We start from the raw sequence: 66,634 nt of genomic DNA, 5'->3' as shown, positions 1-66,634 counted from the left end.
CAAATGGTATCTATGGGCTTATATTGAAAAAGAAGTATCTTACGATCAGCCTTATTTAACCATTTCAGTTTCTGTTTTTGCTGATAGTTGTCACATCTCTAAATAATAGTATATAGCTGTTTCAAAATTTATAAAGTTTAGATAATATATATGTATTTAATAAATTTATCCAACCCTCATAAAACTTTTGCCTCCTTCCAAATCAGCCGTATTTTTAGTCTCAGTTCCTCCACTGAGAAACTGTGACCACTATCTTTTTTTTAGAGAAAGTTTCACTTGTCTCTTCATTTTGTAAGATGAGGAAATTGGTTCTTCTTTCCTTCTACTTACCTCTTTACCTCCATTAACCTCCTGCCTTCAGCTAACTACTCTAAAATATGCTGCTTTTACATTGTCAAGGTTGATAACGTTTATGTTGTTTTGTAGCTGTAGTTAAAGCTTCTGTCATTTGTAGATTGATTCTTAACATAGTCCATAAATACCATTTTCTTTGCTTTGTATATTGCAACTATTCACTCCAAAGCCAAATATACTGCTTGCTTCTTTATGTGTTACATGTCATGACACCCGTGCTCCTGAATGGGATAATATTCCTAGGGTAAATTTTAATTGGATTTCTCCCCCCCCATCTTTCTTCCTCTTTTTCCTCTTTATCTCTTTACCTCTTCCTCCTCCTCAATCCCCTTCAACACCCCCTGCCAGTAATTTTCTTCATTTCCTCACTTTTCAAGTTTCTCAGTCATCCTCTCTTTCACTTATTTTTTAACCAAGAGGTCTTCTGCTGGAGGCATGTGTCTTCCTTTTCCAACCTGACTATAGGACTTGGCCCAGCAAATCCACAGAATCACTGTTTAGTGATTCCAATTTCTTTTTGTTTCTTGGTTTAGAGTTTTGTTTTATTGGAGTAAATTCTTCACATAAGTACCTGAGAAAGTTTAATAGTCATTAGTGCTGTTTACCATATATTTTTTTCCTCTGCACACATCACCCACCTTCTAGGTTTGTATGTTTCTACTGCCTAAAGTTAACTTGCTTTCTTTAGTGAAAAGCCTCTTTTCTTATGTGAGAGTCACCAGATAGTGGCAGTTTTGTCAGCCTGGCTTCTAGGGTGAGGATAATTTGACACAGAACTTCCAGTGTAACTGCAGTGGACGTGGAACATGAGAGAGAAATACACCTTTATTGTTTTAAGACTGGAAAATTTGGGGGTTATTGCAGCATAACGTAGTATATTCTGACTGATGTAGGAAGGATGTGTGAGTTTGTCTTAATTCCTAAAATATTTGAAAGTCTGTTTTCTGAATACTTGATAGCTAATTTGGAGAGATGTAAAACTCTAGATTAATAAAATTTCTCAGAAAAATAAAGACATTGATCTGTTGTCCTAGCATTTCTTGTTGCTGATGAGATGCTGGGGGAAGTATAATTCCAGTTCCTTTGCAGGTAATCAGAAATTTTCCCTTCCCAAATCTTTTAGGATCTTCCATTTATCCTCGTTTAAAATTTCATAGTAATGAAAATTTTATGCATCCAGCTTGGCTCTCCATTGGCTGTTTTTGAAGATCACATACATGTCTACTCTGGAAAACTTCATTGCATTGTTCTGCTAATTGCTGCCTTTTTACCTTCTCAGTTCTTTTTTTCTTCAGTTTATCTTACTTGGACCCCTACCTAGATTAATACTTTCTCTCATTTCTCACACTTTTTGTTATCTTTGTCTTTTGTTTATACATTCTAAGAGATATCCTTATATTATGTTCCAACATGTCTTTTGTTTTCACGTATTTCAAGTTCAGCCACTATATTTTTATCTTTCAAGAATGTCTCTCTCAGCTTAGTTTCCCCCAGAAAGCTGCAGTTAAGACAAAGGTTTGCATGTTAGTATTTTGTTTCTCGAACTGATCCTATGAAACAGGAGTGTGGGAAAAGGAAAATGACATAAGGAAGGAGGGAAAGCCAGTACCAAGGTATCAACCTGGTCACTGTTGTGGAGAATTGGTTTCTGTCCTGCTGGGACCATCTACAGTGGTATGTAGAATAATGGTAGAGGAGAGAATGTATTATGGCTCCTGTCTCCCATTTGTCAAGGGTTCTGTATGGTGTATCTCTGCTGTATTTGGATCTTCATGTGGTCAACAGAGGTTCTCATAGGTGTCCCACACAGTAACATCGGAGAGACTCGGGCAGAAAGCAAGATTGTGCAGGACAGCTGGTAAGTGATTGGTTATCTCTTTAAGGAAGCTGATTGATAATGCAGTGGCTGAAGGGAAACAAGGGTTGTGGCGGGATAGCAGTGAAGAGGTGAGGTGGGGCAAAATTAATGATAACTATAGTCTACATTTTGCAATGCTCTTATCCCTTGGTGCCCTCTCTTAAGTCCATTCAGTGACAGAGTTTTCAACATGGTGGCCAAGTTCAGCCTTTACAAAGGGGTGTTAGTAAGAACAACCTTTTGTCCTCACTGTGCAACTGGTTCTGAGGGAATAAGTATTTATCATCTTCCTCCTTTATTACAAATTTCATATTTCCCTCTCTGTGGGCCAGCAGTTTGGCTCTTTGTTCTGAATTATTAGTCTGATGGGATGACATGAGCCTTCATCCCCAAGTTACCTTAGCCTTCTTGGACATGGTTGCTGCAAGTACATGCTTAAGAGTTACCATTAGGCACTGAGTTCCTATCTCTCTGAATTTTAGGCATTCCTTTACATCTCCTGGGTCTTGGAACAATCCCTATTTCTTTCCTATCATGTAACTGTGATCCTAATCAGAGTAATTGTCAGAGTCAGTTGTCCCCACTAATAACTATTTTCTGTCTCACTGATACGAGGAGTCCAAAATGACCAAGTCATAGCTTTAGTTGGTGGAAACCTTACTGTGTCCCCTGATAGATTTTTCTCTATCAACCTACCCTCAGAAGCAGAACCCAGAAGAATCTGGGGATTCAAGATTTTCAGGCTTTTCCCCCAACCCCAGGTCTCAGGGTTCCATTCTTTTTCTTTCCAGGCCCTGAGTTTGGCATAGGAAGCCTGTTGAGGTTGTGAGTTGGGTCTCTTTTGTAGCTCTGCTATCTTTGCCATTAAATTCTAAACCTGGTTTTCTGATGCTTTAGAAGAAAAGAGTCTAAACACTACCAAGGAGAACTTCTTTCACAGCATCTTTCGATTTGATATTTGTTTAAACTGAGCTGTCATTTTGTTTTTACAAGCCTTCTAAAACTGTTAACAAAGCTTTTTTCACTCTATATACTATGTAATTAACGGTTGTGCCCATATAGTCTGTAAGTCAGTACTTTACTTCCCCATTCTTTACTCCCCTGTATGAATCAAAAATTGTGATTTTACTGAATTCTAGGAGTTGTCACCCTTGCACATGTCATCAGCAATGAGATGATTCTTGCCAGTTACGAGTGAATTGTCCCATTCCCAAGTTTCATCTTGTGGATCTGCTTTTAAAGCCAGCTCTGGTATATGTGATATCAGTCTGTGTTCTCCTCAGAGCCTGAGATAAGGATCAGAATGCAGTAGTTTATTTTGAGAAATGCAAGGGTTCCGGGAGTAAAGGACAGGGAAAGGTGAAACAGGAAAGTCCAGGAAAGGGAAAAAGTCAGTACCTGTGTATTACAAAGCTGATCATCACTGTGGACAAAGTTGATCATCAGTAGGACTTAATCCAACTGAGACCCAGTAAGCAGCTATGGAATATACCCACAAATGACTACCTGAAGGATAGGAGAGAACTGTTGAACATACTGCTAGATTATACACATAAGTGCTAGATGAGTTTGTTTAGCAGTTGTATGCAGTGGTGCATGGTGCAGAAAGTGAGAGATCTGTGCTATTAGGTTATAACTGTACAGTAACTCCTTGTCACAGCAAAAACTGGAGGAAAAAAAATGGGCTTGAAAAGATAGGAGATGGGGCATCAGAGGTGTGAAATATACAAAAGCTCTCCCTTTTTTGTTTTATTTTACAGTATATTGTATGGATTAAGTATTTTTGATATCTGAAGTTACTAATACAGTTAATCTTTCATTTTTAAAAATTCTCTCTTCATTAGGTCCATTGTGAGGGGGTGTGTGTGTGTGTATTTGGCACTAAAATACACACATTGCCATTTTATTAGCTTTCCCCAATGTTTGCTAATCTTTGGTTGTCTGTTTATATTTAAGAATGAGGCAATAGAATGACTCACTGGGATCTCTTTGTACCAGTGAAGGACTTGATAATGATGGATTTTTGTTTGTTTTTTTAAGTTCATCTAAGACTTTTATTTTTGGCCAACTTTGACGTTCATGCTGTTTGTATATACTAGGCATTACCTAAGGGGCCCTGTAAATGTCAGAATAAGAAAGGCTTTACTTAGATGTGTTACATTGATTCTAGTTAATTTATTTTACCCTAGACAATTTATTTCCTTTAGAAAAGGACCCAGATTTTTTGGTGGTGGGGAGAATAAGGAGGGTAGAGGTAGATAGGGTGTAGGGACCATAGTATAAGTGTCTAGCTTCTAGACTTTTTTTTCTTGCACCAGGATCCAATCCAGGATCATATGTTACATTTAGTTGTCAAACCTCTTTAGTCTTTTTTAATCTGAGATAATCTTTTAGTCTTCTTTTTCTCTTAATTTTAACACTTTTGATGAATTCTTGGCCAGTTATTTGATAGAATGACCTTCAGTTTAGGTTTGCTTGATGTTTCTTTGTGATTAAATTCAGATTGTGCATTTTTGGCAAGGATATTGCAGAAGTGATGTGCTCTTTTCGCTATCATTTTCATGAGGCATATGCTGTTAATGTATCTCATTAATGATACTAACTCTGATCACTTGATTTAAGATGATGTCTGCAGGTTTCTGCACCATAAAGTTAGATTTTTCCTTTTAAAATTAAGTATTTTATAAGGAGATACTTGGAGATTGTGTAAATATCCTGTTTGTCATCATGCCTTTGCCTTCCAATTTTAGTATCCATTGATAGATAATTCTTGCCTAAAACAAATATTACTGTGGTGTCTGCCTACTAGTGATTTCTGTATCCATAATTTCTTCTATAATTATTAATTGGAATTCTACCATGAGGAAGAACACCTCCTTTCCTCCACTTACTTATTTTTGTTTCTTTCAATATAGATTTATGGATATTTCATTTATCCTATGAGTCATGATCTATAACTATCATTTTTTTTATTTTATTGTTCAAATTATTCCAGATCTGATTCAATGGAGCCCTCTCCAGTTGTTTCGTATTTCCTTTTGACATGTTCCCATCATTTAATATACTTCAAGATGATTCATGCTTATCTTGTACTTTTCTTGTTCCAGAACTAAAATCAATCATTTGTCTAGGAAGCTATGGTTCCTATTATTGAGGAATAATACCTAGAAATTAAGATCTGGGTTGTAGCTATGCTCATTGTTGCTAGGATGTTACTGCTTCTAGGCCCTTCCTGTCAGAGTTGAGAAATATATGTATGTACAGTGTAACTTTTATTGGCAGTTGAGAAAAAACATTTTGATCATTCTAACAAAAAGGCAGGAAAAGGAGAATGCAGTGAGAAAAAACATGGTAATTAAATGTTAAATTGTTACAGGTAAGTGCAAACTTTAATGTAATACATTCATTTCATTTAATGTAATACATTTACATTAAATATGAATTAAGTAAACTCACCTATGAAGAACGAGTATCAGACTTTTTAATCCACCTTTTATTGTTTAAAAGAAAAATAACTAATACAAAATGACCTAGAATTATTTTATATATGTGTGTATTTAGCCAGTACTAAGTGAAAATTAATGTAGTACTATTAATATCAAAGTAGAATAAAAGATGCAAAGTACAACGTGTGATAAAGAGAAACATTTCTATGGGTAGAAGTAATTCACTACGAATTAACAAATAAGAAAAATTTTAAGATTTTAGTATACCTCAGAAACTGATAAATCAAGCAAACGAAAAATTCATATGAAAATTCTTTTGGTAACAAAAGTTGGAAGTTGCTTATTTTAGCAACGGAAGTGACAAGATTCATCAATTGAATTCGGCAGCTCACAGAATGTATATACATTCTTTTCAAATGCAGATGAAAAACTTTTAAAATTGAACTTAGGGTCACAAATTCTAAAGTAGCTCTATAAAACAACTCTGGACTATAGTGCAGTAACATTTTTAAAAATCATTAAAAGGAAATACCCTTTCCCCAAACATAGACATTTAAGAGTACCATTCAGTGTAGTAGACGGAGCTGATTTTAACTGACTCAACCCTTTTCCACTTCTGCTTCAATTGCATATACATCCTGAAGAATAGACAACATAGAACAACATACACAGCCAAATATGAAACCAAGAAAGGATATCTGCCAATTGTTAGCATAAAAGTAAATACCATAAATAGATGCTTATAGGAGCTATTTAAAAAGTGGCTTTGGGAAAGAATCAAAAAAAAAAAGATAAGGGCCTCAACAGTAGGCATCGAAATTTACTCTTTCTGTAGAGTGCAGTGACTTCAGGCTAAAAGAGTAAATTGTAATGAAACTGGTGATCCTGCTAGGCTGCAGCAGAGGCAATCAAAAAACATTCTGAAGGGATGCTTTCACAATACAGGATGTGTGGAATGTTTGCAGAAATCAATACCTGTTTAAGATTAATTCATGAAAACTACATGAGGGGATAACCAACTGTACAAAATCGGATGATTTGCACTTAAAGATTGTAGATAGAGAAAAAAAGTTGTTTAGACATGAAAGAGTGGTTAACATAAGAATGGACTGGGTTGAGAAGGATGTATAAAACCACCATTCTAAAATTCTAGAAATCAGAAAGTCATTTATTACATGAAATACAATTGATTATTTGAAATAAAATAGAACTGAATGGTTGAATAGAAGAATGAACAAGACCAGTTGTAGAGAGAATTAGTGAATTTTCTGTTTTCCTGACTGAACCTTAGACAAAGGCCCTAGGAATTTCCAGTAAACTGATTAAAATATAGGTGTTACTTGCCAGCCCCTTACATCAGAGCCCTCCTAATTACTTGTTGTTCTTCTAAAGCTCTCTTGTTTCTAATTGTTTTCCTGACCTTAACCACCCATCCTGTGCTTCATTGCAGCATTTGTGATTGAGTCACTGTATTTGCCTCAATTTTTGTCATTCCATTCCGACACTTGTAACTTAATCATAGCTCCAAAAGTCGTCATCTTTGGGTTAGGATATTTGATTAATTTTTACCAGTTTATATCATTTTCATTGATCTTATTGCTTTGTCAATCACTCTGAGCCACTGTCATCCCCAGAATTCTTTAGATTTTTTACAGATAACAAATTTACCCTTTGTAGCTTCTTGTCACCAAAGAAGAGTCCGTAGAAAAACACCACAGTAGAGAATGAGTGCAGTACATGCAAACAACAAACCTGAATAGACAAAAACATACAAAAAGATAGCCAGTGAGATAAAGAATTAGGGATTTGCCAATTAAATCAATGAAATACATTTCCATATCTTTTGAATTGGTAAAATACATATCCACGGTAGGAGAGGCACCAAATAATGGATCACTCTAGTGCTGGTTCAATGGCCGGCTGAACAGATTGGTGATGAGTGCAGAGTGGTTACATGTGGGCCTAACAGAATGACTCCCTCTAACCACTACTGCCCTAGCTACTACTGATACAAAGACTCTAGCCTGCTAGTGTGTCTATTCTGATTATACATTTGGAGATCAATGAGGCTACAGACTCCGTGGGCCTCCTTCGGCCTCATCTTTGAGGCTGGACTTCCCTATAACCCCCCATTTCACAAACTTCATTTTAAAATTATTCATCTGAGTTTTACCATGATGCAGTGCCCAAAGGTACAAAATCTTTGGGATTCGAACAAATGAGAAATGTGGAATACCATCTGCTGTGCCAGTTTTCAGTGTATTGTGTCTCAGCTTCAGATTCAGCTTTGTGATATTGAATCTGAACACTGTCAACATTTCTTCTTTGCCAGCTGGCTAAATGTCAAGCTTCATCAGTAGAGGACATTGGGGCGACTGCATAGTGTCAGGGGGACCCATCCCTTTAAAGGCCTCATCTTTCTTTATTATTCAGTAATTTTTGTGACTCTTGTTGGATTTTAAGAACATGTAAAGAATGTATTTCAAAATCCTAAAGATATACTAAACAGTATAAGAAAACTAGTAGTATATTCGTATTACTTATCCTTTAATAAACATTGCATTCTATATGGAATATGGAAATTAAAACTCTTGGTTACATAGTTCCTGACATAGATGGACCCAGCTTCCTACATTATTATCAATCATTTGATTTTTGTCTTCGACTTCTATGGTGCTTATGTAATTCTGGTTGTAAGCAATATATTTGAAATAAACAATACTAGCACAGAGATTATAAAGATAAAAAAAGTTACATCAGTTCTGTCATTTTGTGTAACCACTTGGGAGTTTTGTGTTTAAATTTTTTGGACTTAGACATTCCAGAACCGCTAGAATCAATCTTGAAGAAACACTTGGATAGTATTGCAATTTTGGGGATTTATAATGGGATTTTTGTGACTCTGCTGAATGTGTCTTTATGTTTACATCTTTTCCTAATTATAAGTATTACATCGCTTTATGGGAAACTTTTCAAAATTAAAAGGAATGAGAATTCCTGATCATCTATGATTGGACATAGGTTTATGTATCTGGCTGTATGGTCTAAGGATTGCAAAGATCAATTTTGACAAAGTCATCATTTGCAGAAGTTACTGCATTAAGAGAAGTAGATTGGAATTCAGCTTGGGTAGTACACGCAGAGCTTCATTATGCCTCAGGCTAATGTGTATGTGTAAGGTTTCGCTCCTTTTCTGCCCCCCCCCACCTCACTATTTTTTCAAAAAGAAATTAATGTAATTAAAGAACATTAATGCATTACTTTTTTCTTCTTTGTACTTTACTATTTATTTTTTACTTTTTAGTGAGATGATTATATATTCTAAGTTTAATAAAAGAAAATATTCATTGTTTCCTTTCTGGATATTATTATTATAATTAGTTTCATCAGTGATTATTGCTAAAAGTAATTTTGTTGTATAGAGGAATGCTATAAAAATCTCCTCCATATAATCAAAAGTGCTAAGAATGCCTCATTTCCATCCAACTGTTTAAATATATCTCCTGTCACGCAGAAGAGCTGCTCTTAACTTGGTTTGCTTTTTCTTTTTGTGGTTTACTTTGTAAGTTGTGTTCTGAGTCTAAAGGCTCTATTACCAATATTTAAAGGCAAGCGCTGGAGACCTTTTTGCTATTTCAAAATGCTTTCTTATGCATGTACTTTAAAAATTGTTGCACAAAATATTTGGCTCTTTATGTCATCTGCAATTTGCTTTTCTGTGTGATGTGAGAAAAGAATCAATAAAAAGGTTATGTAAGTTTCTGTTTTGATATCCTCAGTATCCCATGTATTAAAGGAGTTGGAAATATCTGACTTGACAGGGTAAGGCCAAAAAATGGGAGATTATTATAGGAGGAGGGGAATCTTCTAACATTATAATCCAGAGGAATTGGACTAAATCTTGCTGGGCCCCACCTATCATTTCTATTCTTTTATTTCGTGTCTTACTATCCAGTTATAAAGGTTGTTCAATAAAGTGAGAACAGGAATTCAGACATATCCAAGGCTTTGTGTGGAAAATATCTTTGTCCTTTCAACGAAAGATTTTACTGGTTGCATAGTTTTAGGTAAGAAGCCAGTTAGAACCATTCAGAATTCCTGTAACAAAGGAAATTTACAGGAAAGAATATTTTGTATATCAAGAGGGTTGTGAACTATAAACTCAAAGGACTTGTCTAAACACTGTGCTAAGGCTCTTGACCAAACTTTAACTTCTCTTCCATCTGTACTTAGGTCATGACTTGTGTCCTTAAAGATGGCCCCACCTCCTGTGTTGAGTCCTTGCTCAAGAAAATGTGATCCTGCCAAACAACAAAACATACATTGTCTAACTCACTTAGCCAAACCATTTTCAGTAATTTTCCACTTACTCCTTTCTGTAATTTTCCATTTCCACATAGCCCCCTAGTCCCTTTTTTTTTTTTTAGGGTTTTTTAAAATTATGTTAATCACCATACATTACATTATTAGTTTTTGATGTAGTGTTCCATGATTTATTGTTTGCATATAACACCCAGTGCTCCATGCAGAACGTGCCCTCCTCAATACCCATCACCAGGCTAACCCATCCTCCCACCCCCCTCCCCTCTAGAACCCTCAGTTTGTTTTTCAGAGTCCATAGTCTCTCATGGTTCGTCTCCCCCTGATTCCCCCGCCTTCATTCTTCCCCTCCTGCTATCTTCTTTTTTTTTTAACATAAAATGTATTATTTGCTTCAGAGGTACAGATCTGTGATTCAACAGTCTTGCACACTTCACAGCGCTCACCATAGCCCATACCCTCCCCAATGTCTATCACCCAGCCACCCCATCCCTCCCACCCCCCACCACTAGCAGCAATGTCCACAATAGCCAAACTGTGGAAAGAGCCAAGATGTCCATCGACAGATGAATGGATAAAGTAGATGTGGTATATATCTACAATGGAATATTATGCAGCCATCAAAAAGAATGAAATCTTGGGGCACCTGGATGGCTCAGTCGTTAAGCGTCTGCCTTCGGCTCAGGTCATGATCCCAGGGCCCTGGGATCGAGCACGGCTCCGTGCTAGGCGGGAAGCCTGCTTCTCTCTCTCCCACTCCCCCTGCTTGTGTTCCCTCTCTCACTGTGTCTCTCTGTCAAATAAATAAAATCTTAAAAAAAAAAAAAATGAATGAAATCTTGCCATTTGCAACGATGTGGCTGCAACTGGAGGTATTATGCTGAGTGAAGTAAGTCAATCAGAGAAAGACACGTATCATATGACCCTAGTCCCTTTTTTATTCCTTTCTCTTTTTATTTGTGTATAGTTCTTTTTTGTTCCCAGTTGCTCTCCCTTTAAAAACATCAGTCACCTTTGTCTTAGTTGGAGTTAAAAGTTTATACTGGAATCTCTCTTCCCTACTACAGTAGTATGAATAACATCTGTCTTGCCACCTTTAACAAGTATTCAGCTGTGTTTTTCTTTGTCAGGGGCACATGTATTCTATTTGATTTTATTTATACAGCAGATATTTCTGAAAATGCATGGTAAAAATAATCAGGCTTCTTAAGTCACAGACTAAAACGCTAGTGAGTCTTTTTCAGTTATGAGATTATATATGTCCATATTAAAGTAGAATTATTTGAGGATTTTTAAAATGAGAATTGCGAATGGAATATAATCCATCTTTATAGGTAGCATGTCTCTTTGGTTTGATGAACAGAATTGAATAATGACAAGAGTATTGAGGGAAGTAGATGTCAAAAAATACATAGGATCATTTACCCCTTAGGGTAGAATGGATTAACTAATACAATATATTTAACCAAGAGTAAAATATTTGGATGAGGCACAAGTCTTATAAAATGTGGAGGAGAATCTGTCACAACTTGATCCACAGTGGTTGAATTAAATGGAGTGATCTTACTTATGCTTGCTAGCTTACTTGCCTACTATGTCTCAAAAGTCTATTCCCTTTTTTTCTTTTCTTTTCTTAAACTTTTTTTTTTTTTAAGATTTTATTTATATATTTGACGGAGAGAGAGACACAGCGAGAGAGGGAACACAAGCACGGGGAGTGGGAGAGGGAGAAGCAGAAGCAGGCTTCCCATAGAGCGGGGAACCCGATGTGGGGCTCCATCCCAGGACCCTGGGGTCATGATCTGAGGCTAAGGCAGACGCTTAATGACTGAGCCACTCTGGCGCCCCATTCTTAAACTTTTGACAACAAAACAAGCAACATTTTATGACAAGGAAAGTAACAGTTGCCACAAAGGCCAGTAGGAACCCAATCACATCCAAAGAGTGGTACTGGAACTAGGTGAGGCTGTAAGAAGCTGGGCGTAGGTACTTGGCTCCTTTATGACAAATGACAAACTCAATCCAGAAGACTGCTCCATCCAGAGGCTTTATAAGCTGATCATGATGAATGGTTGATAACCACATAACATTTTCTTTATAGCCGAAAGAAAATCAAATGATTTACAGAACAAAGTAGAAAAGATAAGTGAAATTTTCATGTGGATGGTAAAAATGAGTGCCACATAACACTGGAAGAATATATTTTTTTTTTTTAGAGGGAATTATAGAGATCTTTATGGGCTGGAATTTGTTGAATGTCTAGGATTTCAAACTGAAGAAAAAAAAGTTGGGAGATGACAAGTATTTCTAGCTTAGAAAGTGGAATGAGTTAAGTCCCTAAGGCAAAAAAAAAAAAAAAAAATTACATGATTTTGACATGCAAATTTTGAATTATCCAGTAAGGAATTGTTAATAGATCTGGTAAGCAAGTTTCAAAATACTATCATAATCCAGAGATAGGAGACAAAATCCATGTGAGGTTCAGGGACATGTCTGGGCAGAGCTGATCAAGAGCTGGTATTGACTTGATAACAGTGAATTAGTGGTTGTAAGTGTGGAATGGATTGTGTTGGTTTGAGTTTTGACTCTGACACTTTGCTTTTTTATCATTTCTGTTTCTCAGTTTTTCATTTTTGAATGGATAGGCATAGTACCTTTCTTAATCTGATGATTTTGAGGAATAATGTATTGATTCTTGGAGATGTCCTTATCATTTAGAGACTCCATTTGTATTTGATACTGTGGTTTTTCTTGTTAGTATTGTCATTTTAGAATATGGAGAGTGCTCAACATTTCTCTTGCAGGCATTGCCAGTTGCATTTGTTTCTACTATTGAAATGATTATGGACTAACGGAAAGAAGAAGGATTAATAAAGAGGGCTTACAAACTTTAGGTCACAACGTGCTATGGCACTGTAGCAATAACCATGGAGGTAACTTCTGTCTGTCCTGTGAAAACCACAGTGAGAGCACCACAGGGTTTTTGAGAGGAGAGAAGTAATCCTGAAACATATCTGTAATACAGTAGGGAACAACTATAATGAAGTTACTTAATCCGTACAAAGAACTTAGTACAGTGTGTACCAATATCATAAACATTCAATACATATCTGCTAATAAATTTTCTTCATTTTTGGGGTACAACTTTACCTTATTAAGAATTAAAAAATGTAAAAAGACATCAATTTTAGAAAGATATGCTTTTACATAAAACTGCCAGGTCAAAGATAACCTTAAAAAAAAACAAACACAAAAATGTGCTTCCCATGGTGTTTACTTAGGATGAATAATAGTTGGGCTAAATTAAAATTAAACAACATTACTTTTAAAATGCAGATGTCCCCTGTGATATTATAACCAAACATTCACAAAATTTTATTTTTAAAGTCATGAAAAAAAAGGGGAAACATATACTTAATTATGATATTAGTAATAATAGGAAGAGTATACCAATTAATGTATATACTGAAATAATTTGGAAACCAAATATTTCTGGTCCAGAAAATTTGGCTTTTAAACAAATATTCTAGGGGCACCTGGGTGGCTCAGTCGTTAAGCATCTGCCTTGGGCTCAGGTCATGATCCCAGGGTCCTGGAATTGAGCCCTGCATCGGGCTCCCTGCTCAGTGGGAAGCCTGCTTCTCTCCCACTCCCCCTGCTTGTTTTCCCTCTCTCACTGTGCTTCTCTCTGTCAAATAAATAAAATCTTAAAAAAAAATAAAAATATTCCAATAGATCTCTTCCAAATCAATTACTTTTTGATTTTATCGTTCTATCAAAACAAAACAAGCACAACCAAAATTACTAAGAATATAACTGCATTTATAAGTAGTATTCACAAAGTTTTAATTGGATAAATTTGAAAGTTGTAGTTATTTATCGTTTATCAGTGATGGGATCAAAATATTAGCATAGAAGATTTTGGAAGTGTTTAATGGGAATTTGAGATTATAAACACCATGCTGGTTTACAGAAATTAAACCATTTTAGAAGAGTTTAAAACAGTTGGTGAGTTACGCTGAAAGTCGTAATTGTGCAGATTAGTACTGTTGTAGCATTCATGGTTCCCTGCTTCAACCTCATTCTTAATGCTTCCTCTTAGTCTTTCTGTTAACCATTTTGGTGATTCTTTTTATCGATTATGTCAAAAATTTCTTTACTATCCTTAAACGTCTTACAAACTTTTTCCCTAAAACTACCAAAAAAAACTTACTCTGACACAATGGATTATTGATGGTGGTCTTCAAAGCATTGAGCAAATCTTAGTCATAATTGTTTTCCTATTTGGACTCATTGCTTCCTGCCTGGCTTTCATATGAGCATCTCTCTAGAAATAGTATCTAGTAAAAAAAAAAAATCATACTCATGAAGGATCATTAATGACAGTCCTCAGTGCACTGAGGAAATCTGTACTTGACACTGTGTTCAAGTTCAAACTAACAGCTGCTCCCTTGGCCTTCATGTGAGCAATGTTATCAGGTTGATCCGCAAACAAAGGAATGCCCACCATGGGGATCCTGTGGTGGATCGCCTCATAGATGCCATTGGCTCCACCATGAGTTACAAAGGCTTTGGTTTTTGGATGACCTAGGATTGAGTGAATTTCACTAAAATTATTATATCTTTAAAATGAGAAATGAACATTGTAATGCACTGAATCTAGAGGCAGTGTTTTTCTTTTTTTAGATAACATTATTATACATGTGAAAGTGCATTTAAATTACTTTCAGAACTCAGAGCAAGAAGCGTGTAAGTCTTCTAGAGAGGTAGATGAAAATTACAATAAAGAACTGGTGTGTTTGACTTCAAAAATGAATACAAGATTGGCAGGCAAACAAATTGAAAGAACATTTTGGATAAAAAGAAACAGCATGTGGGGCGCCTGGGTGGCTCAGTCCGTTAATTATCTGCCTTCAGCTCAGGTCATGATCCCGGGGTCCTGGGATCCAGCCCCACATTGGGCTCCCTGCTCAGCGGGAAGCCTGCTTCTCCCTCCCCGACTCCCCCTGCTTGTGTTCCCTCTCTCACTTTGCCTCTCTCTGTCAAATAAATAAATAAAATCTTAAAAAAAAAAAAAAAAGAACGTGCAAAAAGAGAAGGGCATGTTAGAAACATTCTCTTAAAGAAATAGTGAAGTCATTGAGTCTGATATGTAGGGTGTGTCAGGGTTGCAGGAAGAGTGATGGTGGTGGCACTGGAACCAGAGGAAGGAGAAGCTACATTTAATCATAAAATGTGTTATTAATGAAAAATACTGTAGATTTTTTTCCTATAGAAAATGGAGAACTGCTGGCAATAGAAGAGCTATTCTTTTTCAATAGCATTTGAAGTACCTCTGCAAGTAGGAGAAAGGTATAAGGAGAGAATTCAAAGAGAGCAACAATTTAGGTTGTTATTGAAAAATTCACCTGTGAGAAGTAATTATACCTGAAATAAAGGTATTTTGATTCTGGCCATAAGGAATATGACTGTATGTAATAAAATGCTAACTTTTATATTTTTTCCTAGGACTAGAAAGAATACAAATAACTTAAGTTTTATCTTTTAGTATTTCAATAGTAAATGCTCAATAAATTCGTTTTTTGTTGAGCTATCGCTCTGCTCAGCTGTTACCAGCTGTTACTCATGTTTGCAGTATTTGTTCTCCGGAGTCATACCAAGAAGGTCATTTTGGGGGATCCGCTTATACAGCTGAGTATTGGGTCCTAAGGTTTGTGGTTTCTTGCCATCAAATCTCCATAGAACTTGTTGGGGTAAAGAAAATACCTATTCTATGAGTTGAACTTCAAAGTTTTACAGCATATTAGAATTCTAGAGAGATCTAAAGACATCTAGTTAAATGCCTTCCATATGACAGCTGAGGAAATGAGGACAGGAGGTGTTAGGTAATGAGAACCAATAAAACACTGATGTAATAGAAATGCTCGTATAACATGTACCTATTTTTTTATGTTCAGATATGGAATAAAGTCATGACATTTCACACATCGTGGCATGGACAAATCATAGTGGCATAGATTATCAATAACAAATTCATATATTTAAGAAATTGTTAGGCAATCATGATTCTAGTACAGAAAACAGTGACAAATTAATCTATACATTTATTTTGCTATATATACTAACTCTTGTTTTCTAAATTTAAATACTAACCTGTATTTCTTTTTAATTGTCACAGAAGGGAATTTACTTATATCCACCTGTTTCTCAAGTTCTTATATTAGAGTTTTACATTTTTTGATGTACAAAAAGGCTAATCAATGCAATCAGGTGCTTGTGAGAAGTATTTGTGTTTCCTTATAATTTATTAATTCTGCTTAGGAAGTAAGTGTAACGTCTTTTAGATTATAAATTGTTAAGCAATACCTCCAAGAAAAATTTCAGTTGATAATTTTTGACATGGACCCGGAGTATTACCACTGTTGCTAGGTTTGGAAATTCTTTTGATTTAGAAAGAGCTTGTTGATAATTTACAAATAACATGGATGTTGAAAAAATTCCAAAATCGGAATGCTAAAATTTATTCAGCTGACTTTTAACACTTCAAAAAAGGCACATAGCATTGCCTATGCCAGTACCAAAATCTGGTGTCGACTTTGGAATTCCCAAGCAATCCCCATAAACTGGATTACGATTTATTAGTGTTTAACTTCTATTTGTTATGTGAATATAAAGTAACTTTAGATTCTCAGCAAAAAATTAACATAGGTGATTAGGTGAAGATTCTATCAGAAAGGAAAAGTTATTTATATATTAGTAAAAACTAATATATTTTATGGAGGAGGCATCTGAGCCCTTTTCATGCCAGTCTTCTTTCTGCCTGACCCCTTTTTTCCCTTCTTCCTCAATCACGAGCAGTAATCTGATTGATTAGAAGCAGAGTCCATTTGAGGCCAGGGCTCACCTCAAGGACAGAACCCATCTCCACCCTTTATCTTTTACCTTCCCATTTCAGACTTTGGTAGGGCCCATTCAACTGGGGCAGACCGATTTTTCTTCCTCTAAATCATTGTAGCTTGCTTGGACACCCGGACACAGCTTGGTGAGCTCTGGCTATCCTTTCTCTGAATAGCACCCTGAAAAGCACACTGAATAGGCCTATCCGAAGTTTAGGGGAAATAAAAGAGGCCAGGATTACATGGAAAGTGCAAAAACTGCATTATGCATTCAGATTTTTATCAGTATTGCTTAACATTGTGCTGGTACAGCTACTATTAAAGTTTAACTTTTTCCTGGTAACATCTATAGTGTGTACAGTGCCCTCAGGAATCCTTCATCGAAAAGGAACAAATGACAAAGCAAAATTTGGAGATTTTTGTACCTGTCCACAGTACCATTATAATACCAAAATTTCATACTGCACCTCATATGTGTGTGTGTGTGTATGTGTGTATGTATATATATATATATCTCACAGTTTTAATGTCAAAGTTATCGTCAATAAAGTATACCCTCTGTACTACTACAGCATCTGCCATGTATATTTTGGTTTTTAAACTGATATCTGAGATAAATTGTAGATGTAATAATTTACCTTTCTTACAGGAAATGTTTGTAATCAAAACTTTTAGAGAGTTTGACCATTAAGTAGCTGTTCACTAAAAGGTATTTTATCTACCTTTTGTGGAATTTGGCAAGAGCTGATGCAATCACATTGGCTCTTTCTTCTGTCATGTTACTGACCATTGACCCCAGAGTGAAAACCACAGTACCATTTTCTCCAGAGCTCTGGGCAAACTCTTCCGTTTCCAGTGAAGAAAGAATTTGCTCCATCACAAAAGAGGAACAGCAAAGCAAGCACTGTTGAAAGGATTACTATAAACAAATAGAGAAAATCAGATATAATCAGGAATAAAGTAGCATCTGTTTTTTTTAAAATCGTAAAATATATATAAATTTTACCATCTTAATTGTACCTAAGTGTACTCAGTAAGTGTATTGTGCAATCAATCTTCAGAACTTTTTTATCTTCTAAAACTGGAAGTCTATACCTATTAAAAGAACTCTATTTCCCTTTTTCTCAGCCCTTGGCAATCCTCATTCTACTTTCTCTTTCTGTGAATTTGACAAGTCTAGATACCTCATGTAAGTTGAATTGTATAGTGTTTGTCTTTTTGTGACTGACTCATTTCACTCACAACAACTTTGTCCATGTTGTGACAGATGTTGAATTTCTTTCCTTGTAAAGGCTGAGAAATATTCCATTGTATTTACCACATTTTGTTTATTAATCTGTTGATGGCCACTTGGGTTGCTTTGGCCTCTTGGCACTTAATAGTGCTGCTGTGAACATGGGTCTGCAAATATCTCATCTGGATCCTGATTTCAATTCTTTTGGATCTATACTCAGAAGTGGAATGGGGGGATCATGTGGTAATTCTGTTTTAATTTTTTGAGAAAACTCCTTATTTTCAATAGAGGCTGTTTTATTAACAGACCTAATCCCTCAGGTCCTTGGGAAAGAAATGTGTGCATGAGGTCAGTTCCTTCTATTATGTATATTTGTGCAAATGAGTGTGTGTGTAGGCAAGAAATGAAATAGAGCCTGTGCACAATAGTGAGGGGGAGATACTTTTAGACAATAATAGACAGTATACCCAGACTCTATCAATAATGTTATTAATTATGATGGTAGATTCTTGGAAGTAGGCCACACAGCAGGATCTTAAGTTAACTTTAATTCTTTATTATTATAGTTCTACTAAATCATTTGCTTTTATTCCAGACAGGTTTTCTGCAGTATTAAATAAGTCATTAGTATTTCATTTCCCTGACTATGAGCACTAAGAAAATGTTACTTACGATTAAGATAACTTTATAACATTAACTCAGGCCTATAATCCTTTATGCCTTACCTTAAACTTTGTCAAAATTTCCCAAACTCTCTCCCTAAATTACTAATTGCTGACACTGAGGAGTGTCATATTATAGTTTGGAATTTCTATGAAATCATCCTACAAGTCTTCTTTATAACCCAGAAATATATTGTGTAGTTACCTTTTTTGAGTAACAGTATTGCGGGTTTGTTTACATATGACACCCTTTGCCCTGAAATCATACTGTAAAATTGATGTATCATTAGAATGTGCTTTGTGTGACTGGCAGTGAGGGGCGGGGCCCTAGTCATCACCACAGTGAGGGTCCCAGGGAGCACTTGCACCACAGCAGAGCTGTGATCACCCTCCTGAGTAGCTCAGTTCAGACTAGATAAAGCTCCTAGTGAAGATGTGTTTGCCTGGAATGTTTCAGAGTTATTTTGTCTTGTTCCTGATCCATGCCAATTAAAATATATATATATATATATTACTTTCTATGCTAGAATAACTCCACATTGTTCAGTGTACTCTCCTTCCAAAGGGGGAAAAATGTAGTTTCCTGGATACCTGATCAAAACTATATGCTTATCCTTTCTCCCTCCCTTCCCTTGCCTTGCCTTGCCTGTGCCTTTTTGCCTTTTTGCCTTTTACGTTTTTGCCTTGCCTTGCCTTCCCATCCTCCATCCTCCATCATCTCTTTTTTTCTCTCTGGAACATAATGATCTAGCTTTCCAATATAAAAGCTATACTTTCTCATCCTAATCATTGTCATAAAACTTTTCAAAATCATTTTTACAGAGAAAGGAAACAGTTTTCAAACTTCAGTAGTCTTGTATACTGTATTTTGTAGAGCAGTCTTCAAAAGTATAATTCCATCCTGGGGCGCCTGGGTGGCTCAGATGGTTAAGCGTCTGCCTTCGGCTCAGGGCATGATCTCAGGGTCCTGGGATCGAGCCCCATATCAGGCTCCTGGCTCAGCGAGGAGTCTGCTTCTCCCTCTCCCTCCGCCTCTCTCCCCTGCTCATATTCCCTCTCTCCTCTCTCTCTCTCTGTCACATGAATAAAAAAAAAAAAGTATAATTCCACCCTGATGGCATTAATTTTAATATACTGAATTTTCCTGTGACTCATATAGTGCATCCTGGTATAGTGTGTGTGATTCCAGTGACTTGTAGCAACAGTTAAGATTACCTATTTTCAGTGTTTTGTTTCATTGGCCTAAAGCTTCTTCATCCATGCTGTGGAAGATAGTTCCCTATAGTATTATACTAATAAATTTTCTGCAGATTAATCACTGATGTGGACTGGTTGTTCTCATTCCCTGACATCCTTATGACAAGCTTATTGCAAGAAAATTTGCGAAAGTATAAAAAATTGCAAAAAAGGAAAAAAGATTTACTCATGCTGTCTACCTGGGGATATATGCCTGGTTTAGAATTTGCTTTTTTTTTAATTGAAAAATATATATAACATTGTGCAACTTAAGGTGCACAACATGTTGACCTCATACATTTATATATTGTAATATGATTTTCATCGTAATTATAGCATCTCTATCATGTCACATAATTATTTCCTTTTTGTGGTTAGGGTAATTAAGATCTAGTCTCTTAGCAGGTTTGAGGATTCTAATACATTATTTTTGTATTCACTATATTGTGCATCAGCTCCCTAAGACTTATTACTGCTAGTTGCAAGTTTGTACCCTTAAACAGTATGTCTCCTATTACCCCACTTGCCAGGATGGTTAGCTCCTGATAACCGCCATAACCATTCATGATTCTACATATAAGTGATATCATATAGTATTTATTTTTCTCTCTTTTTGAAAAGATAAAGTTGACAAACCTTTTAGATAGACTAAGAAAAAAACTCAAAATTAGAAATATGAGAGGAGACGTTATAATTGGTAACAGAAATGTGTAGGATCATAAAAGACTACTATGAACAATTATATGCCAACAGGTTAGATAACCTAGAAGAAATGGATAAATTACTAGAAAAACACAACCTACCAAGACTGAATAATGAAGAAGTAGACATTTGAACAAACCAATATTGAATAAAGAGATTGAATCAGTAATCAAAAACCTCCCAACACAGAAATTCCCCAGGAACAGACCACTTCACTGGTGAATTCTACCCAACATATAAAGAAAAATTAATGCTAGTCCTTCTCAAATTCTTCCAAAAACTTGAAGAGGAGGGAGCACTTCCAAAATCCTTCTCCAGGGCCAGCATTACCCTGATACTAAAGCCAAATAAGGACATAAGAAAGAAAACTATAAATCAATATCCCTGATCAATATAGATACAAAAATTCTCAACAAAATATTAGCAAACTGAATTCAAGACCATACTAAAAGGATTATACACCATAACCAGGTGGGATTTATCCCTGGGATACAAGGATGGTTCAACATGGAAATCAACACAGTAATACATCACATTAGTAGAATGAAAGACAAAAATAACATGATCCTCTCAATAGAGGCAAAAAAGGGTTTGACAGAATACAGCATCTTTTCATTATAAAAACCCTCAACATATTGGGTATAGAAAGAACACACCTCAACATAATAAAGGTTATATATGGCAAACCGACAAGTAACATTATATTAAATGGTGAAAAATTGGAAGCTTTTCCTCTAAGATCAGGAAGAAGATAAATATGCCACTCCTGACACTCTTATTCAATATAGTACTAGAAGTCCTAACTAGAGCAAGTAGGCAAGATAAGAAATAAAAGCCATCCAATTGGAAAAGAGTAAGATTGTGTTTATTTGCAGATGATAGGATTTTGTATATAGAAAATTCCAAAAACTCACCCAAAGAAACTGTTGGAACTAATTGACTAATTTAGTAAAGTTGCAGATATAATATTGACATACAGAAATCAGGTGCACTTTTACACACCAATAATGAAACATCTGAAAAATAAATACTGTGCTATTCACAAGAGCATCAAAAACAAATATCTAGGTGTAAATTTAGCCAAAGGAAAAAAAATAAATTTAACCAAAGAAGTGAAAGGTCTGTACAAAAAAACTACGAGACATTGTGGGGAAAAAATAGAAGACACAAGTGGAAAGATATCCCATGTTCAAGGATGCAAAGAAGATATTGCTAAAATGTCCACACTACCTAAAGCCATCCATAGATTCAGTGCAATCCCTATCAAAATGTCAATGACAGGAGCACCTGGGGGGCTCAGTCAGTTAAGGGTCTGACTCTTGATTCTGGCTTGGGTTATGATCTCAGGGTCTTGAGATGGAGCCCTGTTTTGGGTTCTGTGCTGAGCTTGGAGCCTGCTTAAGACTCTTTCTTTCCCTCTCCCTCTGCCTCTCCCCCCCCCCCCCCCCCCCCCTCACGCTCGCTCGCTCTCTCAAAAAAATGAATAAAAAATAAATCAATGACATTCTTCACAGAAATAGAACAATCCTAAAACTGGCATGAAACCACAAGACTGCAAATAGGCAATGCAACCCTCAGAAAGAAGAACAAAACCGAAGTCTCCACACTCCCTGATTTCAAAGTGTATTACAAAGCTATAGTAACTAAAACAATATGGGACCTACATAAAAACAGACACATAGACCAGTAGAACAGAATACAAGAGTCCAGGGGCACCTGGGTGGCTCAGTTGGTTGAAACGGCTGGCTCTTGATTTTGACTCAAGTCATGATCTCAGGGTCCTGGGATCAAGCCCTGTGTCAGGCTCCGTGCTCAGCGAGGAGTCTGCTGGAGGATTCTCTCTCCCTCTGCCTCTCCCCACAGAGTGTGTGTGTGTTCTCTCTCTCAAAAAAAAAAAAAAAAAAAACAAACCCAAAAAACCCCAAAAACCAATAGTCCAGAATCAAACTCTGCATATATGTTCAACTAATATTCAGCAAGGGAGCCAAGAATACCCAATGGGGAAAGGATGATCTCTTCAGTGAATGGTGTTAGGAAAACCGCATATACATGCAGAAAAATGAAATTGGACCCCTGTTTTACACCACTCACAAAAATTAACCTGAATATATCAGAGACTTAAACATAAGATCTGATACCATAACACTCCTAAAAGGAAACATTGGGAAGAAATTCTTTGACATTGGTCTTGAGAGTGATTTTTTTGGACCTGAGACCAAAACCACAAACAACAAAAGCAAAACCAAAAGTGGGACTACCTCAAACTTAATAGCTTTCACACAGCAAAAGAGACAACAAAATGAAAAAGCAACCTACAGAATGGGAGACAGTTTTTGCAAACCATACATTGGATAAGGGGGCTAATATAAAAAATATATAAGGAACTCCTACAACCCAATTACAAAAAATGAACAATCTGATTAAAAAATGGGCAGAGGAACTACATAGACATTTTTCCAAAGAAGACATCCAAATGGCCAACAGGTACATGAAAAGATGCTCAACATCATTAATCATTAGGGAAATTTTAATCAAAACCACAATGATATATTCACCTCATGCCTGTTAGAATGGCTATTATTAGGAAGCGATAAGTGTTGGCGAGGATGTGGAGAAAAAGGGTATCCTTGTACACCGTATATGGGAGTGTAAATTGATTCAGCCACTAATGATAAACAATATGGAGATTCCACAAAAACTAAAAATAGATCTACCCTATAACCCAGCAATTCCACTTCTGAGCATATACTCAAAGAAAAACAGGATATTGACAAGATATATGCACTCCCATGTTTGTTGATTATTTACAACAACCAGTGGAAACAACCTAAGTGCCATTTGTGACCATAGTGATGGATCTTGAGAACATTATGCTAAAATTTGTATGTTTTCATTCTAATCTTTATTCATATAATTAAATCTACATTATGAGGAATTTGCAAACTGTTTTCCAAAGTGGCTGTACCATTTTTAATTCCCAGAAGCAATATATAAGGATTTTAATTTCCCCATATTCTTACCAACACTAGTTATTATTTGTCTTTTTGTTTACAGCTATGCTACTGGGCATGAGGTTGTTTCTTATTGTGGTTTTGACTTCTATTTCCCTGATGCCTAATGATGTTGAGCATCTTTTTCATGTGCTTATTGGCTATTTGTGTATCTTCCATGTAGAAATTTCTTTTAAATATTTTGCTCATTTTTGATTGGATTGTTTGTCTTATTATTGAGTTGTAGGAGTTCTTTATGTGTTTTCAGTACAAGCTCATTATCAGACATGATTTGCAAATATATTCTCCAATTCTGTGGGTTGGTTTTTGTTTTTGTTTTTGTTTTTGTTTTACTTTCTTGGTGGTATCCGTTGAAGCACAAAGTTTTAATTTTGATGAAGTCCCACTAATATAAATTTAATTTGGTTGCTTGTGCTCTTAGTGTTATACCTAAGAAACCATTGTTAAATCCAAGGTTACAAATATTGCCCCCATGTTTTCTATTATGAGCTTTTAAAATGATTATTCCATCTTACATTAGATTTTTGATCCATTTTGAGTCAATTTTTGTATATGGTTTGAGGTGGGGGGTCCAATTTCATTCTTTTATATGTGGATAGTTAATTTTCCCTGAAGAATTTATTCTGGATTGTAAAATCAATTCCAAAGATCTATGTCTATCCCTTTGCCTATAACACACTCTTGAGTGCTGTAGATTGGTAGGTGGCTTTGAAATCAGGAAGTGACTTAGATCTTTTTTAATTTCCTTTCACAATACTTTAGAGTTTTCAACAGTATGAGTTTTGAATTTCTTTTGTTAAATTTATTTATATTTTATTCTTGTGGATGGTATTGTAAATGGAATTGTTTTCTTAATTTTATTTTGGAGTGGTCATTACAAATGTTTAGAAATGCAGTTGATTTCTGTATATTGATCTTGTATCCTGAAAACTTGCTTAGTTTGTGTTTTGATCTAATATTATTTTAGTGGCACCCTTTAGATTTTCTCTACATAAGATCATGTCATCTGCCAATAGGGATAAATTTGTTTCTTCATTTCAAATTAGGATTTATTTTATTTCTCATTCTTGTCTAATGTCTTAGCTTAGTACCTACATAACACATTGAACAGAAGTGAAGAGAGTGGCTTTTCTTGTCTTTTTCCTTATCTATGAAAGAAAGCATTTAAGTCTTTCACCATTAACGCTGGCATGGGTGTTTTGTAGGTGCTTTTTTTCAGTTTGAGGAAGTTCAATTCTATTCCTAGTTTACTGAGTATTCTTATCATGAAGGTTGTTGGAGCTCATGAAATAACAATGAATTTGTTTTTATTTATTAAGATGATCATGCAATTTTGTCTTTTATTCTGTTGGTATGTGGTATCATATTAATTGATCTTTCAGATGTTAAAGCCACTTTGCTTTCTGGGATTAATACCACTTTTTTGTGTGTGTATAATTCTTTTTATATGGTTAAGGATTTGTTTTGTTAGCATTTTGTTGAGGATTTCTATGTATATTCATAAGGGATATTGGTCTATAGTTTTCTTGTGATGTCCTTGTTTGGTTTTAGTATCATGTTTTATTTAGTATCATGTGTTTTCTCTTCTGTATTTTTTGGAAGATTTTTTAAAAGAAATGATATTAATTTTTCTTTAAATTCTTGGTAGAATCCATCTGGACCTGGGATTTCCTTTGTGATAGTTTTTTGATTACTAATTCAGTCCCTCTTTCTGTTGTTATGGGTCTATTCAGATGTTCTCTTCTACTTGAGTTATTTCATAGTTCATGTTTTTCTAGTGATTTGTCCATTTCACCTAGTTATCTCATTTGTTGGCATACGGTTTGTATTAGTATTCTCTTATGATCCTTTTTATTTGCCTAAGGTTGGTAGTAATATCTCCAATCTCATTTCTTATTTTAGAAATGTGAGTCTTCTCTTTTTTTGGGTGTCCATCCAGCTAAAGGTTTATTAATTTTGTTGATATTTGGAAAGAACCAAATTTTGGTTCTGTTCTTTTGCTTTATTGTTATTCTGTATTTTTTGGTATTCCAACTCTAATCTTTGTTATTTTCTTTCTTCTACTAGCTTTGGGTTTTGTTTGCTCTTTTTTTTTCTAGTTTCTGTGTTTTAAAAATCTGTTTTCCAGTTTTACTGAGATATATTAGCATGTAACACTGTAAGGTATACCACTTAATAGTTTGGTATATGTATTGTGAGTTGATTACTATAAATTCAGTTAACATCCATCACCTCATATAGGTATAATTTTTTTTCTTGTGATGGGAACTTTTAAGATCTACTCTCTTGGGCGCCTGGGTGGCTCAGTTGGTTAAGCGACTGCCTTCGGCTCAGGTCATGATCCTGGAGTCCCGGGATCGAGTCCCGCATCGGGCTCCCTACTCGGCAGGGAGTCTGCTTCTCCCTCTGACCCTCCTCCCTCTCATGCTCTCTGTCTCTCATTCTCTCTGTCTCAAATAAATAAATAAAATCTTTTAAAAAAAAAAAAAGATCTACTCTCTTAACTACTTTCAAATATACAATACAATGTCATTAACTATAGTCAACATGCTGTATATTACATCCCCAGATCTTATTTATGTTATAACTAAAAGTTTGTACTTTTTGACCACCTTCACCCATTTCCCCCAAACTCCAGCTTTGACAACCACCAGTCTGTTCTCCATTGCTAGGAGTTCAGTTTTCTTTATTTTTTTTTATTTCACATATAAAAGAGATCATACAGTATTTGTCTTCTCTGTCTGATTTATTTCACTTAGCATGATGCCCTCGAAGTCCATTCATGTTGTCACAAATGGCAGGATTTCTTTCTTTTTTATGATTGTATAATATTTCTAGGTGTGTGTGTATATATATATATATATATATATACCATTTTTTTAAAAGATTTTATTTATTTATTTGAGACAGAGAGAATGAGAGACAGAGAGCATGAGAGGGAGGAGGGTCAGAGGGAGAAGCAGACTCCCTGCGGAGCAGGGAGCCCGATGCGGGACTCGATCCCGGGACTCCAGGGTCATGACCTGAGCCGAAGGCAGTCACTTAACCACTGAGCCACCCAGGCGCCCCTATACCATTTTTTTTTATCCATTCATCATTGATGGACACTTAGAATGTTCCTATGTTATGGCTATTGTAAATAATGCCAAAATAAACATGGGAGTGCAGATACCTTTTTGAGATAGTGATTTCATTTCTTTGAGTAGCTGGGTCATATGATAGTTCTATTTTTAATATTTTAAGGAACCTCCATAGTGTTTTCCATGGTGGTTGCACCAAGTTACGTTCCCACCAAAAGTGTACAAGGGTTTCCTTTTCTTCACATCCTTGCCAATACTCACACATATATGGTCTCTTGTCTTCTTGATAACAGCCATTCTAATAGGTGTGAGGTGATATCTCATTATTTTGTTTTGCAATTCCCTGATAATTACTGATGTTGAGCATCTTTTCATGTACCTGTTGGCCATTTGTATGTCTTCCTTGGAAAAATGTCTATTCAGTTCTTCTACCCATTATTTTAATTGGATTGTTTGTTATTTTGCTATTAAGTTATATGCGTTCTTTATATATTTTGGATATTAACCCCTTATCAGAAATATAATTTGTAAATATTTTCTCCCGTTCTGTAAATTACCTTTTCTTTTTCTTGATGGTTTCCTTTTCTGTGCAGAAGCCTTTTATTTTGGTGTTGTCCCACTGGTTTATTTTGCTTTTGTTGCCTTTGTTTTATGTGTTATATCCAAAAAATTATTGCCATGATCAATGTCAAGGACCTTATCCCCTATGTTTTCCTCCTTCAAGTTTTATAGTTTCAGGTCTCACATTTAAGTTTTCAATCCATTTTGGGTTAATTCTTGTTTTGTATGTGGCTGTCCAGTTTCCCCAACCACATTTATTGAAGAGAGTGTCCTTTCCCTATTGTGTATTCTTGCCTCCTTTGTCTTAATTGACCATATATGTGTGAGTTTATTTCTGGGCTCTCTCTCCTATTCTATTGATCTATGTGTCTGTTTTTATGCCAGTATTATACTTTTTTGATCCCTATAGCTTTGTAATATGATTTCAAATCAGAAAGTGTGATGCCTCTAGCTTTGTACTTGTTTTTCAAGATTGCTTTCACTGTTTGGGATCTTTTGTGGTTTCATACAACTTTTGGGATTGTTTGTTCTATTTCTGTGAGAAATACTATTGGAATTTTGATAGAGATTGCATTGAATCTATAGATTGCTTTGGGTAGTGTGGGCATTTTAACAATATTAATTCTTCCAATACATGAGCATGAACTATCTTTCCACTTATTTGAATTTTCTTCAATTTCTTTCATCAGTCTCTTTAGTTTTCAATGTATAGATTTCTCACCTCCCTAGTTAAATGTATTTAAGTATTTTAAGATTTTTATTTATTTATATGAGAGACAGTGAGTGCAAGCAGGGGAGGGACAGGGACAAGAAAACTTCACACTGAGTGGGGAGATTGATGAGGGGCTTGATCTCACGACCCTGAGATCATGACCTGAGCTGAAATCAAGAGTCAGATGCTTAACTGACTGAGCCACCCAGGTGCCCCAGTATTTTATTATTCTTGATGCAATTACAGATGGGATTGCTTTCTTAATTTCTCTCCCCCCTTTTTTGGTAGTTTTATGGTTTTACTAACACAAATACAACAGGCACATAAGCTGTCTATTCACTTTCTCCACTGTGCATTCTGGCATTGGGATTGATGACTCTGATGGCCCGCTGGGCTGCTTTTTCTGCAATGACTTTGTGGTTCTTGGAGGACACGTTGTGAGCAATCTCTGCACATCAACAGCACTTCAAGCTCCTTGATGTCGTGAAATAGGAACTTCCAGAAGCCACTGGGCAGCATGTGCTTTGTTTTCTTGTGGCTCCCATAACTAATGTTGGGCATCAAAATCTGGCCCCTGAATCTTCTGTGTACCCTATTGTCAATGCCTCTGGGTTTCTGCTGGTTGTGTTTTATTTTGCCATATCGGTCTGACTGGTGCCAGCTGAACTTCTTGGTCCTCTTTTTAATGATCTTGGGCTTTACCAGAGGTCTGAGGGCAGCCATGATGCTGAGTAGGAGATGGCTGCTACCTTCTCAGGCAGCGCTGAGAAAGAGAGCTTAATTTCTCCTTCAGATAGTTGATGTTAGTGTATAGAAATGCAACTGATTTTTGTGTATTGATTTTGTATACTACAACTTTACTGACTTCTTTATTACTTCTAGTAGGTTTTTTTTTTTTTGGTTTATGCAACTTTATTGAAGAAAAATCAATTACTAGCAGAGTTGATCACTCATCCATTGACAACTTGTACCATTTATTCAGTGCTATATTAAACAGTGTATTGGAAGACAGATTAACTAATAGCTCCAAACCTCCTAACAATTTAAATGAGGATTACAAAATGTTTGAGGCCCTAGTTTTGAATACAAAGGGTGTTTGACTTCCAATTTCCATTCTCTGTAGAGCAAGAACAGGTCATTCCTTTATTGATATGCATAAAATACATCACATTTTCTGTTCTGCTGATGCTATAAATGCAATACCAATTTTCCAGCCACATCAGTTATGAGCATAAAGTATATCATGTTAACTTTGAATCAGCAACAATGGAAGGCTTAAAAAAGACTGGGTGCTAGAATAATGTTGCTTCCTTTGATGTGACAACTGAGCATCCATCTCCCTCCCCCTCAGATGATTTCTTCAGCATGTTAGAGCACTGAGGAATGGTTTTGCTCTCATAACCAAGTAAGAGTGAAGACACTGGCCACATAATAAACATGCTCCATTTTTAAAAAAATTCTGAATCTTGGGCAACTGTTCTCTTGTAACTATTTTACAGTTTCTAAAATCAATTATTATTGAAAGCTAGAAGAACTTAAGTCTTCTCAAATAAACATGTGAATGAATGGAGGGAGGTAAACAAAAAATAAAATTAAAAAAGATGAGGTCTGATACAGGAGCAACTTGATAAGAACATAAAAAAAGGAACAGTAATTTAAAGTTTATTCCAGCTATAATGCAGGTTATTTGACTTTAAGGTAGCATGACATGACATAGTTCTGAGTCCATTCCCAAGATATTCCATTGTACTTATCTCTGCCTGTTTTATAGATCCATGTGATCTCTGGTACTAGGGGTTCATCTGGGTTTGGATCACATAGCAATGAAAAAATGGATGAAAGAACTTTAGAAATAGTTAAAGCAGGAGACCATTGTGATCTTAGACTATCAAGACAAATGCTGCCATTACTGTTAATATTTGGATGATAAACTCTTGTAAATGCAACCTTAGATGGTTTGAAGGTATAATCTTTAGGAAAATGAATTGTCAAAAAGAATACACTGCCTTGATATGAGCTATCATTAAGTCCCATAATTGTTGCTTGCCAATGAAACATGCAATCCTCAACTAGACCTGCAGAACATTGTGCTGGTGAGTCATGGGCCAAATCACTAAGTTCCTTATTAATCCGTTTCACTGCCATAGTCTGTGCTTTTTGGCTGGCTCCTCACTGGCTCGGTGTGTACTCAAAGGTCCAGCCAAAACTCTTGATTATCCAGGGCAGCGGGAAAGGATTGTCTCTTCATCTCACACCGGCTCTGACAGACACAGGCGCAGAGAGGCTGGGTCCTCCCTCAAGATGTAACCTTGGCCGCCTCTCCCTGGGGAAGCTGGTACCTCCCCCATAAGGACTCACACTGCGGACATAGCCCTCATAGTTGGTTTTCACTCTTTTTGTTTTGTTTTTGGGGGTTTTTTTTGGTGGAGTCTTTATAGTTTTATATATATAATATTATGTTACCTGAAAATAGAGACAGTCTTAATTTTTCCTTTCCAATTTGGATGATTTTACTTTATTTTATTTTTTTAAAGATTTTATTTATTTGTTTGACAGAGAGAGACAAGTGAGAGAGGGAGCACAAGCAGGGAGAGTGGGAGAGGGAGAAGTAGGCTTCCTGCCGAGCAGGGAGCCCGATGTGGGGCTTGATCCCAGGACCCCAGGATCATGACCTGAGCCAAAGGCAGACGCTTAACGACTGAGCCACCCAGCCACCCACCCCTATTTTGTTTTTTCTTGACAATGCCCTGGGAAGGACTGCCAAGTACTGTATTAAATAAAAGTGGCAAGAATGGGTATCCTTGTCTTACTCCTGATCTTAGAGGGAAAGCTTTCAGTTTTTCGCCTTTGAGTGTCATCTTAGCTGTGGGATTGCAATATATGGCCTTTATTAGGTTGAAGTGTTTTCCCTCAATACCCACTTTGTTGAGAGTTTATATCATAAATGGATGTTGACTTTTATCAGTTGTTTTTTCTTGCATTTATTGAGATGATCATGTAACTTTCATCCCTGATTTTGTTGAGGTGGTATAATTAATACATTGATTGACTTGCAGATGTTGAACCATCACTGGAATAAATCCTACCTGATGATGTGTGATTCTTTTAATACATCCCTTTAATTTATTGTTAAATTCAGCTTGCTAATATTCTGTTGAGGGCTTTAGCATCTATGTTTATCAGGGATATCACCTGTAATTTTCTTTTCTTGTAGTGTTCTTGTCAGGTTTTGGTTTCAGGTTAATGTGGGTCTCATAAAATAAGTTTGAAACTGTTCTCTTTTATTTTTTTTCAAGAGTTTGAGAAGAATTGGTATTAATTTTTCTTTAAATGTTTGGTAGAATTTGCCAATGAAGCTATCTGGTCCTAGACTTTATTTGTCGAGAGATTTGATTACTGATTCAGTCTGCTTACTGATAATTGGTAAGTTCAGACTTTCTATTTCTTCATGATTCAGTCTTGGTGGGTTGTGTGTTTCCAGGAATTTTCCCATTTCTTTTAGGTTGTTCAAATTTTGGTATATATTTTTTCCTAGTAGTCTCTTGTGATCTATCACATTTGTGTGGTATCATTTGTGATGTCTCTTCTTTCATTTCTTAATAAAATTTTCTTTTGGGTCCCTTCTCTTTTTTCTTCATTAGTCTAGTTATATGTTTTCTAATTTGTTTATCTTCTCAAAAAAAAGGCACTTCGTTTCATTGATCTTTTCTGTTGTCTTTTTAGTCTCTATTTCTGCTCTGATCTTTGTTATTTCCCTCCCTCTACTAATTTGGGTGTAGTTTATTCTTTTTCTAATTTATTGAGGTGTAAAGTTATTTTTTTTAAATATGGGATTTTTCTTTTTAGATGTTTATCCATAGGAACTTCCCTCTAGAATTGCTTTTATGGTATCTTATAAGTTTTCTTATTTTATATTTGTATTTTCATTTGTCTCCAGATATTTTTTGATTTCCTTTTAATTTTTTCTTTGACCTGTTCGTTGTTTAGTACTGTATTATTTAATCTCCACATATTTGTGAATTTTCCAGTTGTCTTTTTTGAATTGATTTCTAGTTTCATAACTATGTAAGGAAAAAATCCAGTATTCTTCCTGTGTTTCTCCTTTACTTGTACACTACTACCATGTTCACAACACTTGTGACACTCTGGCCACCAAATATGCAGGGTTTTTTTTTTTTTTAACCACATCAAGCAATTCTTTGTGACACCACCTGGGTGTCCTTGAATTTAACTCAGGTCTGACATTAGCTACCTGGAGACAACATCAGATCTCACAGGTTAAGGACTGTTGTCTCATGAGATGCCAATTACAAGTAGTACATCCTCTGGTTACCTATAGCTTCTGTTCAACTTGGATACAAATTGGAAGTTTTCATGGCCTCCTCCCCCTTGGTTTTGATTATTTGCTAAAACAGCTCACAAAATTCAGGGAAACACTAAATTCCATTTATTAGTTTATTAAACGATATGGACAGCCAAATGAAGAGATACATAAGACAAGGTTTAGGAGGTTTTGGAGTGTAGCAGGCTCTATATCAGTGAATTTGGGGTGTATCACCCCCAAATACATGGGTATGTTCTCCAATCTGAAAGCTCTCTGAACCCTATATTTTTGGGATTTTTATAAAGCTTCCTCACATAGGCATGATCAATATTAACTCCAGTTCTAGCCCTATCCCCTCTCTAAAGAAGTGGGGGTGAGGTTGAAAATTGTAAGATCCAATTATGCTGTGGTTTTTCTGGTTTACCCCCCTTCCCCGTCCAGGAGCCCACCTAGAATTACCTCATTAGAATAAAAGATGCTCTTAGTGCTCTTATCACTTAGGAATTTATAAGGGTTTTAGGAGCCCTGTGTCAGGGACTGGGGTCAAAGACCAAATATTAGAACAAAAGATGCTCCTAGTGCATGTATCACTAAGGAATTTATATGTCAGGAACTGGGAGCCGAGCCAATATATGTATTTCTTATTATTTCACAATATAACACTTCTTTTTTTTTTTTTTTAAAGATTTCATCTATTTATTTGAGAGAGAGAGAATGAGAGACAGAGAGCATGAGAGGGAGGAGGGTCAGAGGGAGAAGCAGACTCCCTGCCGAGCAGAGAGCCCAATGCAGGACTCGATCCCGGGACTCCAGGATCATGACCTGAGCCGAAGGCAGCCGCCCAACCAACTGAGCCACCCAGGCGCCCACAATATAACACTTCTGACACTTCTGGCCACCAGATCAGGGAAGTTGCTTGATATGATTTCAATTTTCTTAAATTTATTTAGACATTTTTTGTGACCTCACATATGATGTATTTGAAAAATATCCCAGAGCCAAGCAATCAAGTTTTATGTCTCCTGTGCTCCTGCCACAAAGGCCAGCATGCCAGTCATGTGTACAAGCTCATTTCAGTGAGACAGTGGTGATCTGGAATGGGTGAAAGTGTGAGCATGTAAAGGGCACCCACTGGACTCCAGGGAGGTTTGCAGTTTGTTGCTAGATGTATGCTGAATTTGAAGCCTAGTCCTTGGGCAGCAGCTTTTAAAATACACAACTAGGCCTCTTTCAGGGAAAAACTGGGAGATGGGCATTTCTGTCTCCTGCCTCTGCTGAGCCCCAAGGAGCTAGCCAGGTTAATAAGACCTTACATCCATTATCAAATGCTGAACATGAGAGTGAAAGCAACCAGGTGAATATTCTTAAAGGTCAAGAACAGGAAACAAACTGAGGCTTACTGGAGTGGTGGAGGGTGGGAGGGATGGAGTGGCTGGGTAATAGACATTAGGGAGGGTATGGGCTATGGTGAGCACTATGAATTGTGTAAGTCTATTGAATCACAGAACCGTACCTCTGAAACAAATAATACATTATATGTTAAAAAGAAGAAGAAGATAGCAGGAAGGGGAAAATGAAGGGGGGGGGGAATCGGAGGGGGAGATGAACCATGAGAGACTATGGACTCAGAAACAAACTGAGGGTTCTAGAGCGGAGGTGGGCGGGGGGATAGGTTAGCCTGGTGATGGGTATTAAAGAGGGCATGTACAGAATGGAGCACTGGATGTTATACGCAAACAATGAATCATGGAACACTACATCAAAAACTAATAATGTATGGTGATTAACATAGCATAATAAAATAAAATTTAAAAAAAAGGTCAAGAAAAGGAAAGAGAATTTGGTCATGAAATCAAAGACTTTCAGATAGTTCAATTTTATAATAAGATTCAGGTAGTGGTGTTACATTTCTAATTCCACAAACATTTCACTGAAAAATGAGTAAACTGGTCATGAGTAAAAGGCCATCAACTTCCCATGTCCTTAGGTAAGGAGTGATGCTGAGGCTGGATCCACAGTAAGAGCCAAGGAGAATTAGTGGTCTTCCAAAACAAAATGGATGGGTAAATCATTTTACACAATTCCAACTACCTGTAGTTTCTCTAGCAAGGTACAAAACTACAAAATTCTGCACCAGAATTAAGTTAAAATATTCTGAGTATTTGCACAATCGTAGTGATATTGTGAATAGCCTTCTGTATGTTCTTGTGTCCATGCCCAATGTTTGAAACACAGTTAAGCTCAATAATTTCTGGAGGGGGGTTACTTTTGATTTAGAATAATGATTTTCAGTAAATACCCATACAGTTTTATTTTTATTTTATTTATTTTTGCCAGTTTTTCTGTTGGCATGACATATTTCTAACTCTTAGGCAGTAAGTCCCTTAAAAGCAGATTTTGATCTGAGAAGCTAAGTTGTGAAAAGTCATTTTGTCGCAGGAGGAAGGGAATCTTACATCACAACTTCTTTCTGGAATAAACTTGAGGAGTCCCATCTATGAGGCATACCAGCTTGAGGCCCCAGATACAACTACTCCTTTTTTTCCTTCGTCCCTATTTTTGCAAACTTCCGGTAACAAAACAGACAACACCGTGTGGTGACAAATACAGCAGTTGCCACACAGGCCAGCAGGAACCCAATCACATCCAAAGAGTGGTACTGGAACCAGGTGAGGTTGTGGGAGGCTGGCCTGAGGTGTTTTGCTCCTTTGTGGCGCATGACAAACTCGATCCAGAAGACTGCTCTATCCAGGGGCTTTACAGGCTGATCGTGGTGAATTCTTGATAATTTCATAGCATTGTCTTTGTATCTAAAGGAGAAACATAAAGATACTGATATTGAAAGGAAGCTAATTTGCCTAATCATATAATTCCCATGAAAGGTTTTTGAAAAGTGCCATACAAATGATTCAAAATAAATGCCATAGAACTACAGAAGTAGTGTGTTTTTTATTTGGGTCCGCATAGGAGATTGGGCTTTTAAATTGGAATTTTCCCATCAACAAATATTTTAAAAAGTGAAAATGGAAGCTTATTTAGGATAGTTTTATCTTTTCTAACAGAGAAAATGATATGGGCCATTGTAACAGCTAAAAATGAGATGGTGGGAATGCACTTATAGAATGATCCTCATGAAGCAGTAAAGGGAATTATGTCATGGTGAGTAAAATGCCACCTCACTGGTCCCCGTGTCTCCACTCTTCTACCCTCTACTCTTTATTTTCCATCATGTAGACAGTCTGATTTTTGAAACAGATATCAGATCATGACACTTCCCTGCTCAAAATTTCTGTCTGGCTTCTCATTACATTTAGAATAAAATCCAACTATGAATTTTGGACTATATCTTACAGATACAGATGCCTAGCAACCTCTTCTCCTGTCACTTTGTCCCATGTACACTCTGTTGTAGGCACAGAGGTCTGCTAGCAGTTCACTGAAGTTGCCAAACATGTCCTCACCTCAGCACCTTTGCACTTTCTGTCCCCTCTGTCTCTCTGCTGGACACTATTCCCAGCAAAACCCCAAGACTGTTTCTACCTCTTGACCCAGCTTCGTGTTCCATCTCAGAGAGGCTTTTCTGGGCACACTATCAAAGCACCCTTGGACATTTGTTCTGTGTGTGTGTGTGTGTGTGTGTGTGTTACTATTTGAAACCTAGAATTTGAAAACATGTTATATTTTCCAGAAAAACATTTAAATATATTATATAAGAAAAATGCACATAGTCCTAACTGAATAGCTCATAAATTCAAAATTAGCTAAAATATTCACTTTTAGCTAAATTAGCTAAAATATTATTGTGAAGTGGATGTAATAATATACCTACTACTAAGGTATTTTCTTTTTCTTTCTTGCCTACTTTAAAGGATTTTTATTATTTGATTGTTCTATCATTTTCTTCTCGATAATACATTTTTCAGCATTTCTTTAGATGATACCCTCCTAATATAATATTAATACTATAGTAGTAATAAATACTGAATTCATGGTTGCTGTGCTAGGCACTACAAATTCCCTCACATTGTTTTCCTCTATAATACAGAAAATTTCAATATTTATCTTATCATATTTAAAAAGTTTTATCTTCAATAGGACACAATCAAGAAAGTGAAAAATCAAGCCAGCCAGAATGGAAGAAAATATTAACAAATCATATATCTGATAATGTATTGTATCCATAACACATAACAAATTCTTTAATAAGGTGAGACAAGTAATCAAATTTAAAAATTATCAAAAAATTGGAATAGACATTTCTCTAAAGAGGATATATGAATGGAAATTAGTATATGAAAAGATGCTTAATAACTCTGGCTATGGGGGAAATGCAAATCAAGACCACAAGGAGGGACCACTTCACACCCACTAGGATGTCTGTCATAAAACAGATGATAACAAGTGTTGGTAATGATGTGGAGAATTTGGATCTCACATACTCAGCAGGTGGAAATGTAAAATGGTGCATGCATCTCATTTGGACATCAATTTGGCAGTTCCTCACAGAGTTAACATATGATCACCAACTCTACTCCTAGATGTCTATCCAAAAGAAATGAAAAATTTTGTTCACACAATAACATATGTAGCAATATTTGTAATTCCTAAATGTGGAAATAACCAAAATATTCATGAACTGATAAATGAATAGATTGTAGCATATCCATACCATAGAATATTATTCAGCAATACAAAACTACCACATGAATGAAACTCAAAAACATGCCAAGTGAAAGAAGCCACATGCAAAAGACCATAAATTGTATGATTCCATTTGTATGAAATATCCAGAATACAGCAATTTGTAAAGATAGAAAGTAGATTGTTTACTTAAGGCAAGAGGAATGAGAAATGACTTCTAAGTCATATGTGATTCCTTTTTGGGCAAATGAAAATGTCCCAAACTTAGATTATAGTGATGGTTTCATAATTCCATAACATTTTTATACTTTAAGTTTTATGGTACATAAATTACATATTATAAAATATATTAAAATAAGAATAAAAATTAATTTTTGGGCAAAAAGATTTTTAGTTTTAGAAATCTTTGGTACTGAATTGAAAGTTATTTTACATAACTGCAAATTCTTCATTCTTTCATTTTATGGATTCTATTATATCTTTAAAAATGTTTTCTTACAATTACCTATATGACTTTTGCATTTGTTCATGTGGAAAATTGTTGCAGCAATTGGTTACCCATTAAATCAATGGGGTTAAAATGCAACTTTGAAATAAATGTCTGGTTGAAAATAAAAGTAGATTTAAGATCAGTTAAATCATATTAAAATTTCAAAATTAGCCTCTTAAATATAGGATGAAACTCATGGTCACCATTGACAGAAGAACTGAAAAAAATTATAATACTCACGAAGCATCATCAATGACCATCCTCAATGCATTGAGCAAATCTGTACTAGACAGTGTGTGGAAATCCAGACTGACAGCTGCTCCCTTGGCCTTCATGTGAGCAATGTTATCAGGTTGATCCGCAAACAAAGGAATGCCCACCATGGGGATCCCGTGGTGGATCGCCTCATAGATGCCATTGGCTCCACCATGAGTTACAAAGGCTTTGGTTTTTGGATGACCTAGGATTGGATGAATCTCAGCACATTATTAATTATAAGTCTTAGAAATAAAATGAGAGTTGGGCAACATAAGGCATATAGTATTATACATATGAAACAGCATTAAAATGTCTTTCAGTTCTCAGAGCAAGAAGCACATAAATCTGCTGGAGAGGTAAATGAAGATTGGTGTGGTGCTTGTAATTTGAAAAATGAATACAAGATGGCTGGACAGACAAATTTAAAGGGAACATTCTGGATAAAGAATAGCATGTGCAAAAAAAAAAAAAAAGACAAGGAGGTGGCATATTAGAACATATTCTCTTAAACAGTAAAGTCACTGAGTTTAACATGTAGGGTGTCAAGGTAGCAGGAAGTGTGATAGTGGTGGTTCAAATCAGGGAAAGACTGCACTTTATCATGAAATGTGTTGTGACTTCATGGAAATTATTATGGTGTTTTCCTAGAGAACATGTAGGGTCACTGATAATTAAAGAGGGGCTTTTATTTTTCAGTGACACTGAATACCCATGCAGAATGAGAAAGGATAGGAATAAGGTGGGAGAATTAGGAGACAGAGTGATGATCCAGGTAGTTATTAAGAAATTATTGGGGGAGGCAAAATGGTGGGAGTAGGGAACCTCATTTCATCTTGTTCCTGAATTTAGCTAGAAAACTATCAAATTATTCTGAACACCTATGAATTCAACCTGAGATACAAGAAAAGAATTGCTGGAATTCTACAAATAGAAAAGTGACCACTTTTTGCAAGGTAGGAGGTGCAGAAAAATGAATCTGAGGGTATATTTGGAAAATAAATGGAGGGGGGAGGGAGCCTCCATAAGCTGGCTACCAAAAATTGATATAGCCCCAGAGTGCAAACACAGACCCTTTTGAAGTTTGCTCCAGGGAGAGACACTCCTGCCTGAAAGGTACTCAGGTGGTGAGGTGGGGCAGAATCCTAGGTGAGACAGTGTGGTCTCAGGATCCCTGGGGTCACAGAAAGAATGGGGTGCCTGAGCTGGCAGAATTCCCAAGCATTAGAGCAGAGAAACCAGTTATGTTCAGTGAGACAGGAGGGAGCTCTCAGCTCAGTTCGCCATGAACCACAAACTGCAGCATGATCGGGTGACTGCTCTCTGTGTGGGGGCCCTCCAAAGGGCATAAACGTGGTGACTCTCCACCTTCCCCCAGAAGGGGTGGTGCAGGAGGGTGCAGGACTGGGCAACTGCTCTGTGTGTGTGTGTGTGGGGGGGGGTGTCCTGAAAAGGGCAGAAATGTGGTGACCCACCTTCCCCTGGGAGGATCAGTGTGGGCATGCACTGCAAGAGTCTAGAGTTTGGCAGACACAGAAGTGAAGACTGCTTATCCTGAAGGTTTACAGAAGAGAGGGGACTGCAATCTTTCAGCTTCAGGGCTGGAGATTGGGGTGCAGCCATTTTTATTTTCATCCTCTAAAGAGGCACAGAGGGCCTTCAGGGAACAAAAGCCACATAGAGCAATCAGAATCAGCTTACACTGAGCCCAGGCCCCTAGCAAGGGGTGGTGCAAGTCTGTCCAGGCAAAGACACCTGATAATCAGCACAGCTGGTCCCTCCCCCAGAAGACCAGCTGAAACAAGAAGGGAACACCCAGTTTGTGGAGCACACAGGACTGCAAAACTCCAACACTATGGGAAAATAGTATATAGAAATTGAGGTTTTTTTCTCAAGATTCATTTATCTTTCAGTTTAAAATTTTCCTTTTCTTTTTTTCCTTTTCAACTGGTTTCTTATTTATTTTTTAAAGATTTTATTTATTTGAGAGAGAGAGAGAGAGAGAACAAGCAGTGGGGAGGAGCAGAGGGAGAGAGAGAAGCAGACTCCCTGCTGAGGAGGGGGCCAAATGTGGGACTTGATCCCAGAACCTGGAGATCATGACCTGAGTTGAAGGCAGTTGCTTAACTGACTGAGCCAGAGAGGCATCTCAGCTGGTTTCTTATTTTATCAACTCTTTGTTTTTAAGTATTTTTTTAACTTTCATTTTTAAATTTACACTTTATAGATCTATTCTTCATTTTTGGCTTTCTTTCACTATTTCAATTTTATTTTTGTATATATATATAAGTTCTACTTTCTTTACAATTTTAGGATTTAGTGTCTTCTAATAAACAGACCAAAATACATCCAGGACCAAGTGGATCACTGTGTTTTGTCCACCTGGGAGATTATAATCTCTCTTTTGCCCCCTTTTTTCTGTTTCTTTTTTCATTTCTGACCTCTTTGGATTTGTCTGGTGTGTTTCATTTGGGTCATGGTCGATAGTTTTTATTTTGTTCTCTCATTCATCCATTCTTCTCTGGGTAAAATGACTAGAAGGAGGAAGTCACAACAAAAGAAAGAACCAGAGGTAATACTCTCTGTCACAGATGTAATCAATATGGACATAGGTAAAATGTCAGAGCTGGAATTCAGGATAATGATTATAAAGTTACTAAGTGGGCTTGAAAAAAGCATAAAACACTAGAGAATCTCTTAGTGCAAAAATAAAATCTAATCATGCTGAAATTAAAAATGCTTTAACTGAGATGCAGTCTAAAATGGATGCTCTTACAGCTAAGGTAAATGAGGCAGAAGAGTCAGTAACATAGAAGACAAGATGATGGAAAGGAAGGAAGCTGGAGAAAAGCAAGAAAAACAACTAATGGACCATGAGGGGAGGCTTCAAGAAATCAGTGATACCATAAAGTGAAACAATATTAGAATTATTGGGGTCCCAGAGAAAGAGAAAGAGAAGGCCATGAGGTATATTTGAGCAAATCATAGCTGAGAACTTCCCTAATCTGGGGAAGGAAACAGGCATTCAAGTCCAGGAGGCACACAGAACCCCCCTCAAAATCAATAAAAATAGGTCAATTCTTCGACATACAACAATGAAACTTGCAAATCTCAGAGACAAAGAGAAAATCCTAAAAGCAGCTTGGGACAAGAGGTCCATAATCTACAAGGGTAGAAATATTAGACTTGCAGCAGTCCTATTCACAGAGACCTGGCAAGCCAGAAAGGACTGGCATGATATATTCAGGATGCTAAATGAGAAAAATATGCAGCCAAGAATATTTTATCCAGCAAGGCTGTCATTGAAAATAGAAGGAGAAATAAAAAGCTTCCAGGACAAACAGAAACTAAAAGAATTTCTGATCACTACATCAGCCCTGCAAGTAATATTAAAGGGGATCCTTTAAATGAAGAGAGAGTCCAAAAGTAACATAGATCAGAAAGGAACAGAGACAGTCCACAGAAACAGTGACTTCACAGGTAATACAATAGCACTAAACTCATAACTTTCAGTAGTTATTCTGAATGTAAATGGGCTAAATGCCCCAATTGAAAGACACAAGGTATCAGATTGCATAAAAAAGCAAGACCCATTAATATGCTGTCTGCAAGAGACATATTTTAGACCCAAAGACACTTCCAGATTGGAAGTGAGGGGGTGGAAAACCATTTATCATGATAATGGACATCAAAAGAAAGCTAGGGTGGCAATCCTTACATTAGACAAATTAGATTTTAAACCAAGGACTGTAGGAAGGGATGAAGAGGGACACTATATCATACTTAAAGGGTCTATCCAACAAGAAGATCTAACAATTATAAATATTTATGCTCCTAACTTGGGAGCAGCCATTTATATAAATAAATTAATAACCAAATTAAAGAAACACATTGATAATAATACAGTAATAGTAGGGGACTTCAATACCCCATTCACTGCAATGGACATGTAAGCAGAAGATCAACAAGGAAACAAGGGCTTTGAAAGACACACTGGACCAGATGGACTCCACAGATATATACAAAGCATTCCATCCTAAAAGAACAGAAAACACATTCTCCTCAAGTGCACATGGAACTTTCTCCAAAATAGATCACATACTGGGTCACAAATCAGGTTTCAACACATACCTAAAGATTAGGATTATCCCTTGCATATTTTCAGACCATGATTCTTTGAACTTGAACTCATTTACAAGAGGATATTTGGAAGGAACTCAAACACTTGGAGGTAAAAGAGCATCCTACTAAAGAATGAATGGGTCAACCAGGAAATTAAAGAAGAATTAAAACATTTCAGGGAAACAAATGAAAATGAAAACACAACTGTTCAAAACCTTTGGGATGCAGCAGAGGCTGTCCTAAGAGGGAAGTATATAGCAATGCAAGCCTTTATCAAAAAAATTAGAAAAGTCTCAAATACACAAGCTAACCTTACACCTAAAGGAGCTGGAGAAAGGACAGCAAATAAAGCTTAAACCAAGTAGGAGGAGAAAAATAATAAAGATCAGAGCACAAATCAATGAAATAGAAACCAAAAGAAGAGTAAAACAGATCAATGAAACTAGAAGCTTGTTCTTTCAAAGAATTAATTAGATCAATAAACCCCTAGCCAGACTTATACAAAAGAAAAGAGAAAGGACCCAAATTAATAAAATCATGAATGAAAGAGGAGATATCATGACCAACACCAAGGAAATACAAATAATTTTAAGAACATATTATGAGCAAATATATGCCAAAAAATTAGACAATCTGGAAGAAATGGATGCATTCCTGGGAACTTATAAACTACCAAAACTGAAACAGGAAGAAATAGAAAACCTGAACAGGCCCATAACCAGGAAAGAAATTGAAGTAGTAATGAAAAATCTCCCAACAAACAAGAGTCCAGGGCCAGATGGCTTCCTAGGGGAATTCTACCAAACATTTAAAGAAGAACTAATACCTATTCTTCTGAAGCTGTTTCAAAAAATAGAAATGGAAGGAAAACTTCCAAACTTGTTCCATGAGGCCAGCATTACCTTTATCCCCAAACCAGACAAAGACCCCAACCAAAAAGGAGAATTACAGACCAATATCCCTGATGAACATGGATGCCAAAATTCTCACCAAGACTAGCCAATAGGATCCAACAGTACATTAAAAGGATTATTCACCATGACCAAGTGGGATTTATTCCTGGGCTGCAAGGGTGGTTCAACATTCACAAATCAATCAATGTAATACATCACATTAATAAAAGAAAGGAGAAGAACCATATGTGATCCTCTCAAGTGATAAAGAAAAAGCATTTGACAAAAATACAGTATATTTCTTGATTAAAACTCTCCACAGTGTAGGGATAGAGGGAACATACCTCAATATCATAAAAGCCACCTATGAAAAGCCTACAGAGAATATCATTCTCAATGGGGGAAAAGCCAAGAGCTTTTCCTCTAAGGTCAGGAATACGACAAGGATGCCCACTCTCACCATTTTTGTTCAACATAGTACTAGAAGTCCTACCCTCAGCAATCAGACAACAAAAAGAAATAAAAACGCATTCAAATTGGCAAAGAAGAAGTCGAACTCTCGCTCTTCACAGATGACATGATACTTTATGTGGAAAACCCAAAACACTCTGCCCCAAAATTGCTAGAACTCATACAGGAATTCAGCAACATGGCAGGATATAAAATCAATGCACAGAAATCAGTTGCATTTCTATACACTAACAATGAGATAGAAGAAAGAGAAATTAAGGAGTTGATCCTATTTACAATTGCACTCAAACCATAAGATACCTAGGAATAAACTTAACTAAAGAAATAAAGGATCTGGGGGCGCCTGGGTGGCTCAGTCGTTAAGCGTCTGCCTTCGACTCAGGTCATGATCCCAGGGTCCTGGGATCGAGCCCCGCATCAGGCTCCCCTCTCAGCGGGAAGCCTGCTTCTCCCTCTCCCACTCCCCCCTGCTTGTGTTCCCTCTCTTGCTGTGTCTCTCTCTGTCAAATAAATAAAATCTTTAAAAAAAAGAAAGAAAGAAAGAAAGGATCTCTACTCTAAAAATTACAGAAGACTTATGAAAGAAATTGAGGAAGACACAAAGAAATGAAAAAATATTCCATGCTCATGGATTGGAAGAATAAATATTGTTAAAATGTCTATGCTACCCAGAGCAATCTACATTTTCAATGAAATCCCTATCAAAATACCATCAACATTTTTCACAGAGCTGGAACAAATAATCCTAAAATTTGTATGGATCCAGAAAAGACCCTGAATAGCCAAAGGAATGTTGAAAAAGAAAACCAAAGTTGGTGGCATCACAATTCTGGACTTCAAGCTATATTACAAAGCTGTAATTATCAAGGGAGTGTGTAGGGATAGAGGGAATATACCTCAATATCATAAAAGCGCAAAAACAGATACATAGGTCAATGGAACAGAATAGAGAGCCCAGAAATGGCCCCTCAACTCTATGGTCAACTAATCTTCAACAAAGCAGGAAAGAATACCCAATGGAAAAAGGACAGTCTCTTCAATAAATGGTGCTGGGAAAATTGGACAGCCACATGTTGAAGAATGAAGCTAGATTATTTTCTTACATCATGCACAAAGATAAACTCAAAATGGATGAAAGACCTAAATGTGAGACAGGAATCCATCAAAATTCTAGAGGAGAATACAAGCAGCAACCTCTTCAACCTTGGTCACAGCAACTTCTTGCTAGACCTGTCTCCAAAGGCAAGTGAAACAAAGCAAAAATGAACTATTGGGACTTCATCAAGATAAAAAGGTTCTGCACAGCAAAGGAAACAGTCAATAAAACTAAAAGGCAACCTATGGAATAAGAGAAGAAATTTGCAAATGACTGTTTGCAAACCCTCTTACACTGTTGGTGAGAATTCAAGCTGGTGCAGCCACTCTGGAAAATAGTATGGAGGTTCCTCAAAAAGTTAAAAATAGAGCTTCGGGGCGCCTGGGTGGCTCAGTTGGTTAAGCGACTGCCTTCGGCTCAGGTCATGATCCCGGAGTCCCGGGATCGAGTCCCGCATCGGGCTCCCTGCTCAGCAGGGAGCCTGCTTCTCCCTCTGACCCTCCCCCCTCTCATGTGCTCTCTGTCTCTCTCATTCTCTCTGTCTCAAATAAATAAATAAAATCTTAAAAAAAAAAAAAATAGAGTTTCCCTATGACCCAGCAATTGCACTACTAGGTATTTACCCCAAAGATACAAATGTATTGATCTGAAGGAGCACCCGCACCTCAGTGTTTATAGTAGCAATATCCACAGTAGCCAAACTGTGGAAAGAGCTGAGATATCCGTGGACAGAGGAATGGATAAAGAAGGTGTGGTATATATATATACAATGGAATATTACTCAGCCATCAGAAAGGATGCATACTTGCCATTTACAATGACATGGATGGAACTGGAGGGTATTATGCTGAATGAAATAAGTCAACCAGAGAAAGACAATTATCTTATGGTTCCACTCATATGGCAAATATAAGAAACAGCACAGAGGATCATAAGGAAAGGGAGGAAAAACGGAATGGAAAAAAATCAGAGAGGGAGAAAAAACATGAAAGACTCTTAAATATAGGAAACAAACTGAGGGTTGCTGGAGGGGCGGTGTGTGGGAGGATGGGGTAACTGGGTGATGGGCATTAAGGAGGGCACATGATGTGATGAGCACTGGGTGTTATATGCAACTGATAAATTATTGAACATTACATCCAAAACTAATGATGTACTATATTGGCTATTTGAATTTAAATTAAAAAATAAAAAAATTACCTTTGAGAAGTAATTACACCTGAAATAAAGATACTTTGACTCTGGCCATAAGGAATGTGACTGTATATAATAACATGCTGTATCTTATCTTTTCCCCCCTAGGACTGCAAAATAAATGTAAGGAAGTTAAGTTTGGTTTTTGAGTTTTTCAATAATAAATGTTCAATCAATTTCCTTCTTGGAAACTCTTATCATTTTGTTTAGAGTTACTTTCAATTCAGTGTTTTCCAGATTCTTACCAAGAAGGTCATTCTGGGGGATCCACTTATATAGCCGAGTATTTGGCCCTAAGGTGTCTGGTTTCTTGCCATCAAATCTCCATAGAACCTGTTAAGAAAATACCTTATTTCATGAGTTGAACTTTGAAGTTATAGCATGTAGGAATTTTAAAGAAATTAAGAGATAATCTAGTTAGACCCCTTTCATTGACTGGTAAGTAATAAGGACAAAAGATATTAAAAGTAAGACTACTAAAACACTGGTATAATAAAATACCCACATTTTTGTTCCTTATTTTTATATTCAATCAAGTATGATTGTAATCATGATGGTTCACACATAGAGATTAGACAAATGAGATTATCAGTGACAAATACAAGTATTTAAAACATTTTTAAGCAGTTATTATAATTCTAGTGCAAACAAGTAGGAAATTACTAAGATCTACACATTTGTTTTATCTATTATAATTGCTTTCATCTTCCGATGTCATATTAACCTATTTATTCCTTTTTAAGTGTTACAGAAGTTCACTTGTATCTACTTGTTCCATACATTATTTTATTAGAGTTTTATGTCTTTTGATATACAAAAAAGCTAAGTATGCAATCTGCTGCTTGTGAGAAATAATTCTGCTTATTAGTAATTTATTAATGTAAGTAATTTCTACTTAGTACATTTAATTTATTTTACATTACTAATTATTAGGCACTACTTCCAAGAAAAATGTAATTTTTTACATGAATCCAGGTTATTATTACTATTTCTTGGTTTGGAAGTTTTTTAAATGTTACAAAGAAGAGCCTGTTGGCACTTCAGAAATAACAGTGTAGCTGCTGAAAAAAAATCCAAAACTGTGATGATGCTAAATTTTATTTAACTGATTGTTAACACTTCAGTGATGCACTACAAAGCATTGACAGCTTTGATTAATATGAGGTCTATACCCAAGCAATTTCCATTCTCAGTACCAAAATAGATTGATTTTAGAATTCCCCAGCAATCCTCATAAACTGGATTATAGTTTTCATTGGTTAACATATATTTGCTATGTTTCAAGTAACTTTAGATATTAAGCGAACATTAGCATAAAGAGAAACTATATCAGTAAACTAAAAAGTAGTTCACAAATACCCAAATACTCCAGGTTTTTTTCTATATATTGGAAAGCAATTTACTACTATATTTTATGTAGAAAGAGGCATCTGAAACTTTCCCTTGCTAGGCTTGTTTCTGGTTGACTCCTTAATATATTTACATTTCCTTCCTTAATCAGGAGGAGTTAGTATTCTGATAAGTTAAAGTCCTTTTGGAACCACGTATTAGTAAGCACAGGGTCACCTTGAGGGGTAGACCCATCTCCCCCTTTTTCATTTATCTTACTCTTTTAATAGGGCCCACTCCACCAGTCATGTCAGTTTTTCTCTTTCTCTAAATAATCTAGGCTGGATGAATGCCTAGACATAGCTTGGTGAACCCTGGCCATCCTCTCTCTGAACAGCATACTGAATAGGCTTATCTCAAAAATTTAGGGGAAGGAAAAGAAACCTGGATTATCCAGCAAGCATAAACTGCATGATGCTTTTCAGACTTTTATCAGTTCCTGCTTAACATAACTATTGAAATTTAACTCCTTTCTGAGAACATCTATGAGGTATTCAGTGCCCTTGGAAATCCTGTAAGGAAAAGGAGTGAATGACAGGACAGAATTTGGTGATTTCTGTATCTGCCCATGATACATTATAATAGCAAACTTTAGGCTGTACCTCCTAAGTATATACCTCCTAAATATATTTCTTTCTGATCTCAATGTTAATACCAAAGTTATTGTCAAAACACCTTCCGTACTACTTTAGCATCTGCTGTGACAGGCGGGGATACTCACCACTATACTAATGAGGATAGCATCTGCTGTGTATATTTTGCTCATATCTGAGATAAATTGGAGCTATCATCATGGTTTCCATGTCATGAAGGAAAGGGTAATCAAACCCTTTACACAGTTTAACAGACTTATTAAGTAGTTGTATATGATTAAGTTACTTTATCTAACCTTTTGTGGAATCTGGGCAAGGGCTGATGCAATCACATTGGCTCTTTCCTCTGACATGTTATTGACCATTGACCCTAGACTAAACACCACAATACCGTTTTCTCCAGAGCTCTGGACAAACTCTTCCATTTCCTGTGAAGAAAGAATTTGCTCCATCACAAAAGAGGAACAGCATAGCAAACACTATTAAAAGAATTTCTACAGGGGCGCCTGGGTGGCTCAGTCAGTTAAGTATCTGACTCTTGATTTCATCTCAGGTCATGATCTCAGGGTTCTGAAATTGAGCCCCGAGTCTGGCTCTACACTCAATGGGGAATCTGCTGGGTATTCTCTCTCTCCCTCTGCTCCACTCCCCCCAACGCCCCTACTCTATCTCAAATAAATAAATCGTTTTTAAAAAAGAGAATTTCTACAAACAGCTAAAGAGAGATACCAAATATTATCAGGAGTTATTAGAGTAATGCCTGTTTTTATCTTTAAATTGTGATAAAATACACACAAAAATTGCCATTTTAACTATTCCTGGGTATGCAGTTCAATAATGGGTATATTTACACTGTTGGGTAACCAATCACTGGAACTTTTTCATCTTGCTAAACTGGAACTCTGTACCCATTATATAACAATTCCCCATTCCCTCCTTTACATCTTTAGCAGCCATCATTATACTTGTATTTCTATGAATTTGACTAATCTGCATACCTCATATCAGTGGAATCATACAGTATTTGTCTTTCTGTGATTACCCCTTTCACTTTGCATAATGTCCTAAGGTTTTCCACGTTGGAGTATGTGTTAGAATTTTCTTCTATTTTATGACTAATATTCCATTGTGTGTAAATACATTTTGTTTATGGATTTATCTGTTGATGGACACTTGTATTAGACTGAATAGAACTTTTGCTAGTTTTACCTCAGGATTTAGACCTTGAGAAATTTACCATATACACCTAAACATTTTGTAATCAAAATTGATATTAGGTTAACCACCAAATAAGATCTTAGTTTTATCTTATTACCAATAAGAAGGTAGACAAACAAGATGTTGAAGAGACCATAAAATCATTCAGTAAGGGATACTTGTTTTTCAATTTTGTCTTAAAGTTACAATATCAACTTAAAACATATTACATTATTGCTTTCTTTCAAAAAAAAAAAAAAGAAAGCATACAGAACTCTTTTGTAATTTTATATTGTGAATGTTTTTCAGATATAAGTGGTAGAAATTATTTGGTCCTTATTAAATATGCAGAATTTATGGTCCTTATTATATACACAGTGTAGTTTTCTCTGCACTCATTTTGTCAGCTATAATGTTGAGAACCATGTTCCCCCGATCTTTACTGAGATTTTGTCCAGTCTTGGTGTGTGGCAGAAAACACATGTTCTCATAGGCTAAGCAAACCCTTTAATGCTCTAAGTTGTCAAACCTTGGGATCTCAAATGAATTGTGTAAATGTTGGAGTGACAGCAAGTAAACATTGGATTTGCCTGCAGATATTGTTGGGGACACACAAACATTGTTGAGAAATGGTGTTTTTAAGCTAGAATACTGGTGAAATGCCTCAGAGAAAATAAAACAAAAGAAACAGGAATCAGTTACCTTAGGCAGGGGTTTGGCAGGTTTGCAGTGGAGTCCTCCAACAAATTCAAAATTTGGTAGGAGTGGGCGAGGAAATTCAAAATCCCAGTAGGTTCGAATGAGCCATATTTGAGCCTTTCCCATTAACTCAAATAATGTAGTGGGTCTTCCTGAAGGGAAAAAAACCAAACATCACATCAATAAGAGAAGGGATAAAAACCATATGATCATTTCCATGTATGCAGAAAAAGCATTTGACAAAGTACACATCCATTCATGATAAAAACTCTCAACAAAGTTGGTTTAGAGTGAACATACTTCAACAAAATAAAGGCCTTATATGGAAAACCCACAGTGAATATCATACTCAATGGGGAACAACAGAGAGCTTTTCTCCTAAGGTCAGGAACAAGACAAGGATGTCCACTCTTACCACTTTTATTCAACATAGTACTAGAAGTCCTGGCTACAGCAGTCAGAGGACAAAAAGAAATAAAAGTTATCCAAAAGCAAAACTTTCACTATTTGCAGATGACATGACTTACCAAAAAACTACTAGAACTGTTAAATTAATTCAGTAAAGTCACAGGATGCAAAATCAGTATACAGAAATCTGTTACATTTCTAGATACTAATAATGAAGCAGAAGAAAGAGAAATTAAGAAAATAATCCCATTTGTAATTGCACCAAAAATAATAAAGTACCTAGGAATAAGGATATAAGAGGATATAAGGAAACGGAAAGGCATTCTGTGCACATGAATTAGAAGAACAAATATTGAACTGTATATACTACCCAAAGCAATCTACATATTTAATGCAATCCCTATCAAAACACCAACAGCATTTTTCACAGAACTGGAACAAACTATCCTAAAATTTGTATAGAACCACAAAAGACTCCAAATAGCTAAAGCAATCTTGAAAAAGAAAAAAATGGGAGCTATCACAATTCCAGACTTCAAGTTATACTACAAAGCTGTAATCAAGATAGTATGGTACTGGCACAAAAACAGACACATAGATCAATGGAACAGCATAGAAAATCCAGTTATATGGTCAATTAATCTTTGACAAAGAGGAAAGAATATCCAATGGGAAAAAAGATAGTCTCTTCAACAAATTGTGTTGGGAAAATTGGGCAGCTACATGCAAAGGTATGAAACTGGACCACTTTCTTATACCATACACAAAAATAAATTCAAAATGGATTAAAAAACTAAATGTGAAACCTGAAACTATAAAAATCCTAGAAGAGAGTACAGGCAATAATGTCTCTGACATCAGCCATAGGAACATTTTTCTAGATATGTCTTCTGAGGCAAGGGAAATAAAAGCAAAAATAAACTATTGGGACTACATCAAAGTTAAAAAAAAAAAAACAAACACCTCTGTATAATGAAGGAAACAATAAAACTAAAAGGCAACATACTGAATGGGAGAAGATATTTGCAAATGACATTTGAGAAAGGGTTAGTACCCAAAATATATACAGAACTTATAGGGTGCCTGGGTGGCTCAGCCGTTAAGTGTCTGCCTTCGGCTCAGGTCATGATCCCAGGGTCCTGGGATCGAGCCCCTCATTGGGCTCCCTGCTTGGCAGGAAGTCTGCTTCTCCCTCTCCCACTCTCCCTGTTTGTGTTCCCTCTCTCGCTGTGTCTCTCTCTGTCAAATAAATAAATAAAATCTTAAAAAAAAAGAACTTATACAACTCAATACCCCAAAACCAAATAATCCAATTTTAAAAAGGACAGAAGACATGAACAGACATTTCTCCAAAGAAGGCATACAGATGGCCAATAGACACATGAAAAGATGCTCCACATCCCTCATCATCAGGGAAATGCAAATCAAAACTACAGTGAGATACCACCTCACATCTTTCAGAATGGCTAAAATCAAAGCCACAAGAAACAAGTGTGGAGGTTTCTCAAAAAGTTAAAAATAGATGTACCCTATGATTCAACAATTGCACTACTAGGTATTTACCCAAAGAATACAAAAATACTCATTCAAAGGGATACATGTACCCCAATGTTTATAGCAGCATTATCTACAATAGCCAAATTATGGAAACAGCCTAAGTGTCCACCAACTGATGAATGGCTAAAGAAGTGGTATATTTATACAATGAATATTACTCAGCCATAAAGAAGAATGAAATCTTGGGGCACTTGGCTGGCTCAGTTGGTTAAGCATCCGACTCTTGGTTTTGGTTCAGGTCATGATCTAGTGTTCGTGGGATGGAGCCCCAAGTGGGGCTATGTGGTCAGTGTGGAGTATGCTTCAGATTCTCTCTCCCTCTCTCTCCCACTCACTTTCTCTCTCTCTCTGAAATAAAGAAAATCTTTTTTAAAAAATGAAATCTTGCAATTTGCAATGACACAGACGGAGCTAGAGAGTATTATACTAAGTAAAATAAGTCAGTCAGAGAAAGACAAATACCATATGATTTCACTCATATGTGGAATTTAAGAAACCAGATAAACAGACAAAAAGACAAACCAAGAAATAGACTCTGAACTGTAGAAAACAAACTGAGGGTTACTGGAGGGGCAGTGGGTGGGGGGATGGGTTAAATAGGTGATGGGGATTAAGGAGGACACTTGTGATGAGCACAGGGTGATGTCCAGAATTGTTGAATCACTATATTGTACACCTGAAACTAATATAACACTCTCTGTTAACTATACTGGAATTAAAATTAAAACTTAATAGAAAAATAAAAGTAAATAAATAAATAAGTAAAAAAAAACCCACAACAAGCAACAGGTAGAGGAAATAAGAGTAATGTAATGTGAATATACTAGGGAATTTTCTGAAAAGAGTTTGGAATAATTTAGTCAAAAATGTTCAAAAATATTTGTAGTTTGATAATAGAGCACATATATGATACAAACATGTATAATGATGCAAATATATATTTACACATTTATATGTTGTTCATATGTATATTTGAAAGACAAAGCGTAAGACTCATTTCTAACATCACAATAGTACATTCACAATCATAAACAATTATTAAACCTAAGCTACTATCAAATTAAACATGCATTTGTTTACTTTAAAATGCTGCAGAAGTAGCAGATGCAAATGTAAACAATTATTTGAGCTCCCCAATCAATTAACCAATGGAAACACATTTCCCTAGGGTACTCAGTCTCATTTCTATAATTTAGCAAGTTATTCCCTTGATCCTAGATTTTCCAAGAAAACTGTGAGGTTTTGAAGGTATGGTTTGATTCCTTGTACTTACCATTGCACTTGGTTCACATTAGGAGCTTAATAATATTTGTATATTAAATGATATTTGCAAATAACAGCTGGAATATTTTCATCAAGTATGGAAATAGGTATGTGCACTCTTAATTTTGGCTCACTTTTTCTTTAACGGAGTAACAGTTTTTAAAAAATGTGAACTATTAATGTGTATGTGCAACTTTCAACAAGATTTTAGGCCTTTAAAACATGATTTATAAGCCCTGGTGAAAGAATTTGTAATCCTTAGAAACTTCTTATTATAGGTTCCTGAGTCTGGGGTAGAGCCACCACTTAGTCCAGTTATGAAGGACTCTTTCAGGTAATATGACAAAACACTTTAATTTTTAAATTAAAGGGAAACAAGTGGAAATAATATCCTCAATACTTTATAGACAGTTATACTAGAAATATGTGACTCCTCAATTAATATGTCTGCTTTCATCAAGATAGTGAAATTTCTAATGTCTTTTTTAAAAAAGATTTTATTTATCTATTTGACAGAGAGAGAGAGAGCACAAGCAGGGGAAGTGGCAGGCAGATCAAGAGGGAGAGGCAGGCTTCCTGCTGAACAGAGAGCCTGACGTGGGCCTCAATCCTAGGACTCTGGGATCATGACCTAAGCTGAAGGCAGATGCTTAACCAACTGAGCCACCCAGGGACCCCTCTAATGCCTTTTTTAAAAAATGGAAAAAGTAAAGTAAAATGGATATGTAGGAAATAGGCACAGCAGAGAGGATTTTTAAGGCAGTGAAACTACTCTGATACAATAGTGATGTATACATATCATTAAAAATTTGTTAAAACCTTTTTTTTTTTTTGAAGATTTTATTTATTTGACAGAGAGAGACACAGTGAGAGAGGGAACATAAGCAAGAGGAGTGGGAGAGGGAGAAGCAGGCTTCCCACGGAGCAGGGAGCCCGATGCGGGGCTCGATCCCAGGACCCTGAGATCATGACCTGAGCCGAAGGCAGACGCTTAACGGCTGAGCCACCCAGGCATCCCCCCAAAATTTGTTAAAACCTATAGAATGTACAACACCAAGAGTGAACTCTAATGTAAACTATGGACTTTGGATGATAATATGTGTCAATGTAGGTTCATCAGTTGTAACAAATGTACCACTCTGGTGGGGAATGTTTTATGCATGTGTGGGGGCAAGGGTTAAATGGGAAATCTTGACTCAATATGCTGTGACTTAAAATTATTCTAAAAAGTAAAGCATATCAGAAGTAATACTTTCACCCTGTATTTAATAAATAACAAAGAAAGGTTAAAACACTTTATCCAGAAAAAAGTAAAAAAAAAAATTTTAAGTATTACAAACAAACACACAAAGAATAGGTATCTAATTGCTTCAAGAAATCCTTAGTGTTTTAATTTGTGGTTATTGACTTCCTGGAGTGTAATGTACTAAATAATGGACCACAGGGTTCTAACTGGCCCTGTCATATAAGTCTTTCCATAACATTTGTGAGGTTGAGAGATCATTTTATATTTTCATTTCATCATTGCACTTATAAAGGACAAATTTCTCTGATTTTATATTTATACAAACTCACCTTCCCTGGCACTAAGAATTAAAACTTCATGCTACCAATTAAAAACATGACTTACCTAGTACTTCGCTGTAAAACTGATCCCAACTCTTCTCACTAAATGATCGGAAACAAAAGTCAAAATAAAGCATATATATCATATTTTTTACTCTCTCCATGAATGTCATTTGACCACTTAATTCTGACATAATCATAGGCACGTAGGACGGAGGTAAAGGAAGTCCTCCACTATACTTTTCAACTCTATAGCCAGGAGAGAAGCGGAGACTGTACACTAAAGGTATTTTAAGTAGCTCAGCCAGCAGTTCACCACAGGGTCCAATGGCATCTGCAAGAATGACGTCAAACTTCGATTCTTGTAGTTTTGTCATGAGTTTCCTGTTCAAAACTATATCTTTACAGAACTTTTGAATACAGTCAGAATATTCCCACAAGATTTCTTGCAGTTGTGAAAAATATCCCCAAAATGTATCTCTTGGCAAATTATATATCCATATGTGGATCAGTTTCCTGAAAATATCCTCAAAATCCTTTCTCTGTAAATATACAGGATAAATCTCATATTTAATAGTAGATGATTTGCTCGGATCAACAAGAATGGAAGCTGAAGATGTCAGAACAGTCACTTCATGACCTCTCTGGATAAGTTCATCCAGGATTGTCTTTATATTGATCCAGTGGCTATATTCTGTGGGCCACACTAGCACATTTCCACAACTTCCAGAGCTGAAGTAACAGCTCAGCTGAAGCAGCAGAAGAACTGAAATCCATTTCATAGACATCCTAGTGGAATGCAATGCTTCTTTTCAGACTCCTGTTTCCTTCTCCCATTGCTTGTACTTATATCCAAGGAGAAATCAATCAGTAAGTTAAAGTATAACTCCTACATTTCAAAGTAAACACATTATATCAACAGTCAGAGCATCTGAATGGCAAGTGGAAAAAGCCAAAGGTAGATGATTTCATTTGTATACAGATGTGTTTAATATTTGTTTGACACTTGTAAGTTCTATTATCTAGCGAATGATGAATATACAAGTGAATTTATTTCTTGGATATGATGGTTCAAGAAATTTTTTTTTGCTTTGTTCATAAAAATTTGGTTGACATGTAATTCATATGCTATAAAATTGTCAGATTTAAAGTGTACAATTCAGTGGTTCTTAGTATATTCCCAGAATTGTGCAACTACCATGACGATCAATTTTAGAGCACTTTTATTACCCCAAATGGAAACCTTTTACCCTCTAATGAAACTGCGTTTTCTGCATCTCCCAGCCCTAGTCAACATTTTATCTACTTTTTGTCATATATATTGTCTGTTCTCTTTGTGACTGGCTCCCTTAATTAGCATGATGTTTTATGTTAAAAATTTGTTTTCTGACTTTATTGAGATATCATTGATACAACAGTGTGCAGGTTTAAGGTGTACAGCATGATGACTTGATTCACTTATGTACTGTGAAATGGTTACACCACAAGATTAGTTACCACGTCCATCACCTCACATAATTTTTTTTTTTTGTGGTGAGGACTTTTTAAAAATCTTTTTTTATTACTTTTTTTATTAAAGCATAGTTCACACAAACATTTCATTAGTTTCAGGTTACAACATAGTGACTCAGCAAGTCTATCTGCTATGTTATGCTCACGACAAATGTAGATTCCATTTGTCACTACACAACATTATTACAATAACTTTGACTATATTCCCTATGCTGTACCTTTTATCCTCCTGACATTCATTCCATAACTGGAAGCCTGTGTCTCCCACTCCCCTTCACCCATTTTGCTTTCCCTCTCTCCCTCTTTTTTTTTTTTTTTTTTTTAGCAACCATCAATTCTCTGTATTTATGAGTCTTTCTGCTTTTGTTTATTTGTTTTGTTTTTTAGATTCCACATATAAGTGAAATCATATGGTATTTGTCTTTCTCCCTCTGACTTACTTCATTTAGCATAATACTCTCTCAGTCTGTCCATGTTATCACAAATGGCAAGTTAACATTTTTTTATGGTGGATTAATATAGCATTATCTACATATACTACATCTTCTTTATCCATTCATTTATTGATGGACATTTGGGTTGCTTCCATATGCTGGCTATTGCAAATAATGCTGCAGTAAACATAGGGTGTATATATCTTTTTGAATTAGTGTTTTTGTTTTCTTTTTTTTTTATTCTTATGTTAATCCCCATACATTACATCATTAGTTTTAGATGAAGTGTTCCATGATTTATTGTTTGTACATAACACCCAGTGCTCCATGCAGAATGTGCCCTCCTCAATACCCACCACCAGGCTAACCCATCCTCCCACCCCCCTCCCCTCTAGAACCCTGTTTGTTTTTCAGAGTCCATCGTCTCTCATGGTTCGTCTACCCCTCCGATTTCCCCCGCTTCATTCTTCCCCTCCAGCTACCTTCTTCTTCTTTTTTTTTTTCTTAACATATATTGATTTATTTGTTTCAGAGGTACAGGTCTGAGATTCAACAGTCTTGCACAATTCACAGCGCTTACCAGAGCACATACCCTCCCCAGTGTCTATCACCCAGTCACCCCATCCCTCCCACCCCACTCCAACAACACTCAGTTTGTTTCCTGCGATTAAGAATTCCTCATATCAGTGAGATCATATGATACATGTCTTTCTCTGTTTGACTTATTTCACTCAACATAATACCCTCCAGTTCCATCCACGTCGTTGCAAATGGCAAGATCTCATTCCTTTTGATGGCTGCATAATATTCCATTGTATATATATACCACCTCTTCTTTATCCATTCATCTGTCGATGGACATCTTGGCTCTTTCCACAGTTTGGCTATTGTGGACATTGCTGCTATAAACATCGGGGTACACGTACCCCTTCGGATCCCTACTTTTGTATCTTTGGGGTAAATACCCAGTAGTGCAATTGCTGGATCATATGGTAGCTCTATTTTCAACTTTTTGAGGAACCTCCATACAGTTTTCCAGAGTGGCTGCACCAGCTTGCATTCCCACCAACAGTGTAGGAGGGTTCCCCTTTCTCCGCATCCCCGCCAACATCTGTCGTTTCCTGACCTGTTAATTTTAGCCGTTCTGACTGGTGTAAGGTGGTATCTCATTGAGGTTTGGATTTGGATTTCCCTGATGCCGAGCGATATTGAGCACTTTTTCATGTGTCTGTTGGCCATTTGGATGTCTTCTTTGGGAAAATGTCTGTTCATGTCTTCTGCCCATTTCTTGATTGGATTCTTTGTTCTTTGGGTGTTGAGTTTGATGAGTTCTTTACAGATTTTGGATACTAGCCTTTTATCTGATAGGTCATTTGCAAATATCTTCTCCCATTCTGTCGGTTGTCTTTTGGTTTTGTTGACTGTTTCCTTTGCTTTGCAAAAGCTTTTTATCTTGATGAAGTCCCAATAGTTCATTTTTGCCCTTGTTTCCCTTGCCTTTGGCGATGTTTCTAGGAAGAAGTTGCTTCGGCTGAGGTCAAAGAAGTTGCTGCCTGTGTTCTCCTTTAGGATTTTGATGGACTCCTGCCTCACATTGAGGTCTTTCAACCATTTTGAGTCTATTTTTGTGTGTGGTGTAAGGAAATGGTCAAGTTTCATTCTTCTGCATGTGGCTGTCCAATTTTCCCAACACCATTTGTTGAAGAGACTGTCTTTGTTCCATTGGACATTCTTTCCTGCTTTGTCGAAGATTAGTTGACCATAGAATTGAGGGTCCATTTCTGGGCTCTCTATTCTGTTCCATTGATCTATGTGTCTGTTTTTGTGCCAGTACCATGCTGTCTTGATGATGACAGCTTTGTAATAGAGCTTGAAGTCCGGAATTGTGATGCCGCCGGCTTTGCTTTTCTTTTTCAACATTCCTCTGGCTATGCGGGGTCTTTTCTGATTCCATACAAATTTTAGGATTATTTGTTCCATTTCTTTGAAAAAAGTGGATGATATTTTGATGGGGATTGCATTGAATGTGTAGATTGCTCTAGGTAGCATTGACATCTTCACAATATTTGTTCTTCCAATCCATGAGCATGGAACGTTTTTCCATTTCTTTGTGTCTTCCTCAATTTCTTTCATGAGTATTTTATAGTTTTCTGAGTACAGATCCTTTGTCTCTTTGGTTAGATTTATTCCTAGGTATCTTATGGTTTTGGGCGCAATTGTAAATGGGATCGACTCCTTAATTTCTCTTTCTTCTGTCTTGTTGTTGGTGTATAGGAATGCCACTGACTTCTGTGCATTGATTTTACATCCTGCCACTTGATTGAATTCCTGTATGAGTTCTAGCAGTTTTGGGGTGGAGTCTTTTGGGTTTTCCACATAAAGTATCATATCATCTGCAAAGAGTGAGAGTTTGACTTCTTCTTTGCCAATTTGGATGCTTTGATTTCTTTTTGTTGTCTGATTGCTGTGGCTAGGACTTCCAATACTATGTTGAATAGCAGTGGTGATAGTGGACATCCCTGCCGCGTTCCTGACCTTAGGGGGAAAGCTCTCAGTTTTTCCCCATTGAGAATGATATTCGCTGTAGGTTTTTCATAGATGGCTTTTATGATATTGAGGTATGGACCCTCTATGCCTATACTCTGAAGAGTTTTGATCAAGAAAGGATGCTGTACTTTGTCAAAAGCTTTTTCTGCATCTATTGAGAGGATCATATGATTCTTGTTCTTTCTTTCGTTAATGTATTGTATCACATTGATTGATTTGCGGATGTTGAACCAACCTTGCAGCCCAGGGATAAATCCCACTTGGTCATGGTGAACAATCCTTTTAATGTACTGTTGGATCCTACTGGCTAGTATTTTGGTGAGAATTTTTGCATCCATGTTCATCAGGGATATTGGTCTGTAATTCTCCTTTTTGATGGGGTCTTTGTCTGGTTTTGGGATCAAGGTAATGCTGGCCTCATAAAATGAGTTTGGAAGTTTTTCTTCCGTTTCTATTTTTTGGAACAGTTTCAGAAGAATAGGTATTAATTCTTCTTGAAATGTTTGGTAGAATTCCCCTGGGAAGCCATCTGGCCCTGGGCTTTTGTTTTTTGGGAGATTTTGGATGACTGCTTCAATTTCCTTAGTGGTTATAGGTCTGTTCAGGTTTTCTATTTCATCCTGGTTCAGTTTTGGTAGTTGATACATCTCTAGGAATGCATCCGTCTCTTCCAGGTTATCTAATTTGCTGGCATAGAGTTGCTCATAATATGTTCTTATAATTGTTTGTATTTCTTTGGTGTTGGTGGTGATCTCTCCTCTTTCATTCATGATTTTGTTGATTTGGGTCATTTCTCTTCTCTTTTTGATAAGTCTGGCCAGGGGTTTATCAATCTTGTTAATTCTTTCAAAGAACCAGCTCCTAGTTTCGTTGATCTGTTCTACTGTTCTTTTGGTTTCTATTTCATTGATTTCTGCTCTGATCTTTATTATTTCTCTTCTCCTGCTGGGCTTAGGCTTTATTTGCTGTTCTTTCTCCAGCTCCTTTAGGTGTAGAGTTAGGTTGTGTACTTGAGACCTTTTTGTTTCTTGAGAAAGGCTTGTATTGCTATATACTTTCCTCTTAGGACTGCCTTTGCTGCATCCCAAAGATTTTGAACAGTTGTGTTTTCATTTTCATTGGTTTCCATGTATTTTTTTTAATTCTTCTTTAATTTCCTGGTTGACCCATTCATTCTTCAGTAGGATGCTCTTTAGCCTCCATGTATTTGAGTTCTTCTGACTTTCCTCTTGTGATTGAGTTCTAGTTTCAAAGCATTGTGGTCTGAAAATAGGCAGGGAATAATCCCAATCTTTTGGTACTGGTTGAGACCTGATTTATGACCTAGGATGTGATCTATTCTGGAGAATGTTCCATGGGCAGTAGAGAAGAATGTGTATTTCGTTGCTTTGGGGTGGAATGTTCTGAATATGTCTGTGAAGTCCATTTGGTCCAGTGTGTCATTTAAAGTCTTTATTTCCTTGTTGATCTTTTGCTTAGACGATCTGTCCATTTCAGTGAGGGGGATGTTAAAGTCCCCCACTATTATTGTATTGTTGTCGATGTGTTTCTTTGCTTTTGTTATTAATTGCCTTATATAATTGGCTGCTCCCATGTTAGGGGCATAGATATTTACAATTGTTAGATCTTCTTGTTGGATAGATCCTTTAAGTATGATATAGTGTCCTTCCTCATCTCTTATTACAGTCTTTGGTTTAAAATCTAATTTGTGTGATATAAGGATTGCCACCCCAGCTTTCTTTTGGTGTCCATTAGCATGGTAAATGGTTTTCCACCCCCTCACTTTCAATCTGGGGGTGTCTTTGGTTCTAAAATGAGTCTCTTGCAGACAGCATATCGATGGGTCTTGTTTTTTAATCCAGTCTGATAGCCTGTGTCTTTTGATTGGGGCATTGAGCCCATTTACATTCAGGGTAACTATTGAAAGATAGGAATTTAGTGCCATTGTATTGCCTGTAAGGTGACTGTTACCGTATATTGTCTGTGTTCCTTTCTGGTCTATGTTGCTTTTAGGGTCTCTCTTTGCTTAGAGGACCCCTTTCAAGATTTCCTGTAGGGCTGGTTTTGTGTTTGCAAATTCCTTTAGTTTTTGTTTGTCCTGGAAGCTTTTTATCTCTCCTTCAATTTTCAATGACAGCCTAGCTGGATATAGTATTCTTGGCTGCATATTTTTCTCATTTAGTGCTCTGAATATATCCTGCCAGTCCTTTCTGGACTGCCAGGTCTCTGTGGATAGGTCTGTTGCCAATCTAATGTTTCTACCCTTGTAGGTTACATATCTCTTCTCCCGAGCTGCTTTCAGGATTTTCTCTTTGTCTCTGAGACTCGTAAGTTTTACTATTAGATGTCGGGGTGTTGACCTATTTTTATTGATTTTGAGAGGGGTTCTCTGTGCTTCCTGGATTTTCATGCCTGTTTCTTTCCCCAAATTAGGGAAGTTCTCTGCTATAATTTGCTCCATTATACCTTCTGCCCCTCTCTCTCTTTCTTCTTCTTCTGGGATCCCAATTATTCTAATGTTGTTTTATCTTATGGTATCGCTTATCTCTCGAATTCTGCCCTCGTGATCCAGTAGTTGTTTCTCTCTTTTTCTCACCTTCTTTATTTTCCATCATTTCATCTTCTATATTACTGATTCTCTCTTCTGCCTCATTTATTCTAGCACTTAGCACCCCCATTTTTGATTGCACCTCATTAATAGCCTTTTTGATTTCTACTTGGTTGGATTTTAGCTCTTTTACTTCTCCAGAAAGGGTTTCTCTAATAACTTCCATATTTTTTTCAAGCCCAGCTAGTATCTTTAAAGTGATGATTCTGAACTCTAGATTTGACATTGTACTACTGTCTGTATTGAGTAGGTCCCTGGCAGTCAGTACTACCTCTTGTTCTTTTTGTTGAGGTGATTTTTTCCGTCTTGTCATTTTGTGCAGAGGAGAATAGATTAATGAGAAAACAAAATGCTAGCAGAGTAACCACGTCCCCAGAAAATATACTCTAAACAAATCAGAAAAGACCTGAAGCAGTGGGATAAGAAAGGGAAAGAGAGAAAAAAGAAAAAGAAAAAAAAGAAAAAGAAAAAGATAAAAACAAAAACAAACAAAACAAAACAACAACCACAACAACAACAAAAAACCAGAATGTGATCAAATATGATCAGGCTGGTATATAGATCAGTGCCACACACTAGATTTGGGGTGTATTTTGGTCTTTTAGAAGAAAGTGCCTCCCAAAATTTTAAAGAAAGAAAAACTTTTATATGTACAAAAATAAGGGTTGATATGATGAAGGGATGGAATATGACTGTAAAAATGGAAATTATAAAAAATTTTATAAAAGGAATGGATAAGAAGTTGTTTGAAAAAAGAAAGAAGAGGATTTAAAAAAAGAAAAAAGAAAAAGAAGAAAAAAAAAGGGAGAGGATGTGATCAGGCAGGGGAATAGAAGACACCATATACTAGAGATTTAGGGTATATTTTAATCTGTTAGAAGAAACTACCTCAAAATTTTAAAGAGAGAACAACTTATATATATAAGCCAAAAATATGGGTAGCTACTATGAAGGGATAGAATATGACTCTAAAAATGAAAAATAAAAATGTTTTTTTTAAAAAAAGGGATTGATAAGATGTTGGTTGAAAAAGGGAAAAAGAAAAATTCAAAAAGAAATAAAAGACAAAAAGACAGTTAAAAAAAAATAACTTTAAAAGACTAAAGAATCATGGTAAAAAAGCCGTGAATTCTATGTGCAGTAGTCCCCTAGCGCTGGAGTCCTGCCATTCTCATTGATCGGTAAACTTGGTCTTGGCTGGCTGTTCTCGCTGATCTTCTGGGGCGGGGCCTGTTGCCGTGGTTTCCAAATGTCTCTGCCGGAGGCAGAATTGCCCCGCCCTTGCCCCCTCCCGGCTAAGTAATCTGCTCGGGTTTGCTCTCCGGGGCTTTTGTTCCCTGCGAGCTTTCCGTACAGCTTTGGAGGCGGAGAGTGAAAATGGCGGCCTCCCAATCTCCGCCCTGGAGGAGCCGAGAACTCGGGGCCCCGCTCCTCAGTGAGCCCCCAGAGAAAAGCCGTCAGTCACTCCCGTCTCCCCGGTCTCTGGCCCCACCCCGTGCTCGCCCGGCCTGTGACCGCACGTTTCTATCTCTGGCACCCGACCCCATGTGGAGTCTCCAAACCCAGCAGATCCCTGCAGTGCACTCCTGCGCGGCTCCTCCCGGGGGAGGAAGGTGAGTCTCCCCGGATCTGCCGCTTGTTGGGTCCCTGCTGGAGGAGCAGGGGCCCGACTGTGCCGCGGATCACGGTTTATGGCAACCCCGAGCTGAGAGCCCGCGCCTGGGCTCCGCCTCTGCAGCCGGCTTCCCTGCTCCGATACCTGGGAGCTCTGCCACACTCAGGCACTCCCAGTCTTTCTGTGACCCCGAGGGTCCTGAGACCACACTGTCCCGAGGGTTCCACCCCCTGCTTAGCCACCAGAGTGACGTCCCTCAGCGGGGCAGACTTTTAAAAGTTCTAATTTTGTGCTCCGCGGCTCTATCACTTGCCAGAAGCAGCCGACGGAGGCCCCTCCCCCGCCGTCTATCCTCCCAAATATGGGCTCGGATTCACTTCTCCGCAGGTCCTACCTTCCAGTAAATGGTCGCTTTTCTGTTCAGAGAGTTGTTGCTATTCCTTTCTTCGATCTCCTGTTGGGTTTGTAGGTGTTCAGAATGGTTTGATCCCTATCCAGCTGAATTCCTGAGAGGAGCCGAAATCCAGGTCTCCTACTCCTCCGCCATCTTGCTCCGCCCCTCCGTGTTTTTGTTTTCTTTGGGTAAATGCCCAGTAGTGGAATTACTAGATCATATGGTATCTTTTATTCTTTTTCTCTAGCTTTATTGTAATAATACAGTATATAATACATATAACATACAAAATAGGTGGGGTTTTTTTTCATGTGACCTCCTTTATTAACATATAATATATTATTTATTTCAGGGGTACAGGTCTGTGATTCATCAGTCTTACACAATACACAGCGCTCACCACAACACATACCCTCCCTAGTGTCCATCACCCACCCCCCTCGCCCAGTTTGTTTCTATTTTTACTTTTTTGAGGAACCTCCATACTGTTTTCTATAGTGGCTGCACCACCAACAGTGCACAGTGTTCCTTTTTCTCCCGTCTTTGCCAACCTTTGTTATTTCTTGTCCTTTTGATTCTAGCCATTCTAACAGGTGATATCTCAATGTGGTTTTGATTTGCATTTCCCTGATGATTAGTGATGTTGAGCATCCTTCCATGTGTCTGTAGGCCACCTATTTGTTGTCGTCGTCTTTTTCTCCTCCTTCTTCTTCCAGCTTTGTTCTTTGACAAGATTGCTTTGCTTATTTGGTTCCATACAAATTTTGTGGTTCCATACAAATTTTAGTATTATTTCTTTTGGTTCTGTGAAAAATGCTATTGGTGTTTTGATAGAGATTGCATTGACTCTGTAGATTGTTTTGAGTAATATGGACATTTTAACAATATTACTTCTTCCAGTATGTGAGCATAGAGTATTATTCCATTTGGTTGTGTCATTTTTAATTTCTTTCATCAATGTTTCATAGTTTTTAGTAGGTCTTTCAGCTCCTTGGTTAAGTTTATTCCTAGTTTTTTTATTCTGGGAAACTTTTTATCTCTCTTTCCATTCTGAATGATATCCTTCCCAGGTAGAGTATTCTTGATTGTAGGTTTTTTCCTTTCAGTACTTGAATGTATCATGTGTTCCATGAGAGGGAGGTATTTGCAAAATGACCTCCAAAGGCCAGAGGAGCCATAAAACAGAAAAAAAGGCTGACAAACCCAGATGGACAATAAATGGTTTATTAAGGATACTTATGGACAGAAGTATGTCTTGGGTGTCTACAAATAGATCTCTGTAACCCCACTTCCTACAAGACCTACTTTTATAGTTCTAGTGGCTGGGGAGTATATGTTGATAGACCACTGGGGAGGAGATGTTAGACTTATAGTCATATCTCTAAAGCAGATCAAGGACATTATTCCCCAAGAGTGTACGTAAGGGTTGGTTAAACAAAAACTGTGACCAACTAACATAGTTGACTTACTAAAACACAGCTTTCTCACTAAGACTAAATTTCAAGATCTCACCTAGCTATGTCCAGAAATCCAAAGTTATGTCATAAACTTTGCCCAGTCCCAACAATTTTCATGCTTTACAATGTTTTCCTTGAGATCATCAACCCAGGAGCCAACACCTTAGAATGATCTTCCCTTGACTTCCTTCTCAAATCGTAGTAAAATCCTATCAAAATGCTGTTCTCCCTTCTTGTTATATCAAATAAACCTAGCTTTGCTTGATCAATTTTTTATTTTTATTTTTTGTATTTTTTTGAGGAGTTGGCTGTTGACTTATATATTTAAAAAATCTGAACTCCTAACAGAAATCCTTGAATAAAGTGAAAGAATCTGTAACTAGGCTTCTTGAATTTGTATGTCACTCTGTGTCCAATATAGTTGTTATTGAATTGACCCTTATTTCTTCTTGGCAGTTTTTCATGAACGCTCTTTTGATATGTAGGCTTTCCTGATTGTGAAAGCTACATATGATAATAAAACTTAATTATGAGATTACATTTAATTGCTTTGTTAAAAGAAGGAAAGTGCTCTTGTTAAATCATCTATATGCACATAAGAACCCTCAAATTATTAACCACAACATTTTCTGGTGTTTCAAATTCCCAATACCAACAGGCTCCCTAAATTTAAGCTTCAGCTAAGATTTATCTATTAATCTTTTTTTCCTGGTGATATTATTTTAATTGATTCAATGAGACAGATTTATGAAAATAATTTTCCTTTTATTAAGGTTTTATATCCTTTTCCTTTCTGCCTCATGCTCTGCTAATATCTGGCATGATATATTAATTTCATTTCATATTAAGGAAATAACTTTTCACAACTTTCTGTACTTTGTTTCCTCCTATTTTTACTAAGAGTTCTAATGAAATTACAATGATGTGTATTAACATTATTTTTATACAAAATGATTAAATCTTGAATATAAAATTGATTCTGTTTCTGATCCTGGCCCAGATATTTTGAGGAACTAAAGCTATAATTTATAATGAATGTGACAAATTTTGCCTATAAACTATTTATTTTGGGTGGATTTTACTCCTTGAGAGTGTGATTTAATGGATAAGACATCTAATCAGTCTATATATAAACTAATTGGAGTCCATGGCATAAAGTTATTGAAAACTTTCATTTATATTTCTCATTTGTGGTTTGTTTTGTAGGTTAATATTAAACAGGATATTTCCTCCCCAGTATCTTACTTACTGTATTTGTGCTCAAGTCTAGCTACTGATACTAGGCAATTTAAATGATTGAAATAAAATTATCTAATTTATGCAGTACTGAATGAGTTTTAATGCACCAGAATGAATAATTCCTGAGGGAGGCTTATTTCCATGAATTGTATTATCAGGCTACAATGATCTGTGCTGTTTTGTGCTGTGAAATTCTTTATCTCATAGGTATATGTCAGAAGGGATCCTTCTAGTTTAGATGACTGGTGAGACTGCTTAAAACTTCAAATTGATTTTGACATTTTTATCTTATCCTTAGGTTTCAAAAATGAATTCTTTTTGTTCAAAGGGATGCTAATAAAAATCGAAATCATAATAGCTAATATTTATTAAGCACTATGTTCTTGACACTGGGTAAGGCTTTACATGTTTAGTTGATTCTTATTATTCACAGTAGTTATGTTCTCAGAAAGAACATGTTAGCAAATACTTACTCATTGCTCCCAGGGGAAATACAGAGTTATGGTCCTGCAAGCTTCTCACGTTTTCATCAGTTGATAAACACATAACCTTGTTTCATGTGTTTTTCTGCTTAAAGACACCTTATTTAATATATATT

At 36.6% G+C, this 66,634-nt stretch overlaps 2 protein-coding genes and 1 pseudogene across 2 annotated transcripts; all 3 read right to left on the bottom strand.

Moving 5' to 3' along the window:
• Positions 1-28,160: 28,160 nt before the first annotated feature.
• LOC118010222 lies at positions 28,161-28,795 on the bottom strand (annotated as a pseudogene).
• Positions 28,796-29,755: 960 nt separating this feature from the next.
• On the bottom strand, positions 29,756-30,217 carry LOC118010862 (ubiquitin-conjugating enzyme E2 D3-like). The gene has a single exon (XM_035005573.1). It carries the CDS (start codon positions 30,215-30,217, stop codon positions 29,756-29,758), a length of 462 nt encoding a protein of 153 aa, XP_034861464.1.
• A 3,985-nt stretch (positions 30,218-34,202) lies between these two features.
• LOC118010480 (UDP-glucuronosyltransferase 2B31-like) lies at positions 34,203-55,050 on the bottom strand. Its single transcript, XM_035004876.1, has 6 exons — positions 54,295-55,050; positions 49,440-49,588; positions 47,837-47,968; positions 45,804-45,891; positions 37,768-37,987; positions 34,203-35,206 (listed from the first exon to the last, which is right to left on the bottom strand). The coding sequence occupies exons 1-6, from the start codon at positions 55,016-55,018 to the stop codon at positions 34,927-34,929; spliced, it is 1,593 nt and encodes a 530-aa protein (XP_034860767.1). The 5' UTR covers positions 55,019-55,050; the 3' UTR covers positions 34,203-34,926.
• Positions 55,051-66,634: the final 11,584 nt, after the last annotated feature.

This window comes from Mirounga leonina, unplaced genomic scaffold (assembly GCF_011800145.1).
Source record: "Mirounga leonina isolate KUSES-001 unplaced genomic scaffold, KU_Mleo_1.0 Mir_129, whole genome shotgun sequence".
Classification (NCBI taxonomy): Eukaryota; Metazoa; Chordata; class Mammalia; order Carnivora; family Phocidae; genus Mirounga; species Mirounga leonina.
This window is presented reverse-complemented; position numbering and strand designations above follow the sequence as displayed.

Excerpts from the sequence above, each read along its gene's own strand:
- LOC118010862 (XM_035005573.1), bottom strand. The coding sequence starts at position 30,217 with ATGGCAGTGAAACGGATTAATAAGGAACTTAGTGATTTGGCCCATGAC.
- LOC118010480 (XM_035004876.1), bottom strand. The coding sequence starts at position 55,018 with ATGTCTATGAAATGGATTTCAGTTCTTCTGCTGCTTCAGCTGAGCTGT. Across the intron at positions 47,969-49,439 it reads CTGCCAAACCCCTGCCTAAG|GAAATGGAAGAGTTTGTCCA; the intron begins GTAACTGATTCC and ends CTTTCTTCACAG. Across the intron at positions 35,207-37,767 it reads ATGGTCATTGATGATGCTTC|ATACAAAGACAATGCTATGA; the intron begins GTGAGTATTATA and ends TTTCTCCTTTAG.